This window comes from Camelus bactrianus, chromosome 36 (genome assembly GCF_048773025.1).
Source record: "Camelus bactrianus isolate YW-2024 breed Bactrian camel chromosome 36, ASM4877302v1, whole genome shotgun sequence".
In the NCBI taxonomy this organism is placed as follows: domain Eukaryota; kingdom Metazoa; phylum Chordata; class Mammalia; order Artiodactyla; family Camelidae; genus Camelus; species Camelus bactrianus.
Window position 1 is genome coordinate 12462643 of NC_133574.1, and position 72089 is coordinate 12534731.

At 43.4% G+C, this 72089-nt stretch overlaps 1 long non-coding RNA gene across 1 annotated transcript; it reads left to right on the top strand.

Moving 5' to 3' along the window:
* The first annotated feature begins 11917 nt into the window (after positions 1 to 11917).
* Positions 11918 to 36126, top strand: LOC141576187 (uncharacterized). Its single transcript, XR_012504441.1, has 3 exons — positions 11918 to 12730; positions 33839 to 33911; positions 35282 to 36126. It is a non-coding gene; the product is annotated as an uncharacterized LOC141576187 (long non-coding RNA).
* The last annotated feature ends 35963 nt before the right edge of the window (positions 36127 to 72089 follow it).

Genomic DNA, 72089 nt, shown 5'->3' on the forward strand with positions numbered 1-72089 from the left:
TTGTGAACCAATGGAAATTGTAAAAAAAATGTTATCCAAAAAAAAAAAAAAAATCCTGACTACATGAAAAGATGCACAGTTACTATAAGGCCTCTCCCCTTATTTACTATCAGTGTCAGAAAGTCTCTTGGAATAAGTTAGCAGAATTAAAAACTCTAAAAAGACACAAGAATGCACTCTCTGTTAAAGAAACCAAAAGAAAAAACAAATGAATGGACAATTAAGATCCTACAGATAAAAATACCAATTTTTATGGGAAATAGCCTTAATATAAAAAATAAGGAAATTATATTCTAATTTCACTTTGTGAATAAAGATATACAAAATTTAGCTGAATACTTTCGTATTTTGCACTTATGAAGAAAAAATGTATTTGCAATGAAAAAGCAGCCATTATCCTGCCTTTTGAGTATTCTAAAGTTTTAGGTTTGAATATATTTCATCTTAAATGGTCTTAAGCACTATGCACTGGTTGGTGTTTTAAAAATACCACTGTGTGTGGAACTTCTAAAAGTGATTCAAAAAAATTTATATTTTTGTAATAATTTAGTAATGTCCCGGATATTATTTTTAACAAGACTACTCACCATGGAATGCTGCAAGATTTTTTCAATGAGTTTATATTCACACATGTTGAAGATTGTCACTATATTATGAGAAAATGTCAACCATGGCAGTATTTTGACTTGAAAACGAGATAAGATGAGAAGCATATTTTAAGTATAAAATAAATGATTGCATGCCTTTAAAGACAAGAAAGTAAAAGCATGATAAACTCTGACTTTGACACACTTAAAATATAAAAATTAACATAATGTGATTTTACACACTTCTCTTTAACTCTTTCAGTACTTTCTCAGCCCCTTTCCCATTACACCTGCGTCCCCGCTCCTGACCCGCGGTGTACACACCCCCGATCACACGGGGGAGCGGGGACCCGGGCAGTGAGGACCAGGGACGCGGACACTCACCCGCTCCCTGCGGGCGAGGAGAATAGTCGAAGCGGGCCCGCCAGCGCACCCGTCCCCTCCTGCCCAGCCGGCCGGGGCCCCAGCTCGGTCAGGTCCACACACACCCCGGCAGGAAGCGGGCTCAGGCCGTGGGAAACCGGCGTAACTTCAGACAGCGGGTGGGGAGCGTCCTCCTCCCGCGGACACGCAGGCAGCGCTGTCCCGGAGCTTCCATGGCGCCGCCCGCTCAGTCCTGAGGAAAACAAGCTCCGCCCCCAGGGAAGACGCTGGCTGCTTACGCGAACTGCGCATGCGCACAGCCACCTAAGACACGCTGGCTTCGCGCGCCCCCTGCAGGTCCTCGAGGGCAGTGCAGGATACTCAGAACTCACTGTAGAACACATGACCCCTCCCAGCCAGGATGCTAAATCACTGGAAATCTCAGTGCCCTGGCTTCTTTGTTGATGGCACTGGCGATGCTCTCATCCAGCCATGCCTGCTCTCTTGCCTGACACATGCCTCAATCCTTGGAATGCCGCCTGAATCAGATTCTGTTCTGGAGGAAGGACAGGTGCAGAAGAATCTCAAAATTCCAAACTTAGAAGATGATCAGGAACCCAAACTCAACTCTGTCAACTCCCTGGGGTCCCCTGAGGAGTGTGGTTTTCTCAGACCATCTGCCCTGTGTCAGGAGCAGACCAAGCCTCAGGTAGCTTAGAGAGACTATCATGCAGCACATGCTTTGGACGGTTCTCAGTTCTGACCTGCATGATCTTGAGACCCTTTTGTAACTCCTAACACTGTTTTCTCATACCTATAGTGATGGTTATTGATGACTGAGTTAATCCTCTTACAATGCTGAGGTGCTGTTGTTCCTTGGATAACCGAATATTTTGAAGGGATCAACTGTTTATCACTTCCCCCTAATTAAGTATGTTTTTAAAACTACAAATGTTTCAGGGGGCACTCAGGTCCTCCTCTTTCACCAGTTCCTGGTGTTGGCAGTTTCTGCTCTGAGCTCCAGATCCTGATCCTGCCGGTGGTCTATGGTGATGCCAGTGTGTACATGCCCTTCCTTGTGCACTGGTGTGGAAAGGAGGCAGCCATTCCCCTACATGAGGCTGCAACATGCTGACACTCAAAGCAGGCACAATGAAGAATCAGCTAGTGTTCCCGGTACCAGCTGTCCCAGGTAGAATCATCACCTTCACCACAGTGTTCCTGTGCTCCTATCAGGCCTTCACTACTCCCAGCAGGCCATGCATGAGCAGTGTGACAGGTGACTGCCTGTCCCAGCACAGCATGGTGGTGATGATCCCACCTTATCTGTTTGTCTTTGGAGTGTCCCCACACCTCTCTGAGCTTCACTTTGCTCTTCTCACAGGCAGGCTTGTACAGGCATGAACCTCACAGGATTATGGTAGGTAGTCATGGTAGCTGCTCACCCAGTGGCAGGCTCTGCCGAGAGGGCTGCTGGGAGTGCTGTGTGTCTTCACACTTGTCCTTCACTCTCCCCAATGAAAACACTCTTGGCCTTATCCTTCCCTGGCCTGTGGCCTTTCTGTGTTTGCAAAAGAACATGGAAACAATCTGCAAAGTTTTGAGGTTCTGTCCATCTGGTCCAGGAAATGCTGACTCTGCTAGATGTGCTGTTGGGTGGTCTCTCATGGGAGAGGCTTGGGCAGGACTTCCCTTGGCAATAAGCTGCCCCACCCAGGCCTTTCCATGATCCAGACTCCTGGGACCAGGGTGCAAATCCCCAGCTCCCCACTTGTCAACAATGTGACCTGAGCAACTTTCTCAAACCCAAGCTTTGTCCACCCAAGGTCAGCAGAGATGGGGGATGACAGGATGTCCTGCACAGAGTGTCTGTGCAGATTAAGTGAGGTAGAACAGACAGAAGTGTTGGGGCCTGGCCCATTGGTTGGCAGAAGGGAGCTCACCATGTGCAGCTATTTCCGCGGGTCACCCAGCAATCTGCCCAGAGGCTTAGCCACTCCATCACTATCATGTATCTGAAGTCCACTTAACCACATGGGAGAGAAACAAACACATATTCTGAGTGTAACTGCCACAGGAAAAAGTGCATCTGAGCGGGGAGTAATACCAGAGGGTGATCAGGATGGTGGAAGATGCCCCCTTGGGTTGAGCAGATTTGAGCTGCCCTCTGGAGCCTGGGGTTAGTGAGGATGGGCTTGTAGAAATGCCCCTCTCCTTTACCCATCAATGCTGGGTCCTGCGGGTACTGAGTCCCACAATCGGTGTGCTGCTAGTGCCCTCAGCACAGAGAAAAACCCAGGGGTTCCCACAAGGCTTCGGCCACGTCCTCTGCTTCCTGAACTCCCATTCTGGTGACCCCACCTGGGATGCAGAGATGAGGTGAGGCAGGGGCTTGTGCTGTCAACACCACTGCTCTACCCTGGGAATCTGACACACAGTAGGTGCTCGGTAAGTCATTGTTGAATGAACAGCAATACTGGGTCAAGTTTCTGTGGGTGTCTGTGCCCCCAGATCAGGGACCCCTCAGGGCCCACCTCACAAGTGACATGAAAATAATAATGCCACCAGGAGCAATAACAGTTCCTCAGAATAAGTGGGCTTTTCCAAGCACTCTCCACCTGTTGCAAAGGCCTCCCAGCAGGGAAGTGGGCTGTCAGTGGCAACACTGCACTCTCCACTGTAACAAGGAGAAAGCCAAGGGCCACAGAGAGGAGAGCCTTTCCAGTGTCACTGCTCACTTTTCCACCTTTTGGGAGACTGGGAGGCTTTTCTAATACATTCTGGCTCTGAAGCCCCAGTATTGTTTGGACATGCCTCCCTCCCTGGAGCAGGGAACCACTAAGTGACCTGTCACTTGTCACCAAGCAGACAGGCTCATTTCAGCTCATTGTGCCACCTGCAGTTTGTGCTAGTAGCAGGATCCTCTGGGAGACATCACACTCTCCCAACCTGAAAACAGGTGAACAGCTCACAGGTTTCCTGGAGAGGATGGTCACATGGCCTGGATCTGGCCAATCAGCATTTTCCATCCTCCCTGGCCACTGTGATTGGCTCAGGGCTGGGCACCAGCCCAATCAGGCTCCACGGAGGTCAGGCCTAGTTACTGGAATCCTGGGAGCAGAGAAGTTCTATTTCAGTTGGGAGTTGAGGGGTGATGATGTCAGCCTGTGGCAGTTGGTAACTATCTTGCTCTCATAAAGGCAGAGCCATGTGAAGATGACACCAGTGGCAGAGCCCAGAGGTGGGGAAGGATGACTTCTGCTGATGTCACTGAGCACCAGGTACAGCCCTGCCTGAAGCAATCTCCCTGTCGATGTCTCAGTTAGGTAAGTCATTCTCTCCTGCCCTGTTTGCTTCTTTAAGCCACTTTGGTTTTCTGTCACTGGTTTTAAGAAAAAGTTTGACTATTCCTTCAAGCTGGCTAAATGGAGACCCTGGAACTGCAACAGTGTGGTGACAGGCAACAATGTGGCTAATAGACTCCAGAGGCCTCTGTTCAAACAGGGGATTGTAAATGACAAGGGAGAGTACACATGGCCTCAGTGAACAGATTTGCTAGTGGTAGCTCGCAGTTCCTGGATATTAGAGTGCATGCACTCAGCCAAGTCTCAGCTCTGCTCTCACACCTGCTAACTCATACATCTCCTCTCCCACCTGCCCGGCCTAGGGGGGCTGGACACCCCCCGGTACCTGAAACAGCCCAGGGCTTTGTGTTGTAATTTACACAGCCTGCCCCCACTTCTGAGGGTGAGGGTGAGGGTGACTGGGTTCCAGTTTACAGAGAAAACAGACTAGACGGTCTCACTGGTGAGCTGTGGGGGTGGGATCCCAATCTACCATCTGACCTATGACTTCAGAGTGTACAGCCTCCCAACCCTCAGCCAGGATGCTTGCTAAGCCTAGGGGCTCAAGAGTCCTGCTCCCTCCAGCACCCCTCCTGGAGGTGAGAGTGGGGGGTGGCTCTTCACTATACAACATTCACCCTTGCAGTGACACACGTGTGACCTCACAGTCTGTCATCCCTTCCTTATGAACTGGACCTCCTTGGCAGGGCATGAGGGGTGCCTTGATGTGTGAGAACTGCAGTTCATGGGTGCATACGTGGGCAGGTGCACCATGACTGAGAGGACAGCACCCCAATTTAAGCCCTCTCCATGCTCAGATGATTACATCCTGGAATTGAGGGGTTCCCAGGGGTCAGGTGGCCAATTCTGGCCTTCGGGGCAAATTCTTATCACCCAGGGGGCTAATTTTTAAATTAAATTACACATTTACAATTCAATAGTCAAGCCCCCTTCTCAGCAGCCTTGTAGCCTCTCAGCTTTTACTCCTCGTTGTGACCATGTTCTTAGCTTCAAATTGAGTGCCATTATGGACATGAACATGTCCCTGTCATGTGTCACCTTCTGAGTAAGGGGCCACCCAAAACTCCCCTCCCTTCCCCTTGTCGATACCTCCACACAGGGAGTAGGGCCCTTTCGATGCAGTTGTGCAAATGTGTGAGCTAAGGGTTTAGAGTGACCAGGCTAGGGGGGGTCTGCCCCACATAGCAGGGCAGGTGGGTTGGCAGGGGGTGATGGTTCACTTGTAAAACTCAGCTGGTGTCAGGCAGCGACAACAGACTGGCAGCCAAGGGCTCAGCTGGTGCAGAGTAAGCGGATTAAATGTGTTCACCCAGACGCCTCGGGGATGGCAGCCCTGGAGTAAGACTACAAGTGAGGAAGGTGGAGGGTCCCCAGTGCCTGGACCTCCACCTTCTAAAAATCAGGACTGAGATGTGGCTTTGAAATCAGAACACTGGGGTTCAAAGCTTCCCCCACCACTTGGTCAATAATTCAAAGCAAATGAGCCTCAGTTTTCTCATGTGTAAAATCGGAACATTGAAGCCTCTCCCTCTGAGGGTGTGGAGGGAAGTAAATGCGGTGACAGCAGAGCACAGGAGCTGTCTGGGCTGAGCCTGCACACAGGCAGGCCGTTGTTGCTGCCATGACCACCGTCTTCCAGGGCAGGGTCTGCACACTCTCCCTGTGAAGGTCCAGACAGTAAACATTCTAGGCTTTGAGGGACCTACAGTCCCTGTCACAACTACCACCCTCTGCTGTTGGAGGACAAAGGCAGCTCCTGCAGTATGTAATCCTGGCTCGCACCCCCACTTCCTGGGATAAGTATTCCTGAGATACAATTGTCACATACCTTTGTTGGCTTTAGGTGTGCAGCATAATGACTTGTTACATGTGCATATTGTGAAATGATCACTGCATTAAGTTTACTTGATGTCTGTCTTCAGTCTTCACCCATAGTCACACACTATTTTCCTTGTGATCAGAAATTTTAAGAGGTACTCTCTTAACAACTATCAAATGCACAGCACAGTATTGTTAACTACAGTCACCTTGCAGTACATTATGTCCCCAGGACTTGTTTATCTTCTAACTGGAAGTTTGTACATTTTGATTATCATCCCGAATTTCAATCACCCCCTGACTCACCTCTGGCAACCACCAACCTGATCTCTGTTTCTATGGGTTTCGGTTTATTTTGTAGATTCCAAATATAAATGAGATCATAGGTATTTGTCTTTCTCTGTCTTATTTATTTCACTTAGCATAATACCCTGAAGGTCCATCCAAGTTGTCACAAATGGCAGGATTTCATTTTTTTAATGTCTGAATAAGATTCCATTATATATACATATATATGCGTCACGTTTTCTGTATCCATTCATCTGTTGATGGACACTTAGGTTGTTTACATATCTTGGTTATTGTAAATAATGATACAGTGAACGTGAGGGTGCAGTTGTCTCATTGACATAGTGATTTCATTTCCTTTGGATATATTCCCAGCAGTGGACTTGCTGGATCATACGGAAGTTCTAATTTTAAATTTTGGGGGAGTCTTCTTACTCTTTTCCAGAGTGATGGCACCAATTTACATTCCCACCAACATTGCAGAAGTTTCCCTTTTCTTCACACCACCACCATCACTTGTTATCTCTTGTATTTTGATGACACCCACCCTGACAGGTGTGAGGGGATATCTCATTGTGGTTTTGATTTGCATTTCCCTGATGGTGAGTGATGTTGAGCACCTTTTCATGTACCTGTTAGACATCTGTGTGCCTTCTTTGGAAAAATGTCTATTCAGTTCCTCTGCCCACTTTTTAAATCAGATTGCTTGTTTTTTTGCTGTTGAATTGTAAGAGTTATTTATATGTTTTGGGTGTTAACCCCTTATCAGATACATAGTATGAAAGTACTTTCTCCCCTTCTGTCTGTTACCCTAACCTCTGCTTTCTGGATGACAGGGGTCCAGGCACTTGGGAATCTCTGCTTCTCACATGTTTCCAATGGTGGGTGGGTGAGGGCTGTGTTCTGATAAAACTGTGCACAACCGTGGGTCACTACCCCTTCTTTTAGAAGGTGGGCTCTGAAGAGTGCAGTGTGGGCAGGGATGTTTCCCTGAAGTCATCATTTGGATGGTCATGTGCCCTGGAACTCACATCTTCTAGCCCGGATATGATGGGGGAATTTGCAAAGGGAGGACCTTGCAGCTAAGAGACTGACCAGGTGTTCTTGTGTCTTGTTGGAAGCACCTGGAAAAAAAGTTGTGTGGAACAGGGACTCCTCCAGGTCACAAGGCTCAGTTCAGGCTTCTGGGATGCAGAGACCTGCTCTGAGCCACTCACTGAGGAGGGAAGGGCCTCAGGCAGGAGGGAGGGGTTGCTGGATTTCACTTGCCCTGTTTGTCAAGTGTCAGCTCTGGTGATGTGTGGCACATGGGCTTAGCTTTGGGCATGTAAGAGGAGAAGTTCCTGGGGAAGGGCTGGCTTTTTCCTCTGATTGAGGTCCTACTGTGTGCCAAGCACAGAAGTCCTCTGAGTCAGAGCTGGAAAGCCAGGCACAGAGAGGTCAGGGAGTTTCCAGGTCACACAACATTAGGGGCATCATTAGGGTCTGATGCAGACCTGATGCCCAGCCTACATTCTCTCTCCTTTCCCAGGACCATCATGATCCCACATGTCAGCATCACCCAGAGAGGCCCAGGTATGGGCGCTGGGACCTTTCCTGCCTAACATGCCAGGAGCCTTAAGAGGGAGGACAAGACACTTCCTGAGTCCATGATGCCCAGAGGCTGCTCTCAGCAAGAGGCCCAGCACACACTCTTGGATGAATCCTAGCTCTGTCCTGAGTCACTCTGTCCTCCCTGCCTCAGTCCTTCTGCCCACATGGGGCTGGAAACAGCAGCCACTTCACAAAGGTCTAAGGAAACTCCAGGATCCTGGAAGCAGCACCTTCACACAGGGAGCACGGTGGGGTCAGCCTCCATTGTCTCCTTAACTTTTCCTCACCTCTTTGCTGGATGAGGAGTCAAGCGGGGCCCTGGCTTGTCCCATTTCTCACCCCAGATCAGGGTCCAGCAAGGGGTGGTGTCCAGGCTGGACTCTGTCCTCTGCCCCTTCTGGGCACCCTCATTCCCCACACCTTGGCTGCCTGGACACTGCCTTCCAGGGGCCACTCTTTGCCTCCCACACCTACCTAGCATCCACCCACCATGGGTTACTCCATCGCCCTCTGGCCCTTGGACACACACCTCCGTGTTGAGTGGAAATGAGGTGACGGACATGCTGGGCCTCCTGGACAGTCAGGGGGAGCCCGATATCCCCATCCTGCCCACTGCCCCAAGAGCCCAAGTTGGGGAGAGGGTGTGCCTCTATTCATACTCTGATTTGCTCAGATTCTCAGCACCTACTTTGCTGGGTGGATATGGGGGCAGAGGGATGATGTAAAAGCAGGAGACCTGGACAGCAGAGCATGAGAAGGGGGCTAGCCCAGGCTGGTCTTATAACCCCCTTAGCCTTGGCTTTCTCATCTTTAAAGTGGGACAGACTATTGTGAGGTGAGCAGGATCCTTACCCATAGCCAGGCACTGTCCTACACGCATAAGAGATCACTGACTCCTCATGAAAATCTGTGGGGCAGGGACAGGCGTTATCACCCATTTCTGCAGAAGTAACTGAGGCACAGAGAGAACAGGGGAGGTGACCACCCCAGATTACAGAGCCCAGGCCATCTGGTTCCAGTGTCCAGTCTCATGGTCAGTGCCCACTCTGGGTTTCCTTCCTCCCTTCACCCTCCACTGGGACCCATGGCTGCAGCCTCATCTCAGTGTGATTGTTCATGGGGAGCAGGATGGGGGCTCTGAGGGCCCGTTTCTCCGAGCACTGCTTTCCCAGAAGGCTCAAGGGGTTGACTGTATTCACTACAGGACACCCAGGCCTGGGCCCAGGCCAGCCACACTGCAAGGCCTGAATCAATGATTGTTGAGTGAATACCTGAACCTCTGCATGTACCTGCATGTTGCTCCCATTTCCTCATCTCCACAGCTGGCTACCCGACCAACACCTCGTGTCATCAGGCCTCTGCCAGGGACAGTCAAGGGGACCAGAGCTGCTCATCTGGGGACAGGGAGCCTCAGGGGCCCTGTGTCTGTCCCAAGCATCTCCTGGGCCAAATCACAGGGAAGCCCAGCCAGCTTCCAGGAACAGCAATCAGGTCCCAATCCCAGGGGTGTAGAGTAGGTCTTGAGGGGTGTTTCCTGAGACTGACTTTGTGTATGAAGGGGTCCTGGGGGTCAGGCTGCTTTCAACCTCCATTCCAGGCCCACACCCCTGCTGGCAGCATTGAGGTAGTAATAAAGGACACAGGCTGTGGGGCCAAGGCTATAGCAGGGCTCTGCTCCCTCTCTGTGGCTCAGTGTCCTCATCTGTAACAGAGAACAAGTAACAGGGCCAAGGGAGGGCTCACTGAGACCCTCCTCTGCAGCTTTGGTTAGACACTGCCCTCTCTCTGCTCAGTGCCCTTCTCTGTAATAGAGAACTAGTAACATTTTTCTTAGCCCCTTTTGGCCCCATTTTTCTGAGTCTCTTTCCACATTTGGCCCAGGGCTTTCACAGAGATCACAGACTTGGGAGGTAATCAGAGTGTGGTCTCAGCCCTAGTGGTCCCAACTGAGGCCAGAGGAACTTCAGGAGGGGTGGGAATCCAGAAGTGCTTCATGGAGGAGGTGAGATCTGAGCTGTGTCCCCAAGGATGAGCTGTCATCCAGCTGAGGCCTGGCACTGAGCAGGACCCATGTACATGGTGAATGAGGGTGTGAATGAATGAATGGGCACCCCTCTAACAGAGAGTGAGGGGAGAAGTCCCCCAGGCCAAAGCAGGAAACACAGGGCACCCTGGGGGAGCAGAGGGCGGGGCTGCAGTGTGATGCCTGCCTCACCCTTTATGGGTGTCTTGCCCCCACTTTAGCCTGTGTTCTGGTGGATTGGGAGCCCTTGCCTCTCCTCTGCTACAGTATCCTTCTCTTCATTCCCAGCAACACCCACCTGTGTCACCTCAGTGTCCCCAAGTGGACCTGGACCTCTCTTGTGGGAGATTGTGAAGAGGGATTTGGTGTGCAGCCCAAGACTGAAGTGGGAGGGAGAGGATAATAGGGACCTCCAGAGGGGATCATGTTCTGGGGGAAATCGGAGGGGTGGGGAAGGCAGAGACTCAGGGCTGAAGGATCCTGCTAGTGGTGGCTCCTTCACAAGGGGCTTCACAGGGAGGAAGCATTCATGGGGTAAAGGCAGAGCTCAGTTTGGGGCTCGCTGACATGGAACAGCTCATCACAGAGAGGTCCAGAGGAGCTGGATATAGGGAACAAAGGTGCCACTGATATCAGGGTCAGAGCCTGAGACCCAGATGAGGTGGGGTGGTGGTGCAGGGTAAGGGGCTTGAGGATGTCAAGATGTTCATTCATTGGGGTCCTCAGGGTGGGGACCTTCATGTTCATTTCACAGCCACCTGGTGCCTGACAAAGCTAGGCTTAGGGAGGTCACTGAGTAGACACGTGCTGACAACCTAGATTCTCCTGTTTTCACATAAAGTCCCTGGTGTGAAGCCAGGTGGCACTCTTTAGAGTCATACACCCTCACCCCTGGGCTCTCTGTGTGCCTAGAGCCCAGTGGCACCTTACCTCCCACTCCCCACTGCAGGACCCTTTGCACACCTGCATTTCCACAAGCTATAAAACATCTTCTCTTGCTGTGTGTTTACCCTATGAAAACTCATTGAACCAGGAAGAGAGGCCTCACATCCTGCCCTTATTAAAGTGGTAAAGCCTGTTGTTCAGAGAAGCCCCTGACAGATCTCACAACCAACCAGGTACCTGTGCATGAATTGATCATGCAGCCCCCTCCTCCTTGTGTGAACAGCACCCCCCCAATAACAGACCCCACACACTCAACCTTGGCGCTCGTGTAGGCACCTCTTGCCTGTGTGGCCTGATGTTGCCTATAGCAGTGTCCCTATTAAACTTTCTTAGACCCTTCTCAGACGCTGGTAATTCTTTACCAACCCAAGTAACTAGCCCGCCATTGTGCCCACAACACCTGAAACAGAATTGGCTAAATTATGCAGATTGATGATGCAGTTTAATTTGCTTTAAAGGTGAAATCAAGGTTTACAAATAAAAGCAACATACATACTCACGGCAGGACTAAGAACTCACACGGATAACTAAGACCCTCCACGCGCATCCCACTGTGGCCTCAGGGCCTTTGTGCTGGCTGCTCTTTCAGCCAGGGTCTCTCTCTGCCTGCTTCTTAAACACCTCCAGGAATCTGCTCAATTTTCCTCCCTGACCTTATTTATCTCCATGGAACATATCACCTCCGGACACTGTGCATATTTTACTTAATTTTCTCTGTGTCCCCCACCAGGCTGTCTGCTGCATGAGAATGGAGACCTGCCTGCTTCACTACCTGCTGTGCCCGGTGTCTGGAACCCGCCCAACACACAGTAGGACGTCAGCGAATGTGTGACGGGTGTGTGATCACTGTAGGCCACAGACAAAAGTCTTCCCAGCAGTGATGGTAAGAGTCATTCATTCTCTACTTACTGAGCCCTACTGTGCACTGGATACTGACCTGGGTGGGAGGCATGCAGTGGATGAGACACAGTGAGCACACACAGCATGTTAGGAGGGACACGTGCTCTGGAGAGCACACAGGGCTGGGGGAAGTCAGGAGTGCAGGAGTGGAGGAGAAGTGGGCGAGGTGGAGACAGTGGTGGCAGAAGAGACAGAGAGGTGGGGCCCAGGTCTTGCAGGGCTTGATGGCTCCTGTGAGGGCTTTTCCTCAGGGCAGCGAAACCATGGCTGGGCGTGGAGCAGGGGCCCGGGTCCTGAATGCTATGCAGGAAATGGAGAAGGTGTCTGCTGGGGAGATGTGCGTGGAGGAGGCTGTCCCTGTAGACTGTGCAGGCAGGGAAGGCTCCTCTGAGGGGGTGACATCTGAGCTGAGCCCTTGTATGGACCGTGTTTCCACCTTCTGTAGACTGGATGCTTTCGTCTGCCCTGCAGGCCTATGCAGGACACACCCTGTTCTCAGTCACCTGGGCTTGGCCTCCTGCCTCCATTATGGGCCTTCCCACCCCAGAAGGAGTCCTTCTAGATCTAACGCACTACCCCCTCCACTTGACTTGGACTCACACTGAGCCACTGTCCACCTGCCCAACTCACCCAGAGTCAAGTCCAGACACTTGGGGGAGCCCCTCCACCCCAGAGCCCATGAACTTACTCAAATGGCCAGTCCTCAGCCTGCTCACATGCCTCACCCTCCCCTCCTGCAGAAACCCTGTGACAGATCCTGTCCACAGCACCCTGCTCCTCCGATCCTGACCCCAGGCTTTCCCATGGTGTGTGACCCCGCATGGGGTGCAGTCCCCTCCTCCAGTCTGGTGAGTAGAAACTACCTTTTCTTTTTTCTTTTGTTAATATATTTATTTTTTAATTTTTATTTTATTGAGTTATAGTCAGTTTGCATTGTTGTGTCAATTTCCAGCATAGAGCAGAATTTTGTCAATTGTGTTTACTCTTTCAAGAAACCATCTCTTGGCTTGATTTTTTCAAATGTTTCTAATATCTCTATTTTATTTATTTCCTCCCTGATCTTTATTATTTCCTTCCTTCTGCTTACTTTTGTTATTTTTTGCTCTTCTTTTTCTAATTCTTTTAGGTGGTAAGTTTGATTGTTTATTGCAGTTTTTCCTCTTTTTTGAGGTAGACCTGATTCTCTCGCTATAAACTTCCCTCTAAGCACTGCCTTTTCTGGATCCCATAGGTTCTGTGTGGTTGTGTTTTCATCATCATTTGTCTCACTGTGTTTTTTTATTTCTTCTTTGATTTCATCATCCACCCATTTTTTTTTTAAAGTAGTATGTTGTTTAATCTCCATGCTGTCATTTATTTCTCCTTTATTTTTCTGTAGTTAATTTCTACTTTTATGGTATTGTGTTCAGAAAAAGTTGCTTCAAATATTTTCTATCTTCTTCAAATTATTAATGCTTCTTTTGTGCCAAAGTATATGATCTATCCTAGAAAATGTGGTACTTGCGCTTGGGAAGAATGTATATGCTATTTTAGGGAAATATAATGTTATGAAAATATTAACCAAGACAAATTGTTCTATTTTATCATTTAATTTCTATGTTGTCTTATTAATTTTATGTATGGAAGATCTGTCCAGTGATGTTAATGGATAGTTAAAGTCTTCTACCATGACTGTATTCCGATCAAATTTTCCCTTTTTTTCTGTTATGTATTTAGGTGCTCCTATGTTGGGTTCATATATGTTAATGAGTGTAATATCTTCATCTATGACTCCTTTAATCATTATAAAATGTCCTTCTTAATCTTTCTTTATAATCTTTGTTTTAAAGTCTGTTTTATTTGAAATCACTCTTGATATTCCTGCTTTCTTGTCATTTCCATTTTTGTGGAATATCTTTTTCAATCCTCTCACTTTCAATCTATGTGTGTCCTTCTCCCTAACGTGGGTCTCTTGTATACAGTGTATTGTAGATACTTGCTTTATTATCCACTCTGCACTCTATATCCTTTGATTAAAGAATTTAGTCCATTGACATTTATAATAATTATTGATAGATATGTGTTTATTATATTTTCAACTTTGTTTTGCAGTTGATTTTGTATTTCCTCTTTGTCCCTTTCATTTTCTTTTTGTGGTTTGATAATTTTCCTTTTTATTATCTTGGTGTCTTCTTAGTTTTGTGACTCTATTGTAACTTTTTGGCTTGTGGTTACCCTACTTTGTACATATATTAACCCATTACTATATCTGTTTGTTTTAAACAGATAGTAATATAAGCTCAAACTCATCCTACCAAGAACAAAAGAGAGAGAGAGAGAGAGAGAAACCTGTACATTTTCTTGTTCGCCTCCCCCACCCTTAATGATTTAGATGTCCTCTTTTATGATTTCATGTTTATTCTGTTGTAATTCATTTTAGCAATCACCTTTCCAATCATGGTTTTCTCCTTTTTGTAGCATCCTGCTTCTTTTCTCTTTAGAGTAGGTCTTTCAATATTTCCTTTAGCATAGGTTTAGTGTTGCTAAATTCTTTTAGTTTTTGCTTGTCTGTGAAGTTCTTTATCTCTCCTTCTATTCTAAAGGATAGCCTTGCTGGATAAAGTATCGTAGGCTGCATCATTTTTTCATTCAGGACTTTGAATATTCCTTGCCCCTCCCTTCTGGCCTGTACTGTTTGTGTAGAGAAATCAGCTGAAAATCTTATGGGGGTTCCCTTGTATCTCATTCTTTGTTTTTCTCTTGCTGCCTTTAGAATCATTTCCTATTCTCAACCCTGGTCATCCTAATTGTAATATGTCTTGGTGTGGGTCTGTTTGGGACCTCCTTGTTTGGGACGCTCTGTGCTTCCTGTACTTGGATATCTGATTCCTTCTTTAGGTTTGGGAAGTTTTCAGTCATGATTTCTTCAAATACCTTTTCAATCCCCTTTGTTCTTTCTTCTCCTTCTGGGACCCCCATTATGAGTAGGTTGGCATGCTTTATGTTATTCCATAGGTCCCTTATATTGCTTTCATTGGTTTTTATTTGTTTTCTCTCAGCTGTTCTGTTGTCCTGTCTTCTAAGTCACATATTCATTCCTCTCAATTATCTAGCCTACATTTTACAGCCTTTAGCTCACCTCTCATCTCAGCAAATAAGTTTTCCAATTTTCACTGGCTCCTCTTTAGAGTTTCAATTTCGTTTTTTGACATATTCTCTGTCTCTATAGACAATCTCTTTTAGTTTCTTCAGTACTTTGATCACTCCTTTCTTGAAATCATCTAGTAGACTATCAATGTCTATTTCATTGATTGTTCTTTCAGGGGATTTATCTTGTTCTTTTAATTGAGAGAGGTGGCTCTGCTTCTTCATCTTGCTTATATCTCTCTGGCACTATGGCTTATGGAGTATCAGTTATCTACTGTCGTCCTTTAGGAGTTTATTTATTTATATAAAGTGGATGCAGAAATAAAACTAAGCACAAAGAAATTAGTTTTAAAAGCAGTATAATCAATAACAGAAGAACATATTGAAACAAGATAACAATTGAGTTGGGATGAATTTTTAAAACAGTAAAGGAAGAAAAATATTTGAGAACAGAGTATCATCATAACAGAAGAACAAAACAAAGATAAAAATGAAATTGGACAAATTGAAAGATAATAATATTAGTATTTTAAAAGAAACTTTTAAAAGGGATTAAAAATAGAAATATAAAAATTATTTAAGAAGTAACATTTAAAAAGTAAAAGAAAATGGAACAGAAAAAGAAGAGAGGATGTTCCCGTGGAGATTGTGTGCCCTTAATAATTTTATCAAGAGTTCTTTCTTAAATAAGTGTGGTTGCCAAGTCTTACTTCTGTGCCTTTTGTCTGTTATCCCTTTGGTTATGGATGTGGCCATTAACGTGTTAACCAGAGCCTACCCTGGCTATTGAATGGGGACTCCTATTTGTTTTGTGGTTGTCACAGCTCCTGCCCCTGCCTTGTTTCATGAACTCAGCTCATTGGTTCCAGAGACCCTCTGGTCACACCCTTGGTCTGTGCTGCTCCCAGTGCCTGTAGGTAGACATGTCACATCTCCTCCCAATGCTGCATCTTGGTGCTGCTCTCCTGCATGTTAGGTGGGCAGGGTGTGCCCCTTCCCAATGCCGTGTCCAGGTGCAGCAGTCCTGCACAGTAGTTGGGTTGGTTGCTCCCCTGTTCCGTGCTACTCCCCACTCCACATCTGTTCCACACTCTGTAGGTGGGCTTGAGGCAAATGGCCACACCAGCCCTAGTCCCTGCCCTTTGCTAGAACTCTGCTCCTTGTTCATTTGTCTTAGAGGTGCGAGTTCATAGACGCACCAGGACAGAACCTTCCTATATGTCTGGGGATGTAAACAAGTCTCAGTCCCACCTATGAGGCTGCAGAACTGCCAGGTACATATTCAGGTTTCAACCCTGTCTCTGCCTGGGTGGGTATGATGGCTGTGGCTGAGCCTCATCTCTCTTCTTCTGAGAAATCACCAGTTATGTTGCTGTGGGTCAGCAGAGACAAAGGACAAAACTCCCCTTCCCTCAGGCAAGCCAGCAATGTTGCTTTGCTTTATTTTTTTTTTTTTCTTATTTTATGGGGGGCCCAGGCTGTTCTGATCTGTATACAATCCAATCAGTTGTCCACAGCACACTGTAGTCCCCCAGGGTTACCTCTGTACAGTCAACCAGAGTCTGCCTGGATCCAGCAGCCTGTCCCTTCCCATCCATGATTCACTTCTTGGTTTGGGGGTTGTTGACACACTTTGTGCCCATATAACTTAATTCTGTCAGTCAAGGGCGGTTCTGTACACATCTGAGCCTCAGAGGTTCCCTGTCCATCCTGCTGACCTCTCCGTTGGAAAGGGGGAGACCCAGTCAACCAGCACTATCCCTCCTTTGCTGCTCCCTCTTCAAAGGACCAACCCCAAGCCATTTTGCATTTTCTTCCTTCTTTTTTCCGTTTCTCCTACCAGATTGGTGGCACATTTTGTCTTTTGAAGATGGCAATGTTTTATCAAAGTTCAGCAGATGTTCTGAGTGGATGGGTGTGTCTGTGAATGTCAGTCTTGGTGTATTTATTTGAGAGGATAAGATACAAGTATCCTTCTACTCCACTATCTTGGACTTTCTCCAAGAATATGCACTCTTAATAATTTTGTCATAAGGTTGTTTTTAATTATGGGTGGTTGCCACGTCTTCCTTCCATGCCTTTTGCCTGTTATCCCCTTTGTTGGTGGTGTGGCTGGTGTTCTGGTGGCCTGAGTCTACCCTGGCTATTGAGCAGGAGCTCCTTTTTTTCCTGTGGTTGTCACACTCCTGCCCATATCCTGCTGTGAAAACTCCACTTGCTGGTTCCAGAGGCCCTTCAGTCGTGCTCCTGGTCTGTGTCCCAGCATCAGTTTGTGGGTGGTCTGCACCCCCACCAGATGCCTTGTCCCAGCACCACACTTGTGCAAGGTAGTTGGCAGGTAGCTCCCGTGCCGCATTAGGTCCATGCTTTATAGGTGGACTCAGAGAAAACAGCTGCACTAGACGTCACCCCTGCTGTGTTCCAGAACACTGCTTCTTGTCCATTTGTCTTAGAAAAGCCAATTCAGAGAGGCATCGCTGTGTAATGGTCCCCTCTGCTTGGGACTGTAAACAAATCTGAGTCCCACCTATGAGGTTGTGGAGCCCCTAGGTAGGGATTCGGCTTTTGACCCCTCCTTCACCTGGGAACCATGAACCAGAAAATATGGTGGCTATGGCTGAGCCTTGACTCTCTTCTCCCAAGAAGTCTCCAATAATGGCACTGTGGGTCTGTGGACACAAAGGCTACGGATCCCCTTCCCCCCAGGGCACACCAGCAGTGTTGCTTTGCCATTTTTTTCTTTTATTTTTGGATTTTATGGGGGACCCAGGCTGTTCTAATCTGTATACTCTCCCAGCCATGGCACACAGAACATTGTAGTCCCCCAAGGTTTCCTCTGTACAGTCAGCCCGAATCCTCTGCTCGACTCAGACAGCCTGTCCCATCCCACCTCTGCTGGTTCACGTCTAGGGCTGGGGATCATTGGGACTCTTTGTGCCCAATTAACTTAGTTCTGTCAGTCAAAGGCTATTCTGTACAGATCCGAGCTGCAGATGTTCCCTCTCCATCTTGCTGAACTCGCCATTGGAGTTGGGTAGACCCAGTGTATTAATGCTATTACTCCTTTGCAGCTCCCTCCTCATTGGAATGGTCCTGAACTATTTTCCTTTTTCTTCTTTTCTCCTACCAGATTTGTGAAAATTTTATCTTTTGAAGAAGGCAATATTCTGTCAAAGTTCAGCAGGTATTCTGGGTGGTGGGTGTGTCTGTGGATGTCACTCTTGGTGAATTTGTGGGAGAGGGTGAGCTCTGAGCATCTTTTTTACTCCACCATCTTTCCTCCTCCACTTTTTCTTTTGATTGGAACACTTCATCCATTGACATTTATAGTAGATATTTTATAGATGTCGTTTTATTGCCATTTTGAAATTTGTTTTCCAGTTGATTTGGTATTTCTTATTTGTTACTTTCTTTTAATTTTTTTTTTCATTTTTGTCATATGATAAATTCCTATTCTATAAGCTTGGTTTCTTTTTGGGTTTTATGACTCTTTATATACTTCTGATTTGTGGTTATCTTGTCTTTCAAGTATGGTAACCCCTTACTTCATCTGTTTGGTTTTAGTTGATAGTCATGTAGGCTCAAGTGCATCCTAAAAATAAATAAGACAAAAAGAAAGAAGAAAAAAAAAAAAGAAAGGGAACAAAATCTATATTCTCTTGCTCTCCTCTTTCACCTTTTATGATTTTGCTATTCTCTCTTTCTTTCTTGCTTTCTTTATTGACTTACTGACTTATTTATATCTTCATGTTTTCCCTTGCAATTCACTGTATTTATTGCATTTCCAATTATGGTTTCCTAATTTCTATAGCTTCCTGTTTATGTTTTATTTAGATTAGAACTTTCAATTTTTTTTTTTTAGCATAGATTTAGTACTGCTGACTTCTTTTAGTTTTGCTTGTCTGTGAAATTCTTTCTCTCTCTTTCTGTTCTAAAGGAGAGTCTTTCTAGATAGAATATCCTAGTTTGCAGCCTTTTCTCATTCAGGACTTTGAATATATCTTGCCACTCCCTTCTGGCCAGAAGTTTTTATGTAGAGAAATCTGCTGAATGCTTATGGGGCTCCCTTGTAACTAATATTTTGTTTTTCTTTCACTGCCTTAAGAATATTTTCTTTATCATTAACTTTAACCATTTCAATTATAATATGTCTTGGTGTAGATCTGTTTGGTTTCTTCTTGTTTGGGACCCTCTGTGCCTCCTGTACTTGGATAAATCTTTCCTTCTTAAGGTTTGGAAAGTTTTCAGTCATGATTTCTTTAACTATATTTTCAATCCCCTTTTCCCTTTCTTCTCCTTCTGAGACCCACTATTATGCATAGGCTGGCGCACTTTATATTATCTTGCTTTAATTGGTTTTTATTGGCTTTTATGTCTGCTGTATTGGGTTATTTCTTTTATCTTGTATCCTAAGTCATTTATTCATTCCTCTGCATTATCTAGTCTGTTTTTGATTGCCTGTAGTTGAATTTTCTATTTTTAACTAGCTCTTCTTTATAGTTTAAATTTTCTTTTCAAAGTTTTCTGTCTCTATTGATAGTCTCTTTTAGTTCTTTCAGTGTGTTGATCATTCCCTTTTTGAAGTCTAGTAGACTATCAGTCTATTTTACTGTTTGTTCTTTCAGGGGATTTCTCTTGTTCTTTTAATTGAAAGTGGTTCCTTGGCTTCTTTATTTACTTATATTTCTTTGGCTCTATGTATTTCTTCTAGACCCGTTTCTGAGCTGTGGTGTGTAGTAGGCAGGGTGGGAGCACTTCAGTTGTGAAGAAAAATAAGCAGGAGATTTCCACTGGGGAGTTCCCTCTGTGGTGTTGTCTTTCACTTGTTATGCAGACTTACAAAGTACTATTTGTTGATGTTGGCTTTATCCCTGCTTTAGCTATGGGAATGTCAGCCACCTACTCTGGTGCCCCTCAGGTTCTGAGCCCCAGGAAACATCAGTGCAGATCCAGCAGTGTCAGTCCCTTGGACCTGCCTTAGCAAGTGTGTAGTCACACACATGAATTTGTGGTCCACTACAGGTTCAGCTCAAACCCCAATCCCGCATTCACATATGGAACCATACACCACCCTGTTGTAAATACCCTCACTGGCCACCCTTCTTGAGTCAGAACTCCACTCACTGCCTGTAAGTCCCAGAGGTGTGGATCCACAAAGTGACCAGAGAGCAAATCCACCCTCTCTGCCTGGGGCTGTAAACAAATCTCAGTCCCACCTGTGAAGTTGCAATGGCACAGGATATGGATTCAACATTCAGCTCTGCCTTTGTGCAGCAGTGTTGGCTATGACCAAGCCCCATTTCTCTTCTCATGAGAACACACCAACAATGGAGCCAAGTGGAGAAAGTGACTTTGGCACAGCCATGCATCATTCCTCCCACATTATACCAACATTGGTGCTTATTTATGAGAGTTTCAGTCTGTTCTGTTCCACACACACACACACACACACACACACACACACAGCCAGAGCTCACACTGCCCTCTAGTTTCCTGATGCTGCCTCTCTGCAGTGTGACCCAGCCCTCTGCCTGGGCTCTTCACTGACTCCAGTAGCCAGTCCTGGCTCATCCCTGCTAGTTCATGTCTAGGGCTGGTCATCACAGGGACCCTCTGTGTCAGTGTTCCCCAGTTCTGCCTGCCATGCAGTTGCCACTGTCTCCTCCAAACCTTGGAAGCTCTGCTTCTTTCCTAGCTGATCTCCCAGCTAGAGAGGTTGTGTCCCAGTGTGAGGGTGCCTTTCTTCCTATGCTACTTTTTCCCTGCAGGATCAGTCCTGCACTGAATTTGTCTTTTTTCTTTTTATTCCTTACCATATTTTGTGAGAATCTTCCTGTATTTCAAAATGAGAGACACTGTGCCAGAGTTCAGGAGGTTTCTGTGCAATTCAATGTTTTTGTAGATGTAATTCTTTGTGTATTTGTGGGAGAGGTCAAGCTGTGAGTCTGTCTACTCTGTCACTTTGGCTCCTTCAAATTTTAAAATAGGGCTAGGTCTTTCTTAATTACTCTCAACAAGCTGTTGTAGTTTCCAGCGTACATGTCTTGTAATTTTTCCTTGCCTCTATTGGATGCTGATTCAGAACATACACAACCTTCTAGAGAAACCTGTCCCACCCTGCCATTTGCTGCCAACTAGCTGGCCTGTGTCTGAGTCACCAAAAGGTTTTGTTGTTTATCTGATTCTTAGTTCTTTAGAATTTATCATTTTACTCTCATAAATGCTGATTGTACTTGTAACAAATACTTTAAAATAAAAATAATAAACTTTATGCTGTGGATTCAATATGAATGAATCTCAAGTAACATATGCTTTAAATACCTTAGAATTAGTAAAGCAATATAGATACATTATGAACACTTGAAATGTTGCCTAAAGGAAAAGTGCAGAGATTTGCAAATCCCACCCCCAGAAGTGACCGTCATGAATGGCTTGGTGAACATCTCTCAGTCTCTATCTCTCTTATTCTCTCTGCCTCTGTCTCTCACACACCACAAGATTCATTTAAATCTATGATGATTTGACACATATGTGGTCATAGATGGCATCTGGGATGTAGATGATGGATTAACAAGCATCCAAACTGAGGGCTTCCTTGACATCAGGTAAAGACCTAGCACTCATTTTTCCAGCTGCACAACAATCATTCCTCCATGTGAACCAGAAATGATGAATCCCACCCCCTCTCCATGAACATTAGTGTTGCTTCCATTCTCCTACTAGTTAAACCAGAACTGTGATGAACATCCTTGAAAAGACATCTTTGAAAAATTGTGCAAGAATTTTAGTATGATCAACACTAAGCATCAGCACTACTCAGAAAGGGGTGAACTTGTGGAACTGTAATTCACCCTGCATACTGTTCTCCCAGAGATGAGTGTCTGCTCACTCTTCCCTCCAGGGGATCTACTGTGGCCTCTGCCTCCTTATGTTGTCACTAGTGCTGGTTGTCAGCAGGCTAAAGTCCTGCCAGTGTGATGGTGACCAATGCTGTCACCAAAGTGTGTACATCTGTGTGCATCCTCACTTGAGAGGTCAAGCACCTCTAATATACACTGGCCACCTGCATTTCCTCTTGTTGGAATTGCATGTGTTTGTTCTGTTTCTGTTTAGAACACAGTGTTTCAAGAAGTTTTTGGACCACAGGGATGTGAAACATTTCTCTGACTTTAGGTTATGAAAAATGATTTTTCCAGGTTGTGGTTTGACTTTCATGGCTTTTGAATATTATTATTTTTTATTTTATAGGTTATGTTTTGCCACAGGAAGAGCTAAGCATCTCCCTTCTGGCTCTGGTTTCACACATAGACTAGCAGTGCCTATCTCGAGATTATGCACATAGTTACTAAAAATTTTCATTTTGTACATCTCATGTTTAATCCACCTGGGTTTCCCTTTCAAATAACCAAAATGCTACTTCAAGTAAAAAAAAAAAAAAAAAAAAAAAAAAACACCAGTCCCTTGTTAAAATATGAGAGCAGACACAAACAGCCATCTTTTGTATGATTTCATTGATAGGGAACATCCAGTGTAGGGAAAGACACACAGAGAGAAAGAGGATTAGGGCTTGTCAGGGGCTAGGGGAGGGAGAAAAGAGAATGTGTGGTTTGGATACAGGGTTTTATTATGAGGAAAGAAACAGTCTGAAACTAGACAGTGATGATGGTTACACAGCATTGTGAATGCACTTAATACTCCTGAATTGCACAATTTAAAATGGAAAAACATCTAAATTTTATTATTGTAAACTTAAAACATAAAAATAGATGATACTCTAAATGACATGAAAGAAAACAAGGAAATTACAAAAAAAAACAAACAAAAATGATTCCAGGAGAAGGGAAGTAAAGTTCGAGTCTGAGAGTGGGTTGATTCTGAGAATTAGATGACAGTGTTGGTGTTTGCAGAGGCATCTCAGCCCGTAGGGGTGGTGATGCCTGAATTGGCTCTGGGTCTCATAGAAGTGTGTGTGTAGGTGCAGGAGGAGCTACAAGATCAGGCTCAGGGTCTCCCTGCAGGACTGGTAATGTAACCTGGCTCTAGGTCTCCTGTAGGGCTAGTCTTACAGTCTCCCTGCAGAGCTGGTGGGATGTGACACGGTTCTGTGTTTTTTGCAGGTGCAGGTTCGGGTTCCCCTGCAGGGTTGGTAGAATGGGACCCAGTCCTGTGTCTCATGCAGGATCCAGCTCAGGATCTCATGCAAGACCAGGCTCAGGGTCTCCTTGTAAGGCTTGTGGAATGAGACCCCATCCTTTTTCTCCTGCAGCAGCAGATTCATGGTGTCCCTGCAAGGTTTTGCAATTTCACCCTACTCTGTATCACCTGCAGGAGCAGGCTCAGACTGTCCCTGCTGGGTTGATGGAATATGACCCATCTCTGATTCTCTTGCAGAAGCAGGCTCAGGGTCCCTCTACAGGGCTAGTCAATTTTGTTCCAGTCCTAGGTCCCTTGCAGGTGCAGGATTGGGGTCTTCTTTCAGGGCTGGTGAAATGTGACTCAGCTGTTGGTCTCCTGCAGAAACAGGCAGAGTTTCTCCCTGCAAGCCTTGTGGAATGAGACCCAGTGCTGGGTCTCCTACAGGAGCATGCTCGGGGTCTCTAGGCAGGGCTAGTGGAATTGGACCTGGCTAATGGTCTCCCTGCCGTGCTGTTGGAATTGGTCCAATTCTTGGGTGTCCTGAAGGTGCAGGCTCTAAGTCTCCATGCATTGCTGGTGAAATGTGACCCAGTTGTGGTTCTCCTGAAGGAACAGTCTCAGGGTTTCCCTGCAGGGCTGGTGGATGGGACATAGTCCTGTGTCTCCTCGAGTAGCAGGCTCTGGGTCATTCTAGAGCTGTTGCAATATGACCAATCTCAGGTTCTCCTGCAGGAGTAGGCTCGGGGCCTTCCTGCAGGGCTAGTGGAATTGGACATGGCTCATGGTCTCCCTGCAGTGCCATTGGAATTGGTCCAAATCTTGGATCTTTTGAAGGTGTAGTTTCTAAGTTTCCCTGCATTGCTCATGGAATGTGACTTGGCTCTGGGTCTTCTGCAGGAGCAGGCTGATTAATTACCTGTAGGGTTGGTGGAATGTGACATGGCTCTTAGTCTCCTGCCAGAGCTGATTCAGGGTCTTTCCACAGGGCTGGTAGAATTGGTCCCAGGCCTGGGTCTCCTGCATGTGAAGGCTCAGGTATCCCTGCAGGGCTTGTGGAATGTGACTGGGTTTCTGTTTCCTGCAGGGGCAGGTTCAGAGTCTCCTTGCAGTGTTGCTGGAATGGCACATGGCTCTGAGTTTCCTGTAACAGCAGTCTTATGTTCTTCCTACAGGGCTAGTGGAATATGACTCAGACCTTGGTCACTTGCAGGAGCAGGCTAGTTTTCTCCCTGCTGGGATGGTGGAATCAGACCCTGTCCTGGGTCTTCTGCAGAAGCAGGCTCCAGGTCTTCCTGCAGGGCTGTTGGAACATGACCCCATCACTTGTTCTGCTTCAGGAATAGGCACAGGGTCTCCTTGCAAGGATAGTGTAATTGGACCAAGCTCAGGGGTCACTACAGGGCTGATGGAATGTGACCTGGCTCTGTGGTTCCTGCAAGTGTAGGTTCTGTGTCTCCCTTCAGGGTTGGTTTAATGGGACCCATTCCTGGGTCTCCTGTAGAAGTAGGCTCAGAGTCTCCCTGCAGGGCTGGTGGAATGGGACCCATCTCTGGGTCACCTGCCAGAACAGATTTGGACACTACCTTCAGGCTGGAGGAATTGGGCCTGTTCTTGCATTTCCTGCAGGAACAGGCCTTGGGTCTTCCTGGAAGAATACTGTAATATGACCCATCTCTTGTTCTCTTGCAGGAGAGGCTCATGGTCTCCCTAGAAGGTTAGCAGAATTTGTCCCATTCCTTGGTCCAAGGCTCAGGGTATCCCTGCAAGGTTGGTGGAATGGGACCTAGTCCTGTGTCTCCTGCAGCAGCAGGTTCTGTTCTCTTTGCAGGGCTGGTGGAATGTGACTCCACTCTGTAGTATTTTTTGCAGATGCAGGCTTAGGGACCCCACCAGAACTGATGGCTCTTAGTCTCCTATGGGAGCAGGTGAGGGATTCCCTGCAGAGCTGGTGGAATTCGTCCCAGTCCTCGGTCTCTTGCATTTGCAGACTCAGTGTCTCCCTGCAGGTTTTGTGGAATATGACTTGGCTGTGGGTATCCTGCAGGAGCAAGCTCAGTGTTTCCGTGCAGGGTTGGTGGAATGAGATCTAGTTCTGGCTCTCCTACAAGAGGAAGCTGGGATTCTCCCTGGAAAGGCTGATGGAGTTGGACTGAGATGTCTGTCTCCTGCAGGAGCAAGCCTAGGGATTACCTGCAGAGCTGGTAGAATGTCACACAACTCTTGTTCTTCTGCAGGAGCTGGCTCATGTTCTCTGTGAAGGGCTTGGTCTCCCCCAGGAGCAGGTTTGTAGTCTCACTACAGGGCTGGTGTTATGTGACCCACTCTGTTTTCTGCAGATGCAGTCTCAGTGTTTTCAGGTTTGTTGGAATGGGACGAAGTCCTGGGTTTCCTGGAGTAGCAGGCTTACAGTCTCCCTTCTGGGATATTGGAATGTGACCCAGTCATGTGTTTCCTGCTGAAGTGGCCTCAGGATATCCCTGCAGGGCTGTTGGAATTGTACCTCGCTCTGTATCACCTGCAGGATCAGGTTTGTGCTCTCCCAGCAAGGCTGGTGGATTTGGACCTATTCCTGGGTCTCCTGCAGGAGCAGGTTTTCAGTCTTCCTGCAGGGCTTCTGGAATATGACATACCTCTAATTTTCCTGCAGGATCAGGCTTGTGGGTCACCCAGCAAGGCTAGTGGAATTGGACCCACTTCAAGGTCTTAGTGCAGGGTTGATGGAATGGGACCCAGTCCTGGGTCTCCTGCAGGAATTGGCTCAGAGTCTCCCTGCAGGACTGGTGAAATTGGACCCATTCCTGAGTCTCCTGCAGGAGGAGGCCCTGCATCTTCCTGGAGGGATGGTGGAATATGACAGAGATCTGGTTCTCCTGCAGGAATAGGCTCAAGGTCTCCCTACAAGGCTTGTGGAATTGGACACATTCCTGAATCCATTGCAAGTGAAGGCTTGGGGGTCTTCCTACACAGCTGGTGGAATGTGATTTAGCTCTGAGTCTCCTGCAGGAGTAGGCTCAGGGCCTCCTTGAAAGATTGGTGAAATGGGACACAGTGCTGTGTCTCCTGCAGTAGCAGGCTCAGGTTCTCCCTACAGTGTTGGTAAAATTGGACCTGGCTCCAATTCAACTGCAGTAGCAGACTGAGGGTATACCAGCATGGCTGGTTTAGTGTGAAGGAACAGCAAGTCTTAATACGTTGGCCCACTCCTGGGAAAAGTATAAACAGGGCTTGGTGCATGGTCTCTTGTATTGTCTGAAAAAGCCCCTTGAGATGTGTTGATTCTGATGACCTCTTCCAAGAACTTGAACACTTATAGAATCTCTGCCAACTCATCTTGTTTAGACTGAAGGAATCTGCCTTTCATCAGTTCTTGGAATAGAGATCAACACAAAATGAAAGAGGGAAGAAAAAATTACCAATCTATCTATTAAGAAATCAGCTGAAGACATTAGAAAGTTCTCTTGCAATGCACTTGTTTCTATTTTGGTGCATTTAGAATCATTTCTTTATTATCAACTTTGGCCATTTAAATTAGAATATATATTGTTGTAGGCCTACTGGGGTTCATTATGCTTGGACCCTCTGTGCTTCCTGTGTTAAGATAGCTGGTTCTATCTTTGGTTTAAGAAAATTTCAGTCTGATTTCTTCAAATATCTCTTCAAACCATTTGTCTTTCTTCTTTTCCATGTGGGATCCCTATGAGTCATAGACTGGTATGTTTTCTCTTATCCCAGGTTTCAGTTGCATTGCTTGCATTGGTTTTCACTTGCTTTTCTATGTCGTGTTCTGACTGAGTGATTGCGGTTATCCTGCTTTCGAAGTCACTTATTTGTTCCTCTGCATTATCTAGTCCGATTTGAACTGTCTTTAGCTTAGCTATTCTCACTGTTGAGTTTTCTGATTATATTTGGCTCATCTAAAGTGTTTCTCTTTCCATTTATACTAGCCTGCATTTGTATTCATAGACTCAAGATTTCCTTCAGTGTTTTTATGTCCTCCCTTTTCAAGTCATGTTCTAGTAAATTTTGGTGGTCTAATACATTGGATGTTCTTTCAGGAGACTCCTGTCTTTTGAAAATTTGGAATGGTTCTTTTAATTTTATTATATCTCTCTATCACTATGGGTTAAGCATGATCAGTTATCTATTATAGACTTGAACAGCTTTTGTAAGTGAAATCATTTCTGTGCACATTTAGTATTAATGCTGTGAGGATTGTTTTTGGTATGTAATGATGCCATGCATTCCTGCTGTGTCTGTTGCCTGTTATATCTATGATTGCTAGTGTGGTTTTTGTTGTGGTGAATACAACCTATTCTAGTAAAGTTAGCAGAGTGTCATTTTGGTTAAATGCTTATCATAGCTCTGACAGTGCTGGGACTAGTAATTTTTGCTGGAATAGAGGCTTCCAAATGGTTTCTGGGCTGCCGGCTGGATATGTGGATAGGGAATGGTTCCAATACACTCTCATGAAAGTGCATTCGTCCTTACTATTGCCACGGAAAAGTCAAAATTTTATAATGGGTTCCCTCAGGTTCTCTGCAAACAAAAACAAAAGTGGAAACAAATCTAATGATGTCACACATTAGAACCTGTTGAAGCGTGCAGTGCCACAGTTGGGTCCTTAGTGTAGTACTGGGTCAGCACCACAACTATTGTTGCATTAGCATGTGGTAGTCAAGTCTGATGGAAAGGCTTCAAATTCACATATTGTTCAGCAGATCTCTGCTCCAAGAACTCTTGCAATAAGGCATTGGAACTCAAAGGCAAGCATGGGGCATTTCAAAAACCTCTGCTTTGGACAATAAGAAATTTCAATCCTGCCTATGAAAGTTGCAGATCCTTGGGCTATAGAATCTGATTTCAACAATAAATTGCCCTGGATTCTAGAAACTAGATGAAGATGGCTCTGAATGAGACCCATTTCTCCTTTATGGAGAAAATGAGCAATTATACCATGGATGTGGAAAGACTGTGACTAAGACCCTGGGTTACTAAGCTAATCCACAACACATATGCCAGCAAATTTAATATTAAGAGAGGACCCAGGCAGATCTGTTCTCTAGATAGTACCAACCACAGCCCAAAACAATCTCCAAACCCCTGGGAATAAATTTGTGACATCAGCCACAGCCCTAACACACAGATTCCACAGGCACTCCTAGCTCAAAATTAACAGGTGGAGTATTGGTCTGGGAATGAATTGCAGAGAAATTTTGTGATTATTGCTTTCAGATATGTCAACCAAACGTCCACTATGCACTCTTTTAACCCTCAGCACATTTTCTTCCATCTCAAATGACCTGTCCACTTTAGAGTGTGCATTCCAGTAAAACACAGTTTCCCCTTTACTGCTCCCTCACCAAAGGTCAGGTCCTGCACTGATTTCCATTCTCTAATTTGCCTTCTACTCTTTCCAGGTTATGTGAGAATTCTTTCTGACTTTTGAAGTAAGAGATGTTTGGGCATTATTCAGCAGGGTTCCTGAGCCAAGGGCTGGGAGAGTGTATGTTTATCTTGCTGTATACATGGGAGAGAGTGAGCAAAGTTTGCACTGGTACTCTGCCAGTTTGGCATGGATAAATTAACACAATTTAGTCATAACTCACAGACACTTGATTCGTTTAGCTATTTTTCTGTATATCAATTGTGGGAAGATGTGTCTGAAAACACCAGGTCTGACAATGTGTTCATAACTCATTGCAGACTTTCAAATAATAAACAGAATTAAATTACATACATGGGAAATGTATCAAAATAAATACAGTTTTAGAAACATACTATATCTAACTATAAGACAGAGTTGCCAAATTTAGGTACCAGCTTGAAATATCCAAATAAGAAAAATGCACAGAAAATATAAATTAGCAGCCAAAAGTCATGAAGGAGGCAGGTCAACAGTTTTCTCTTGGTGCCTCCAGCACTAACAGAAACAATGAAATAATTCTTAGAACCATTAACAACCACAACCCTAGGTTTCCATTGTGCATGTGGTGCCCTTTCCTAATAATGACACATACTGGTCAATGTTGGCGATTCAAGGGGAAAAATTATTATTTAGGAAACCACAAAGAAACCCAAACAATGTATTTTTACATAGGCTTGGTTTCAATAGCACTTAGAGATATTATAGATATGAGAACACTGCCGCAGCTTTGCTAGGCTATTGACAATCATGTGCTCTTCTATCAAAGATGAGAATGTTTAATCGACTAATTACGTTGAGAAAAGAAATTTAACCCAAAAAATACAGCAATCACATTATATCCTGCTCCTGGGACTTGACAAAAGGGAAAAGACGGTCCACAAAAGAAGTGTCACTACATATCTATCCCAACAATTGCACTTCATTTCAATAACTGAATTATAATAGTTACAAATACTGTTTTGAAAAAATGAGGATAAATAAATATCCAAATTCAGGCAAAAAATTCACTCACTTACAAAACTCCCTTCACACCAAAGTAGATATAAGCCCAGCATTTGCTGAATCTAGGGGAAGATCATCATTTCAAGGTGTGAGCGAAGAATTCAATACCAATCTATTTTAGTCGAGAGTAGTTGACAATGGAGGATTTCACTGTTGTGCACAGAATGTGAAGGAGGAGGAACTCTGATACAAGGAGGGGCTTGCTCAGCTCCTACTGGCTTCATTGCAACTCAAGTGCTGATTCTTTGAAATGGATACATGAGGGGAGGGGAGGGAAGAGCAAGTGCTTGGTACCAAGGGCCAACCCTGGGAAAAGGCTTACCTGTGCTTCGTGCTTGGTCGTCTGAGTGGTTTATAAATGCCCCTTGGGACGAGTGGATTCTCACGACCTCTTCCAAGAACATGAGCGCTTTTATCATCTCTGCCATCTCTTCTCTTTTAGACGTCAGTAATCTTGGACCCATTCTTGGAGCAGAGAATTGAGTACCTTCCTAAATTGCACGTTGACACTCCATATGTTTCTGCCAGTATCAGCGAGGTTCAATATGTCTCATGAATGTCTTTTGAGCCTGGTATTCTCTAGAGATGCCTCCATGCCAGTATTCTCCATTGTAGCAGAACAACTCTCATCAATGTGTTCGCATCTCACCTCAATTCGTGCAGCCAGCTTTTCTGCCAACTTCCTTCATGTCTCCTATAAAGTCAAATTCTAAAGGACAGGGCAAGTCTGAAAGTACCTCGGAGCCTCACCTGTAAGCTGATGACAGGCAGGTCTTCCACTATCTGCCCTTTCAGATTCTGGAAACTGACCCGTGAACTCAGGCCATTGCGCAGCACGAGTATCTCGAACTTACACAGATTCCAGAAAAAGAGACTTAAGCCAAGCTCCATAGAGGGCGGTACCGCCTCCATGACACTGATCCACCCACAGAATTCTGCCCAGTTACATTGGATCCACCAGCCACAACAATCCTGGCGGAACACACCAAGATTCCACCTGGAATCCAACCGGTAACTGCCATCCCCAATGGTTGCTGCATCTTGTCAGTGTTGGGGGAGGGGCTGCATCAGACGAGAGGTTCCAAAGGTAAATGTGATTCTCTCCATTAGCGTCCCATGATCAGTTTTTTCTTCCCTCTATTCTTTTGTACAGATCTGTATACACAGTACAAACGGAGGGAATTCTGTCCATGTTAAGTTTATGGTTTCACACGTATTTAAACTTTCTAACAGTTAACATTACACAAAGACCCACTATAAGAATCTTTTGTTTGTGTAATATCCATTCACCCACAATGCATATCCGTCTGTTGCTTTTCTGCTGAAATACACACTCTCTCAGAATATGGATCCATTTGTTTCATGGGGGCTGAAATTCCTAGAAGTGAAACCAATCCCAATGTGCACTTTCCTGTCTGTCTCTTTTGCTCTTAGTACAGTTTTGCAGAGCTACTTGTCTTTGTTATAGGTGTATGCCATTTATTCTCTACGTAGGGTTGAATATGCCATTCATTGATCCTGTTGGAAGACTTGTAATCCTTTATCACGGACTATAACTCCATCTTATTCAAAATCGGCATTTGGGTTAGGTCACGATATGCTCTTTTGAATCAATATTTATGAATATTAATGCACGCGTCTGTGTTCTGAATACATGTGTGTTGATTACATGCAAGCCTCGATACTGGGTCAATGCAGGCTGAATTATCCTTGACATCACTTTGAGTAATTTATTTTGAATTATCATGTTTCCTTTGGATAGATGTCATCCAACCGTACACTTTTTGTGTTTATTTGTTTGATTGTTGGCTTGTTGTTTCTTTTGCAAACACATTACGCCATGAATCTCTCCGTTTGCTTCAGAGAGTTATGTAAGATGATTTACTTAGTATAGTGCTGAAAATCACCTATGATTTCCTGCTCCCCACTTCCATCTTCAGGATTTTGATTTCCTCATTGCCTTCTTGTTTATTCTTTGCAACTCATTGTTCTTCTTGCATTTCCAATAATGGTTTTCTTATTTACATTTCTACTTGCTACTTTTCGATTCAGGGTGGAATTCTCAATCTTCCTTTAAGGATAAGTTCCTAACTGCTGAATTCTTCTAAGTTTTGCCAGTCTGTGAAATGATCTAGATCTGCCTTTAATAGGAATGGCAGTCTTGTAGCATAGGCTACCATAGATTGAAGCTGTTTCTTATTCAGGATTTGGTCTATGTCCTGTCACTCCTTCTATCCTGCAATATTCCTCTCGAAATATAAGCTGAAACCCCTCTGGAGGTAGTGTTGTGACTAAGTTGTTTTCCTCTAGATGCATTTAAAATCAGTCGGTTGATCATGAACTTTGTTGATTTGAATAATACTGCTGAATATAGGTGTATTGGGTTTCCAACTACTTTGGTATGTGTACTTTCTGATTTCGTATACCTCATTCTTTCTTGTCTTTCAGCAAGTTACAGTCTGATTTTTCTACAAATATCTTTTCAGACTTTTTTTGTTAATCTTGCTTTTCCATCTGGGACTCTTACGAATCTTACTCTTTCATGCTTTGTCTTACCCCAGGCTTCAACAGCAATGTTTGCATTGGGTTGCACTTCTTTTTCTATGTCTTCTTCTGATAGAGGGATTTCTGTTCCCCTGTCTTCACAGTCTTTCACGAGTCCGTCTGCATTATCAAGTCTGCTTTGGACTGACTTTAGCACTGATATTATCTCATCCTTGAGTTTCCTGATATTATTTGGCTCGTTTTTAGAGTTTCTCTTCCCCTTTCCTGGATAACTGCCTTTTGTGATTCTGAGACACTGTTGTACTTCATGTTTTCCTCACCTCCATTTTCAATACATGCTCTGGTAGCGTTTTGCAGTCTAGATGTTTGAAAGCTTATTTTTTGGGCCTTCAAACTCTTTGGAACTGAAAATGGTACTTCCTGTTTCTTTTACTATACTTCTTTATCTCTACTGGTCAAGTAATATCAGGTATCTAATATAGATTTATAGGGCTTTGTTAAGTGAAAATTTTCGACCATTCTGTGTACAAAGTTCCATGATATTTCTGTGAGGACAATTTTCCCTAGGCATTGATGCCATGTCCTGTTCCTGTGTGTGTTGTCTGGTATATCTCTAATTGCTGGTGTTGCCTTTGTTGTGATGAGCACACCATATTATTTCAATTAGTAAAACTTCGTTTTATTGCACTTACCTCACAATTCTGAAAGTGCAGAGTACACTTCCTGATCTGGAAATGAAGCTTAAAGGTTTTCAGCTCGGCATTCTGCTTTATGTCATATTGGAGTCTTTCCAAAACAGCAAACTGAGAGTGCGCTTGTGCTTTCTATTGCCATGGGAATGTCCCAACGTTACCAGTTCTTCCCACAGATTCTCGGTCTACAGAAACACCAGTGGAAACATATGTATGGATGTCATACATCAGGGCCTGCTGGAATGATCCCACAGACCGATCTTTGTGTCCTCTGGGCAGTACCATGTCAGTGCCATCCAAAATGTAGCATCTGCATTTGGGAGTTAATGCTGAAGGAAATGCTTCAACTTCTCACGTTGTGGACTTTGACCACTCTTCCTTGATCCCTCATCCTTGGGTCATGGGTGCACGAATGCAACCACAGAACTGTACCAAATTCTCTTCCTCAAACCAATCCATAATCCCTGTCCATGTTATGACTGTAGCAGATCCTAAACTTTTAATACTGATTTCAAACCCAAGGGCCACTGAATCCCTCAGACCAGATGCACGACATCTCTGATTGAGCCCCACACGTGCTCTATTGGCAAAATGCCAAATTGATCCTGGGCCTGCAAGATGCAGTGGATGTGGCCATGGCACATATCGAAAAACTCAACCTCACACGCCAATGTGGTTGCTTTCTTAATGGGGTAACAGGTCGGTTTGCTCTCTTGATAGAACCCACCACAACCCACAATGCACTCCAGATCCCTGAGACTCAGCGTGTGCCATTATCTGTAGCTCTATACCTCATTTTCCGCTGCCTCTTCTGGCTCAAATTTGGCAGATCAGATCTTTGTCTCAGAATCAATTGTGGGGATATTTTGTGCTGATTTCTATGAGTTATGTCAGCCAAGCATCTGCTGTGCACTCTTCTAACACTCAGCGCATTATCTACAATCCCATGTGTGCTGTCCGCTTGAGAGTGTGCATCCAAGTAAAACAGAGTTTCACCTTTGCTGCTCCATCAGCAGAGGTCAGATCCTGCACAGATTTCCATTCTCTACTTTGCCTTCTCCTGTTTCCAGGTTTTCTGAGGCCTCAGCCTGTCTTTGGAAGTAACAGACCACTCTTCGGAAAGTGTCCTGTGCCAAGGGCTGGGTGAGTGGAAGTTTACATTGCTGTGTACATGGGTGGGAGTGAGCGCAGGTTACACTGGTTCTCTGCCAACTGGGCATCGATAAAACAACACTTTACAGATATAATTCACAGAATTGTGATGTTTGTTTAGCTCTGTTTAATATGCAGCCATGGTTGGAGGGTTTGTCCTTAGCCTCCAATTTTCACATTGTGTTGATAACTCAGTTGCAGTTTTTAAGAAGGTTAATAGAATTGATTTACATGTTTTGGGATTTATAAAAAATGAAGTTAGAATTTGAAACATACTAAATCCACCTAGATGCCAGACCTGTCAATTTTGTAACATTATGTCAACTATAAGAAAAATATAGACAGTTTTAAAGTAAAATCGCTGTCCAATATATTGAAGGTGATATGTCAACTCTTTACTGTTGAAGCCTCCAACACCAACCGGAACCATTAAGTACCTATTGGAACCACAAAATAACCGAGAACCTGGGTTTCCCTTGTGCATGTGGTTCCCTTTACTCACAATGACACATACTGGCCAATGTTGGCATTTCAAGTGGTAACATTCCTCTTTAGGAAAATACAAGAAAAACCAAACAAAATTATACATTTAAGCTTGATTCCAAAGCACCTAGAGGCATTTTAGCTTTGACAACCCTGCTGCAGCTATGCTAGGCAATTGAGAACCAGGTGTTCTTCTATCATTGATGAGAACGCTTAATCATCTGATCATATTGAGTAAATAAATTTCACACAACCAAGTGTGCACCCCCATGATATCGTGCACCCGGGGCTTGTCTGAAGGGAAAGACGCCCCACATAACCTGTGTCTTTAATGTCTTTCACGACTTTTACAGTTCAGTTCACTATCTGACTTATAATATTTGACTATAATGTCTTGAAATACTGAGGCCTAATACATATTCGAGTTCAGTCAAAGTTTCCCCTCACCTACCACACTCCCTTCACCCGAAAAAGACTTAACCACAGCATTTGCTGAATCTACGGGAAGGTCATCATTTCTTTGTGTGAGCTGAGTATTAAATTCCTATCTATTTTAGTCGAGAGTATTTGACCTTTAAGGAATTCACCATTCTTCACAGAGTGTGAAGTTGGAGGAACTCTGATTCTAGGAGGGGCTTGCTCTTCTCCTACTGGCTTCATTGCAGCTCAGGATCTGATTCTTTAAAATAGATGACTGATTGGAGGGGTGGGAAGTGCATGTGCCTGATATCTATGCCCAAACCTGGGAAAAGTCTTACCTGGGCTTGGTGCATTTTGGTCTGAATGGTTTGTAAATGCCCCTTGGGACCTGTGGATTCTCATGACCTCTTCCAAGAACATGAGCGCTTTTATCATTTCCGCCATCTCTTCTCTTATAGACGTCAGGAATCTTGGACCCGTTCTTGAAGCAGGGAATTGAGTAACTTTCTCAAGTGCACGTTGACACTCCTTATATTTCTACCAGTATCACCGAGGTTCAGTAGGTCTCATGAAAGAATTTCGAGCCTGGAATTCTCTAGAGAAGCAGCCATGCCGGTATTCTCCATTGTAGCAGAACAACTCTCATCAATATGTTCTCATCTCAGCTCAATCCGTCCACCCAGCTTTTCTGCCAGCTTCTCTTCGTGTCTCCCATAAAGTCGACGTCAACAGGACTGGGCAAGTCTGGAAGTAACTCTGAGCCTCACTAGTAAGCTGATGACAGGCAGATCTTCCACTGTCTGCCCTTTCAGATTCTGGAAACTGACCCGTGAACTCAGGTCTTTGGGCAGCAGCAATAACTCGAACTTGCACAGCTTCCCGAGCAAAACACCAAAGCCAAGCTCCACAGAGGGCGGCAGACCCTCCATCACACTGATCCACCCACAGAATTCTGCCCAGGTACCTTGGTTCCACCAGCCACAACAACCCTCGTGGTACACAGCAACATTCCATCTGGAATTCCATCCGGTAACTGCCATCCCCAATGGTTGCTGCATTTTTTCAGTGTTGGGGGAGGGGTGCATTAGACTAGAGGTTCCTAAGGGAAATGTGATTCAATCCACTGGCGTCCAATCGTCCTTTTTTCTTCCCGCTTTCCTTTGGTCCAGACTGTATACACAGTACAATTGGAGGGAAGTGTGTCCATTTTTAGTTTATGTTTTCACACGTCTTGATACTTTCTAAGAGTTCACAGTACACGGAGACCCACTAAATAAAGTCATGTTTGTGTAATGTCCATTCACCCAGAATACATATCCGTCTTTTGCTTTCTGCTGAAACATCCACACTCTCAGAACATGGATCCATTTGTTTCATGGGGGCTGAAATTCCTCGAAGTGAAGCCAATCCCAATGTGCCCTTTCAAGTCTGTCTCTTTTGCTCTTAGTACAGCTTGGCAGAGCTTCTTTTCTTTGCTATAGGCTTATGCCGTTTATTCTCTACGTAGGGTAGAATATGACATTCGTTCATCCTGTTGGAAGACTTGTAAGTCTATATCACGTTCTATGAAACAATCATATTCAAAACCGTCATTTGGTTTGGGTCACGATATGCACTTAAGAATCAATATTTATGAATATGAATGCACGCATCTGTTTTCTGAATACAAGTGTGTTGAGTACATGATAGCCGCCATACTGGGTCGATGCGTGCTGAATGATCCTTGATATCACTTTGAGTATTTTGTCTTGAATATTCATGGTTGTTTGGTATATTTCAGCCAACTGTAACCTTTTGGTGTTTGTTTGTTTGTTTGATTGTTTGTTTTGCAAACACATTAGGCCATGCATCTCTCCTTTTGCGTCAGACAGACAACCATATAAGCTGATTCACTTAAGATAGTGCTTAAAATCAACTATGATTTCCTGCTACCCTCTCCCATCTTTAGGATTTTGATGTCCTCCTTGCCTTCTTCTTGTTTCTTCTTTGCAACTCATGCTCTTCTTGCATTTCCAATAGTGGTTTTCTTATTTCCATTTCATCTTGCTACTTTTCTACTAAGGGAAGGATTCTCAACTTGTGTTTTAGGATCAGATTCAAACTGCTGAATTATTTTAAGATTTGCCCGTCAGTGAAATTCCCTAGCTCTGCCGTTGTTATAAACGGCGGTCATTTGGCATTGGCTACCCTAGATTGCAGCTTTTTCTCATTGAAGTTACGGCCTATGTCCTGACACTCTTCCCTGTCCTGCAAAATTTCTGCCGAGATATGAGCTGAAACCCGTCTGGAGGTTCTGTTGTGACTAAGTTGCTTTCCTCGAGGTGCATTTTACATCACTGGGATGATCATGAACTTTGTTTATTTGAATTCTACAGCTGCTTGTTGGTCTATTGGTATTCCAACTCTTTTGGACGCTGTGTAGTTCTTGAATTCGTATAGATGATAGTTTCTTGGCTTTCAGCAAGTTTCATTCTGATTTTTCTACAAATTCCTTTTCAGAATTTATTATTTTATCTCTTGCTTTTCCATTTGAGAATCCTATGAATCCTATTCTTACCTGCTTTTTCTTAACCCAGGATTCAACAGTCATGTTAGCGTTGGTTTGCACTTGCTTTTCTGTGTCTACTTCTGATGGAGGGATTTCTGTTCCCTGTCCTCACAGTCATTCACGAGTACCTCTGCATTATGTAGTCTGCTTAGGATTGACTTTAGCCCAGTTTTTATCTCATTCATTGAGTTTTCTGATACTATTGGGTTCTTCTTTAGAGTTTCTCTTCCCCATTTCTGGTATTCTGCCTTTTGTGATTCTGAGGCACTGTGGTTCATCAGTGTTTTCCTCAACTCCTATTTCAGAGCTTGATCTCTTATAGTTTTGCCATCTAGTTGTTTGAAAGCTTATTTTTTGGGCCTTCAATCCCTTTGGAACTAAAAATGGTACTTCCTGTTTTTTTACTATACTTCTTTTACTCTACAAATCAGGTAATATCATGTATCTAATATAGACTTTTAGGGCTTGGTTAAGTGCAAACTTTAGACTATTTGGTGTATGCAAGTCCATGGTATTTCTGTGAGGACAATTTTCCCTAGACCTTGATGCCATGCCCTGTTCCTGTGTGTGTTGTCTGGTATATCTCTAAATCCTGGTGTTGCCTTTGTTGTGATGAACACACCATACTGTTTCAGTTAGTAGAACCTCATTTTTATTGCACTAATCTCACAATTCTGAAAGGGCACATGGCACTTCCTCTAGTGGAAATGAGGCTTCTATATGTTTTCGGCTCTGCATTCTTCTGTATGACATTTTGAAGTGTCTCCAAACAGCCAAGAAAGAGTGCGCTTATACTTTCTACTTCCATGGGAATGTCCCAATGTTACCAGTTCTTCCCAGAGCTTCTCTGTCTACAGAGACACCAGTGGAAGCATATGTATGGATGTCATAGTTCAGGGCCTGCTGGGATGATCCTGCAGACCGACCAGTGTTTCCTCGGTGCAGTACCATGTCAGTGTCATCCAAAATGTAGCATCTGCATTTGGGTGATAATGCTGTAAGAAATGCTTCATCTTCTCATGCTGTGGACTTTGACCACTTTTCCTAGTTCTCTCATTCTTGAGTAATGTTTTCACGAAGGCAACCACAGAGATGTTCCGCATCGTCTGCCTCAAACCAGACTGTAATCACAATCCAGGTTATGAATGTAGCAGATCCTAAATCTTTTAATACTGATTTCAAACCCAACACCAGCTGGATCACTCAGACCAGATGCATGATACCTCTGATTGAGCCCCACACGTGCTCTATTGGCAAAAAGTCAAATTGGACCCTGGTCCTGCAGATGCAGTGGATGTGGCCATAGGACATATCGATAAACTCAACCTCATGCGCCAGTGCTTTTGCTGTCTCACTGAGGTCACAGTTCTCTTTCCTCTCTTGAAAGTACCCACCAAAACCCACAACGCACTCTAGATCCCTGAGTTCTGCGAGAGCCATCATCCGTAGCCCTACCCCTCTTTTTCCGCTGCCTCTGCTAGCTCAGGTTTGGCAGCTCGGATCTTGGTCTCAGATTCAATTGTGGGGATATTTTGAACTGATTTCTTTGAGTTCTGTCAGCCAAGCATCTTCTGTGCACTCTGCTAACACTCAGCGCATCACCTTCAATCCCATACTTGCTGCCGGCTTGAGGGTGTGCTTCCAAGTTAAACAGAGTTTCACCTTTGATGCTCCATTACCAGAGGTCAGATCCTGCACTGTTTTCCATTCTCTAGTTTGCCTTTTACTGCTTCCAGTTTTTCTGAGGCCTCATCCTGTCTTTGGAACTAACAGACCACTCTTAGGAAAGTGTCCTTGCCAAGGGCTTGGTGAGTGGTTCTGTACAATTTTTTGTGTATGGTAGCTAGTGAGAGCAGTTTGCACTGTTTCTCTTCCTACTGGGCATCGACAAATCATCACTTTTCACAAATAATTCACAGAAATTGGATATTTGTTTCACTCCATTTTTTTACAGCCCTCGTCGGTGGGTTTGCCCGAAGACTCCAGCTTTGACCTTATGTTGATAAGGAAGTTGCAGTTTTTAAGAATGTTAATAGTATTGATTTACGTGTTTTGGTATTTATATGAAAGTGAAGTTAGTTTTTGAATATTACCAAATCAACCTAGAAGTCAGACTTGACAATTTCTGTAAAATTTTGTCAGCACTAAGGAAAAAACCGAAAGTCTCAATGTAAAAAACAGTCCAAGTGTTAGAAGGGGACATGCCAACTCTTTTCTCCTGAAACCTCCAACAACAAAAGGAACAATGAAATACCTATTGGAACCAAGATATAACCCCCAACCTGGGTTTCCTTTGTGCACCTGGTGCCCTTTACTCCCAGTGACACATACTAGGCAATGTTGGCATATCTAGGGGTAACATTCCCCTCTAAGAATATACAAGAAAATCTAAACAAAATTTATAAATTTAGGCTTGATTCCAAAAGCACCTAGAGGCATTTAACTATGAGAAGCCTGCTGCAGCTATGCTAGGATATTGAGAACCAGGTGCTCTTCTATCAGTGCTGAGAAGGCTTAATCATCCGATCATGTTGGGGAAATCAATTTAACACAACCAATTCTGCACCTCCAAGATATAGTGCACCCCGGGCTTGACGGAAGTGAATGTCTGTCCACATTAAATGTGTCTTTAATGTGTTTGGCGACTTTTACAGTTCAGTTCACTATCTGACTTCTAATATTTTCCTGTACTGTCTTGAAAAACTGAGGCCTAATACATATTCAAGTTCATTCAAAGATTCCTCTCACTTCCCACACTACTTTCAGCCCAAAGTATACATAACCTAAGCATTTCCTGAATCTAGGGGAAGGTCATCATTTCTTTGTGTGAGCTAATTTTTGAATTCCTATCTATTTTAGTCGAGAGTATTTGACCTTTAAGGAGTTCACAGTTGTTCACCGAGTGTGAAGGAGGAGGAACTCTGATACTAGTAGCGGCTTGCTCTCCTCCTACTGGAATCATTGCACCTCAGGTTCTGATCCTTTGAAATGGATGCCTGAGTGCAGTGGAGGGAAGAGCATGTGATTGATAGCTGGGAACAAACGTGGGAATAGGCTTACCTGGGCTTGGTGCATTTCGGTCTGTATGATTCGTAAATGCCCCTTGGAATGTGTGGATTCACACAACCTCTTCCAAGAACATGAGCACTTATATCATCTCTGCCGTCTCTTCTCTTTTAGACGTCAGGAATCTTGGACCCGTTCTTGGAGCAGAGAATCGAGTAACTTTCTCAAGGGCACATTGATTCTCCGTATGTTTCTACCAGTATCAGTGAGGTTCAGTAGGTCCCATGAATGCCTTTCGAGCCTGGTATGCTCTAGAGATATCTCCATGCCGATATTCTCCACTGTAGCAGAACAACTCTCATCAATGTGTTTGCACATCTCCTCAATTCATGCAGCCAGTTTTCTGCCAGCTTCTCTTCGTGTCTCCCATAAAGTCGACATCAAAGGGACTGGGCAAGTCTGAAAAAACCTCGGAGCTCCAACAGTAAGCTGATGACAGGCAGATCTTACACTCTCTGCCCTTTTAGATTCTGGAAACTGACCCGTGATCTCAGGTCTTTGGGCAGCAGCAGTATCTCGAAATTAATCAGCTTCCCGAACAAAGACATAAGCCAATCTCCACATAGGGCAGCAGACCCACCATCAAACTGATCCACCCACAGAATTCTGCCCAGTTACCTTGGATCCACCAGCCGCAACAAGCCTCGTGGTACACACCAACATTCCACCTGGAATCCAACCGGTACCTGACATCCACAGTGGTTGAGGCATCTAGTCCGTTTTGGGGGTGATGCTGCATTAGAGGAGAGTTTCCTAAGGGAAATGTGATTCTATCCACAAGGGTCCCATGGTCCTTTTCTCTTCTCACTTTCCTTTGTTCATTTCTGTATACATAGTACAAATGGAGGGAAGAGTGTCCATGTTCAGTTTATGGATTCACAGTTATTTAAACTTTCTAACAGTTCACAGTACACAGAGACCCACTCAAGGAAACTCATGTTTGTGTAATATCCATTCACCCAGATTACATATCCGTCTGTTGCTTTCTGCTGAAACACCCACACTCTCAGAACATGGATCCATTTTTTCATGGGGGCTGAAATTCCTAGAAATGAAACCAATCCCAACGTGCACTTTCCTGTCTGTCTTTTTTGCTCTTAGTACAGTTTTGCAGAGCTACTTGTCTTTGTTATAGGCTTATGCCATTCCTTCTCTACGTAGGGTAGAATTAGGCAATCGTTCATCCTGTTGGAAGACTTGTAAGTCTTTTTTCCCATTCTATGACCCACTCTTATTCAAAACCGTCATTTGGTTTGGCTCATGATATGCACTTCTGGATCAGTATCTATGAATAATAATGCAAGCATCTGATTTCTGAATACAAGTGTGTTGAGTACATGCTAACAGCGATAATAGTTCGATGCGTGCTGAATGATACTTGACAACATTTTGAGTATTTTGTCTTGAATATTCTTGGTTGTTTGGTATATTTCAGCCAACTTTTACCTTTTGGTTTTTGTTTGTTTGTCTCACTGTTTGTTTTGCAAACACTTTATGACATGCATCACTCCTTTTGCTTCAGAAAGACAGTCATGTAAGATGATTAACTTAATATAGTGCTTAAAATCAACTATGATTACCTGCTACCCTCTCCCATATTTAGGATTTTGATGTCCTCCTTGCCTTCTTCTTCTTACTTCTTTGCAACTCTGGCTCTTATTGCATTTGCAATAATGGTTTTGTTATTTCCATTTAACCTTGCTACTTTTCTTCTCAGGGTAGGATTCTCAATTTTTGATTTAGGATCAGTCTCAAACTGCTGAATTCTTTTCAGGTTTGCTGCTCAGTGAAATTCCCTAGCTCTGTCGTTGTTATAAGCGGCAAACATTTGGCATTGGCTAACCTAGATTGCAACATTTTCTCATTCAGGTTATGGTCTATGTCCTGGCACTCCTCCCCGTGCTTCAAAATTTCTGATGAGATATCAGCTGAAACCCCTCTGGAGGTTCTATTGTGACTAAGTTGCTTTCCTCGAGGTGCATTTTACATCACTGGGATGATCATGAAATTTGTTTATTTGAATTCTACATCCGCTTGTTTGTCTATTGGTATTCCAACTCTATAGGACGCTGTGTACTTCCTGAATTCGTATAGATGATACTTTCTTGGCTTTCAGCAAGTTTCATTCTGATTTTTCTACAAATACCTTTTCAGAATTTATTATTTTATCTCTTGCTTTTCCATTTGGGAATCCTAAGAATCCTATTCTTACCTGCTTCTTCTTAACCCAGGAGTCAACAGTGATGTTAGCGTTGGTTTGCCCTTGCTTTTCTGTGTCTTCTTCTGATGGAGGGATTTCTGTTCCCCTGTCCTCACAGTCAATCACGAGTCCCTCTGCATTATGTAGTCTGCCTAGGATTGACTTTAGCCCAGTTTTTATCACACCCATGGAGTGTTCTGATACTATTGGGTTCTTCTTTAGAGTTTCTCTTCCCCTTTCTTGGTGTTCTGCCTTTTGTGATTCTGAGGCACAGTGGTTCATCATTGTTTTACTCACCTCAATTTTCAGAGCTTGCTCTGTTATAGTTTTGCCATCAAGTTGTTTGAAAGCTTATTTTTTGGGACTTCAATCCCTTTGGAACTGAAAATGGTACTTCCTGTTTCTTTTACTATACTTCTTTTACTCTACAGTTCAGGTACTATCATGTATCTAATATAGACTTATAGGGCTTGGTTAAGTGCAAACTTTAGACTCTTTTCTGTACGCAATTCCATGGTATTTCTATGAGGACAATTTTCTCTAGACCTTGATGCCATGCCCTGTTCCTGTGTGTGTTGTCTGGTATAACTCTAAATCCAGGTGTTGCCTTTGTGTTGATGAACACACCATACTGTTTCAGTTAGTAGAATCTCATTTTTATTACACTAATCTCACACTTCTGAAAGGGCACAGGGCACTTCTTCTAGTGGAAATGAGGCTTCTATAGGTTTTCAGCTCTGCATTCTTCTGTATGTCAATTTGAAGTGTCTCCAAAACAGACAACATAGATTGCACTTGTACACTCTACTGCCATGGGAATATCCCAATGTTACCAGTTCTTCCCAGAGCTTCTCTGTCTACAGAGACACCAGTGGAAGCATATGTATGGATGTCATAGTTCAGGGCCTGCTGGGATGATCCTGCAGACTGACCAGTGTTTCCTCGGTGCAGTACCATGTCAGTGTCATCCAAAATGTAGCATCTGCTTTTGGGTGATAATGCTGTAAGAAATGCTTCATCTTCTCATGCTGTGGACATTGACCACTCTTCCTAGTTCTCTCATTCTTGAGTAATGGGTTCACGAAGCAACCACAGAGCTGTTCTTCATCCTCTGCCTCAAACCAGACTGTAATCCCAATCCAGGTTATGAATGTAACAGATCCTAAGTCTTTTAATACTGATTTCAAACCCAATGCCCCCTGGAACCCTCAGTCCAGATGCATGATACCTCTGATTGAGCCCCACACGTGCTCTATTGGCAAAATGTCAAATTGGACCCTGATCCTGTAGTTGCAGTGGATGTGGCCATAGGACATATCGCTAAACTCAACCTCATGCGCCAGTGCATTTGCTGTCTCACTGAGGTCACAGTTCTCTTTGCTCTCTTGAAAGTACCCACCAAAACCCACAACGCACTCTAGAACCCTGAGTTCTGTGAGGGCCATCATCCGTAGCCCTATCCCACTTTTTCCGCTGTCTCTTCTAGCTCAGATTTGCAGCTTGATTCTTGGTCTCAGATTCAATTGTGGGGATATTTTGAGCTGATTTCTTTGAGTTCTGTCAGCCAAGCATCTGCTGTGCACTCTTCTAACACTCAGCGCATCACCTTCAATCCCGTGCCTGCTGCCCGCTTGAGAGTGTGCTTCCAAGGAAAACAGTGTTTCACCTTTGATGCTCCATTACCAGAGGTTAGATCCTGTACTGGTTTCCATTCTCTACTTTGCCTTTTCTGCTTCCGGTTTTTCTGAGGCCTCATCCTGTCTTTGGATGTAACAGACCACTCTTAGGCAAGTGTCCTGTGCCAATGGCTGGGTGAGTGTGTTTTTACAATATTTTGTGTATGTTAGCTAGTGAGAGCAGTTTGCACTTGTTCTCTTCCTACTGGGCATCGACAAATCAACACTTTCACAAATATATCACTGAAATTGGATATTTGTTTCGCTCCATTTTCTTTACAGCCATGGTCGTAGGATTTGTCCAAAGATCCCAGCTTTGTCATTATGTTGATAAGGCAGTTGCAGTCTTTAAAACATTTATACTATCGATTTACGTGTTTTGGCATTTATATGAAATTGAAGCTAGTTTTTGAGAATTACCAAATCAACATAGAATATAGACTTGACAATTTCTGAAAGATTTTGTCATCTCTAAGGATAAAACAGACAGTCTCAATGTAAAATAGCAGTCCAAAAGTTTGAAGGGGACATGCCAACACTTTTCTCTTGAAGCCTCCAACAAAAAAAAAGAACAATGAAATACCTATTGGAACCATGAAATAACCCCCATCCTGGGTTTCCCTTGTGCACCTGGTGCCCTATATTCCGAATGACACATACTAGGCAATGTTGACATTTCAAGGGGTAACATTCCTCTCTAGGAATATACAAGAAAATCTAAACAGAATATACACATTTAGGCTTGATTCCAAAAGCACTTAGAGGCATTTAACTATGAGAAACCTGCTGCAGCTATGCCAGTCTATTGAGAACCAGGTGCTCTTCTATCAGTGCTGAGAAGGCTTAATCATACAATCATGTTGGGTAAAGCAATTTAACACAAACATGTCTGCACCTCCAAGATATAGTGCACCCGGGGCTTGACGGAAGTGAATGACTGTCCACATAACCTGTGTCTTTAATGTGTTTGGCGAATTTTACAGTTCAGTTCACTATCTGACTTCTAATATTTTCCTGTACTCTCTTGAAAAACTGAGGCCTAATACATATTCAAGTTCATTCAAATATTCCCCTCACTTCCCACACACTTTTCAGACCAAAGAATACATAAACCCAGCATTTCCTGAATCTAGGGGAAGGTCATCATTTCATTGTGTGAGCTAAGTATTCAATTCCTATATATTTCATTCAAGAGTATTTGACCTTTATGGATTTCACTATTGTTCACTGAGTGTGAAGGAGGAGGAACTCTGATTCTAGTAGGGCTTGCCCTCTTCCTATTGGATTCATTGCAGCTCAGGTTCTGATCCTTTGAAATGGATGCCTGAGTGGAGTGGAGGGAAGAGCATGTGATTGATAGCTAGGCACAAACTTGGGAATAGGCTTACCTGGGCTTGGTGCATTTCGGTCTGTATGATTCGTAAATGCCCCTTGGGATGTGTGGTTTCTCACGATCTCTTCCATGAACATGAGCACTGTTATCATCTCTGCCATCTCTTCTCTTTTAGACGTCAGGAATCTTGGACCCGTTCCTGGAGCAGAGAATCAAGTAACTTTCTCAAGGGAACCTTGATTCTCCGTATGTTTCTGCCAGTAACACCGAGGTTCAGTAGGTCTCATGAATGTCTTTCGAGCCTGGTATGCTCTAGAGATGTCTCCATGCCGATATTCTCCACTGTAGAATAACAACTTTCATCAATGTGTTCGCACATCTCCTCAATCCATGCAGCCAGGTTTTCTGCCAGCTTCTCTCCGTGTCTCCCATAAAGTCGATATCAAAAGTACTGGGCAAGTCTGAAAATACCTCGGAGCCTCTCCAGTAAGCTGATGACAGGCAGATCTTCCACTGTCTGCCCTTTCAGATTCTGGAAACTGACCTGTGAACTAAGGACTCTGGGCAGCAGCAGTTTCTCGAACTTACTCAGCTTCCCGAAAAAAAGACTTAAGCCAATCCGCACATATGGCAGCAGACACACCATCAAACTGATCCACCCACAGAATTCTGCCCAGTTACCTTGGATCCACCAGCCGCAACATTCCTCGTGGTACACAACAACATTCCACCTGGAATCCAACCGGTAACTGCCATCCCCAGTGGTTGATGCATCAAGTGTGTGTTGGGTTGGATGCTGCATTAGAGGAGAGTTTCCTAAGGGAAATGTGATTCTATCCACAAGGGTCCCATGGTCCTTTTCTCTTCCCTCTTTCCTTTTGTTCAGTTCTGTATAGACAGTACAAACGGAAGGAAGAGTGTCCATGATCAGTTTATGGATTCACACCTATTTAATCTTTCTAACATTTCACAGTACACAGAGACCCACTCAAGGAATCTCATGTTTGTGTAATATCCATTCACCCACATTACGTATCCGTCTGTTGCTTCTGCTGAAACACCCACACTCTCAGAACATGGATCCATTGGTTTCATGGGGTCAGAAATTCCTAGAAATGAAACCAATCCCAACGTGCACTTACCTGTCTGTCTCTTTTGCTCTTAGTACAGTTTTGCAGAGCTACTTGTTTTGTTATAGGCTTATGCCATTTCTTCTCTACGTAGGGTAGAATTTGGCATTCGTTCATCCTGTTGGAGGAATTCTAAGTCTATATCCCGTTCTATGACCCACCCTTATTCAAAACCGTCATTTGAGTTGGCTCAAGATATGCACTTCTGGATCTGTATCTATGAATAGTAATGCACGCGTCTGTTTTCGGAATACAAGTGTGTTGAGTACATGCTAACTGCGATAATAGGTCGATGCGTGCTGAATGATCTTTGACATCACTTTGAGAATTTTGTTTTGAATAATCATGGTTGTTTGGTATATGTCAGCCAACTGTAACCTTTTGGTATTTGTTGGTTTGTCTTATTGTTTGCAAACACATTAGGCCATGCATCTCTCCTTTTGCTTCAGACAGACAGTCATGTAAGCTGATTCACTTAAGATAGTGCTTAAAATCACCTATGATTTCCTGCTACCCTCTCCCATCTTTAGGATTTTGATGTCCTCCTTGCCTTCTTCTTCTTACTTCTTTGCAACTCAGGCTCTTCTTGCATTTGCTTTAATGGTTTTGTTATTTCCATTTCATCTTGCTACTTTCCTACTCAGGGTAAGAGTCTCAATTTTTGTTTTAGGATCAGTCTCAAACTGCTGAATTCTTTTCAGGTTTGCCGGTCAGTGAAATTCCCTAGCTCTGCCGTTGTTATAAACGGCGGTCATTTGGCATAGGCTACCCTAGATTGCAGCTTTTTCTCATTCAGGATATGGTCTATGTCCTGGCACTCCTCCCAGTGCTGCAAAATTTCTGCCGAGATATCAGCTGAAACCCCTCTGGAGGTTCTGTTGTGACTAAGTTGCTTTCCTCGAGGTGCATTTTACATCACTGGGATGATCATGAAATTTGTTTATTTGAATTCTACAGCTGCTTGTTGGTCTATTGGTATTCCACCTCTTTTGGACGCTGTTTACTTCCTGAATTCGTATAGATGATACTTTCTTGGCTTTCAGTAAGTTTCATTGTGATTATTCCACAAATTCCTTTTCAGAATTTATTATTTTATCTCTTGCTTTTCCATTTGGGAATCCTATGAATCCTATTCTTACCTGCTTCTTCTTAACCCAGGAGTCAACATTGATGTTAGCATTGGTTTGCACTTGCTTTCCTGTGTCTTCTTCTGATGGAGGGATTTCTGTTCACCTGTCCTCACAGTCATTCACGAGTCCCTCTGCATTATGTAGTCTGCTTAGGATTGACTTTAGCCCAGTTTTTATCTCATCTATTGAGTTTTCTAATACTATTGGTTTCTTCTTTCGAGTTTCTCTTCCCCTTTCCTGGTATTCTGCCTTTTGTGATTCTGAGGCACTGTGGTTCATCAGTGTTTTCCTCTCCTCCATTTTCAGAGCTTGCTCTGTTTTGGTTTTGCCGTCAAGTTGTTTGAAAACTTATTATTTGGGCCTTCAATCTCTTTGGAACTGAAAATGGTACTTCCTGTTTCTTTTACTATACTTCTTTTACTCTACAGGTCAGGTAGTATCATGTATCTAATATAGACTTATAGGGCTTGGTTAAGTGCAAACTTTAGACTCTTTGGTGTACGCAATTCCATGGTATTTCTGTGAGGACAATTTTCTCCAGACCTTGATGCCATGCCGTGTTCCTGTGTGTGTTGTCTTGTATATCGCTAAATCCTCGTGTTGCCTTTGTTGTGATGAACACACCATACTGTTTCAGTTAGTAAAACCTCATTTTTATTACACTAATCTCACAATTCTGAAAGGGCACAGGGCACTTCCTCTAGTGGAAATGAAGCTTCTATAGGTTTTCGGCTCTGCATTCTTCTGTATGTCATTTTGTAGTGTCTCCAAAACAGCCAACATAGAGTGCGCTAGTACTTTCTACTGCCATGGGAATGTCCCAATGTTACCAGTTCTTCCCAGAGCTTCTCTGTCTACAGAAACACCAGTTGAAGCATGTGTATGGATGTCATACTTCAGGGCCTGCTGGGATGATCCCGCAGTCTGACCTATGTTTCCTCGGTGCAGTAAACTGTCAGTGCCGTTCAAAATGTAGCATCTGCATTTGGGTGATAATGCTGTAAGAAATGCTTCATCTTCTCATTCTGTGGACTTTGACCACTCTTCCTAGTTCTCTCATTCTTGATTAATTGGTTCACGAATGCAACCACAGAGCTGTTCCTCATCCTCTGCCTCATTCCAGACTGTAATCTCAATCCAGGTTTTGAATATATCAGATTCTATACTTTCTAATACAGATTTCAAACCCAATACCCCCTGGAAACTCAGTCCAGATGCATGATAAGTTTGATTGAGCCCCACAGGTACTCTATTGGCAAAATGTCAAATTGGACCCTGGTCCTGCAGATGCAGTGGATGTGGCCATAGGACATATCGATAAACTCAACCTAATGCGCCAGTGCTCTTGCTGTATCCCTGAGGTCTCAATTCTCTTTGCTCTCTTGAAATTACCCACCAAAACCCACAACACACTCTAGATCCCTGAGTTCTGTGAGGGCCATCATCCGTAGCCCTATCCCACTTTTTCCGCTGTCTCTTCTAGATCAGATTTGGCAGCTCGGATCTTCATCTCAGATACAATTGTGGGGATATATTGAGCTGATTTCTTTGAGATCTGTCAGCCAAGCATCTGCTGTTCACTCTTCTAACACTCAGTGCATCACCTTCAATCCCGTGCATGCTGCCCGCTTGAGAGTGTGCTTCCAAGGAAAACAGAGTTTCACCTTTGATGCTCCATTACCAGAGGTCAGATCCTGCACTGGTTTCCATTCTCTACTTTGCCTTTTCTGCTTCCGGTTTTTCTGAGGCCTCATCCTGTCTTTGGATGTAACAGACCACTCTTAGGCAAGTGTCCTGTGCCAATGGCTGGGTGAGTGTGTTTTTACAATATTTTGTGTATGTTAGCTAGTGAGAGCAGTTTGCACTTGTTCTCTTCCTACTGGGCATCGACAAATCAACACTTTCACAAATATATCACTGAAATTGGATATTTGTTTCGCTCCATTTTCTTTACAGCCATGGTCGTAGGATTTGTCCAAAGATCCCAGCTTTGTCATTATGTTGATAAGGCAGTTGCAGTCTTTAAAACATTTATACTATCGATTTACGTGTTTTGGCATTTATATGAAATTGAAGCTAGTTTTTGAGAATTACCAAATCAACATAGAATATAGACTTGACAATTTCTGAAAGATTTTGTCATCTCTAAGGATAAAACAGACAGTCTCAATGTAAAATAGCAGTCCAAAAGTTTGAAGGGGACATGCCAACACTTTTCTCTTGAAGCCTCCAACAAAAAAAAAGAACAATGAAATACCTATTGGAACCATGAAATAACCCCCATCCTGGGTTTCCCTTGTGCACCTGGTGCCCTATATTCCGAATGACACATACTAGGCAATGTTGACATTTCAAGGGGTAACATTCCTCTCTAGGAATATACAAGAAAATCTAAACAGAATATACACATTTAGGCTTGATTCCAAAAGCACTTAGAGGCATTTAACTATGAGAAACCTGCTGCAGCTATGCTAGTCTATTGAGAACCAGGTGCTCTTCTATCAGTGCTGAGAAGGCTTAATCATACGATCATGTTGGGTAAAGCAATTTAACACAAACATGTCTGCACCTCCAACATATATTGCACCCGGGGCTTGACGGAAGTGAATGACTGTCCACATAACAAGTGTCTTTAATGTGTTTGGCGAATTTTACAGTTCAGTTCACTATCTGACTTCTAATATTTTCCTGTACTGTATTGAAAAACTGAGGCCTAATACATATTCAAGTTCATTCAAAGATTCCCCTCACTTCCCACACTCCTTTCAGCCCAAAGAATACATAAACCCAGCATTTCCTGAATCTAGGGGAAGGTCATCATTTCATTGTGTGAGCTAAGTATTCAATTCCTATATATTTCATTCAAGAGTATTTGATCTTTATGGATTTCACTGTTGTTCACTGAGTGTGAAGGAGGAGGAACTCTGATTCTAGTAGGGCTTGCCCTCTTCCTATTGGATTCATTGCAGCTCAGGTTCTGATCCTTTGAAATGGATGCCTGAGTGGAGTGGAGGGAAGAGCATGTGATTGATAGCTAGGCACAAACTTGGGAATAGGCTTACCTGGGCTTGGTGCATTTCGGTCTGTATGATTCGTAAATGCCCCTTGGGATGTGTGGTTTCTCACGATCTCTTCCATGAACATGAGCACTGTTATCATCTCTGCCATCTCTTCTCTTTTAGACGTCAGGAATCTTGGACCCGTTCCTGGAGCAGAGAATCAAGTAACTTTCTCAAGGGAACCTTGATTCTCCGTATGTTTCTGCCAGTAACACCGAGGTTCAGTAGGTCTCATGAATGTCTTTCGAGCCTGGTATGCTCTAGAGATGTCTCCATGCCGATATTCTCCACTGTAGAATAACAACTTTCATCAATGTGTTCGCACATCTCCTCAATCCATGCAGCCAGGTTTTCTGCCAGCTTCTCTCCGTGTCTCCCATAAAGTCGATATCAAAAGTACTGGGCAAGTCTGAAAATACCTCGGAGCCTCTCCAGTAAGCTGATGACAGGCAGATCTTCCACTGTCTGCCCTTTCAGATTCTGGAAACTGACCTGTGAACTAAGGACTCTGGGCAGCAGCAGTTTCTCGAACTTACTCAGCTTCCCGAAAAAAAGACTTAACCCAATCCCCACATATGGCAGCAGACACACCATCAAACTGATCCACCCACAGAATTCTGCCCAGTTACCTTGGTTCCACCAGCCGCAACATTCCTCGTGGTACACAACAACATTCCACCTGGAATCCAACCGGTAACTGCCATCCCCAGTGGTTGATGCATCAAGTCAGTGTTGGGGTGGATGCTGCATTAGAGGAGAGTTTCCTAAGGGAAATGTGATTCTATTCACAAGGGTCCCATGGTCCTTTTCTCTTCCCTCTTTCCTTTTGTTCAGTTCTGTATAGACAGTACAAACGGAAGGAAGAGTGTCCATGATCAGTTTATGGATTCACACCTATTTAATCTTTCTAACATTTCACAGTACACAGAGACCCACTCAAGGAATCTCATGTTTGTGTAATATCCATTCACCCACATTACATATCCGTCTTTTGCTTTCTGCTGAAACACCCACACTCTCAGAACATGGATCCATTGGTTTCATGGGGTCAGAAATTCCTAGAAATGAAACCAATCCCAACGTGCACTTTCCTGTCTGTCTCTTTTGCTCTTAGTACAGTTTTGCAGAGCTACTTGTCTTTGTTATAGGCTTATGCCATTTCTTCTCTACGTAGGGTAGAATTTGGCATTCGTTCATCCTGTTGGGGGAATTCTAAGTCTATATCCCGTTCTATGACCCACCCTTATTCAAAACTGTCATTTGAGTTGGCTCAAGATATGCACTTCTGGATCTGTATCTATGAATAGTAATGCACGCGTCTGTTTTCGGAATACAAGTGTGTTGAGTACATGCTAACTGCGATAATAGGTCGATGCGTGCTGAATGATCTTTGACATCACTTTGAGAATTTTGTTTTGAATAATCATGGTTGTTTGGTATATGTCAGCCAACTGTAACCTTTTGGTATTTGTTGGTTTTTCTTATAGTTTGCAAACACATTAGGCCATGCATCTCTCCTTTTGCTTCAGACAGACAGTCATGTAAGCTGATTCACTTAAGATAGTGCTTAAAATCACCTATGATTTCCTGCTACCCTCTCCCATCTTTAGGATTTTGATGTCCTCCTTGCCTTCTTCTTCTTACTTCTTTGCAACTCAGGCTCTTCTTGCATTTGCTATAATTGTTTTGTTATTTCCATTTCATCTTGCTACTTTTCTACTCAGGGTAAGAGTCTCAATTTTTGTTTTAGGATCAGTCTCAATCTGCTGAATTCTTTTCAGGTTTGCCGGTCAGTGAAATTCCCTAGCTCTGCCGTTGTTATAAACGGCGGTCATTTGGCATAGGCTACCCTAGATTGCAGCTTTTTCTCATTCAGGACATGGTCTATGTCCTGGCACTCCTCCCAGTGCTGCAAAATTTCTGCCGAGATATCAGCTGAAACCCCTCTGGAGGTTCTGTTGTGACTAAGTTGCTTTCCTCGAGGTGCATTTTACATCACTGGGATGATCATGAAATTTGTTTATTTGAATTCTACAGCTGCTTGTTGGGCTATTGGTATTCCACCTCTTTTGGACGCTGTTTACTTCCTGAATTCGTATAGATGATACTTTCTTGGCTTTCAGTAAGTTTCACTGTGATTATTCCACAAATTCCTTTTCAGAATTTATTATTTTATCTCTTGCTTTTCCATTTGGGAATCCTATGAATCCTATTCTTACCTGCTTCTTCTTAACCCAGGAGTCAACATTGATGTTAGCATTGGTTTGCAATTGCTTTCCTGTGTCTTCTTCTGATGGAGGGATTTCTGTTCCCCTGTCCTCACAGTCATTCACGAGTCCCTCTGCATTATGTAGTCTGCTTAGGATTGACTTTAGCCCAGTTTTTATCTCATCTATTGAGTTTTCTAATACTATTGGTTTCTTCTTTAGAGTTTCTCTTCCCCTTTCCTGGTATTCTGCCTTTTGTGATTCTGAGGCACTGTGGTTCATCAGTGTTTTCCTCTCCTCCATTTTCAGAGCTTGCTCTGTTTTGGTTTTGCCGTCAAGTTGTTTGAAAACTTATTATTTGGGCCTTCAATCTCTTTGGAACTGAAAATGGTACTTCCTGTTTCTTTTACTATACTTCTTTTACTCTACAGGTCAGGTACTATCATGTATCTAATATAGACTTATAGGGCTTGGTTAAGTGCAAACTTTAGACTCTTTGGTGTACGCAATTCCATGGTATTTCTGTGAGGACAATTTTCTCCAGACCTTGATTCCATGCCCTGTTCCTGTGTGTGTTGTCTGGTATATCTCTAAATCCTGGTGTTGCCTTTGTTGTGATGAACACACCATACTGTTTCAGTTAGTAAAACCTCATTTTTATTACACTAATCTCACACTTCTGAAAGAGCACAGGGCACTTCCTCTAGTGGAAATGAAGCTTCTATAGGATTTCGGCTCTGCATTCTTCTGTATGTCATTTTGTAGTGTCTCCAAAACAGCCAACATAGAGTGCGCTAGTACTTCCTACTTCCATGGGAATGTCCCAATGTTACCAGTTCTTCCCAGAGCTTCTCTGTCTACAGAAACACCAGTTGAAGCATGTGTATGGATGTCATACTTCAGGGCCTGCTGGGATGATCCCGCAGTCTGACCTATGTGTCCTCGGTGCAGTAAACTCTCAGTGCCGTTCAAAATGTAGCATCTGCATTTGGGTGATAATGCTGTTAGAAATGCTTCATCTTCTCATTCTGTGGACTTTGACCACTCTTCCTAGTTCTCTCATTCTTGATTAATGGGTTCACGAATGCAACCACAGAGCTGTTCCTCATCCTCTGCCTCATTCCAGACTGTAATCTCAATCCAGGTTTTGAATATATCAGATTCTATACTTTCTAATACAGATTTCAAACCCAATACCCCCTGGAAACTCAGTCCAGATGCATGATACGTTTGATTGAGCCCCACAGGTACTCTATTGGCAAAATGTCAAATTGGACCCTGGTCCTGCAGATGCAGTGGATGTGGCCATAGGACATATCGATAAACTCAACCTAATGCGCCAGTGCTCTTGCTGTATCCCTGAGGTCACAATTCTCTTTGCTCTCTTGAAATTACCCACCAAAACCCACAACACACTCTAGATCCCTGAGTTCTGTGAGGGCCATCATCCGTAGCCCTATCCCACTTTTTCCGCTGTCTCTTCTAGATCAGATTTGGCAGCTCGGATCTTCATCTCAGATACAATTGTGGGGATATATTGAGCTGATTTCTTTGAGATCTGTCAGCCAAGCATCTGCTGTTCACTCTTCTAACACTCAGCGCATCACCTTCAATCCCGTGCATGCTGCCCGCTTGAGAGTGTGCTTCCAAGGAAAACAGAGTTTCACCTTTGATGCTCCATTACCAGAGGTCAGATCCTGCACTGGTTTACATTCTCTACATTGCCTTTTCCTGCTTCCAGGATTTCTGTCGCCTCAGCCTGTCTTTGGAAATAACAGACCACTCTTCCGCAAGTGTCCTGTGCCAAGGGATGTGTGATTCATTGTTTACAATGTTTTGTATATGGTAGCTAGTGAGAACAGTTTGCAGTGGTTCTCTGCCTAATGGGCACCGATAAATCAACACTTTCCTCAAATAATTCACAGAAATTGGATATTTGTATTGCTCCGTTTTCTTTACAGCCGTGGTCGGAAAGTTTGTCCGAAGACACCAGCTATGACATCATGTTGATAAGCAGTTGCAGGCTTTAAGAAGATTAATAGTATCGATTTAAGTGTTTTGGGAATTATATGAAATTGAAGTTAGTTTTTGAAAATTACCAAATCAAAGTAGAAGCCAGACTTGACAATATCAGTTACAAATTGTCAGCTCTAAGGAAAAAACAGACAGATTCAATGTAAAATAGCAGTCCAAAAGTTTGAATGGGACATGCCAACCATTTTCTCTTGAAGCCTCCAACAACAAAAGGAAGAATGAAATAACTATTGGAACCATGAAATAACCCCCAACCTGGGTTTCCCTTGTGCATGTGGTGCCCTTTATTCCCAATGACACATACTAGGCAATGTTAGCATTTCCAGGGGTAACATTATTTTCTAGGAATATACAAGAATATCTAAATAGAATATACAAATTTAGGCTTGATTCCAAAAGCACCTAGAGGCATTTAACTATGAGAAACCTGCTGCAGCTATGCTAGGCTATTGAGAAGCACGTGTTTTTCTATCAGTGCTGAGAAGGCTTAATCATATGATCATGTTGGGTAAAGCAATTTAACACAACCATGTCTGCACCGCCAAGTTATATTGAACACGGGGCTTGAAGGAAGGGAAAGACGGTCCACAAAACTTGTGTCTCTAATGTGTTTGGCGACTTTTACAGTTCAGTTCACTATCTGACTTCTAATATCTTCATGTACTGTCTTGAGAAACTGAGGCCTAATACATATTCAAGTTCATTCAAAGATTCCCCTCACTTCCCACACTCCTTTCAGCCCAAAGAATACATAAACCCAGCATTTCCTGAATCTAGGGGAAGGTCATCATTTCTTTGTGTGAGCTAAGTATTCAATTCCTATATATTTCAGTCAAGAGTATTTGACCTTTATGGATTTCACTGTTGTTCACTGAGTGTGAAGGAGTAGGAACTCTGGTTCTAGTAGGGGCTTGCCCTCCTCCTACTGGATTCATTGCAGCTCAGGTTCTGATCCTTTGAAATGGATGCCTGAGTGGAGTGGAGGGAAGAGCATGTGATTGATAGCTAGGCACAAACTTGGGAATAGGCTTACCTGGGCTTGGTGCATTTCGGTCTGTATGATTCGTAAATGCCCCTTGGGATGTGTGGTTTCTCACGACCTCTTCCATGAACATGAGCACTTTTATCATCTCTGCCATCTCTTCTCTTTTAGACGTCAGGAATCTTGGACCCGTTCCTGGAGCAGAGAATCGAGTAACTTTCTCAAGGGAACCTTGATTCTCCGTATGTTTCTGCCAGTAACACCGAGGTTCAGTAGGTCTCATGAATGTCTTTCGAGCCTGGTATGCTCTAGAGATGTCTCCATGCCGATATTCTCCACTGTAGAAGAACAACTTTCATCAATGTGTTCGCACATCTCCTCAATCCATGCAGCCACGTTTTCTGCCAGCTTCTCTCCGTGTCTCCCATAAAGTCGATATCAAAATTACTGGGCAAGTCTGAAAATACCTCGGAGCCTCTCCAGTAAGCTGATGACAGGCAGATCTTCCACTGTCTGCCCTTTCAGATTCTGGAAACTGACCCGTGAACTAAGGACTCTGGGCAGCAGCAGTTTCTCGAACTTACTCAGCTTCCTGAAAAAAGGACTTAAGCCAATCCGCACATATGGCAGCAGACGCACCATCAAACTGATCCACCCACAGAATTCTGCCCAGTTAAATTGGATCCACCAGCCACAACATTCCTCGTGGTACACAACAACATTCCACCTGGAATCCAACCGGTAACTGCCATCCCCAGTGGTTGATGCATCAAGTCATTGTTGGGGGTGATGCTGCATTAGAGGAGAGTTTCCTAAGGGAAATGTGATTCTATCCACAAGGGTCCCATGGTCCTTTTCTCTTCCCTCTTTCCTTTTGTTCAGTTCTGTATAGACAGTACAAACAGAAGGAAGAGTGTCCATGATCAGTTTATGGATTCACACCTACTTAATCTTTCTAACATTTCACAGTACACAGAGACCCACTCAAGGAAACCCATGTTTGTGTAATATCCATTCACCCAGATTACATATCTGTCTGTTGCTTTCTGCTGAAACACCCACACTCTCAGAACATGGATCCATTGTTTTCATGGGGTCAGAAATTCCTAGAAATGAAACCAATCCCAACGTGCACTTTCCTGTCTGTCTCTTTTGCTCTTAGTACAGTTTTGCAGAGCTACTTGTCTTTGTTATAGGCTTATGCCATTTCTTCTCTACGTAGGGTAGAATTTGGCATTCGTTCATCCTGTTGGAGGAATTCTAAGTCTATATCCCGTTCTATGACCCACCCTTATTCAAAACCGTCATTTGAGTTGGCTCAAGATATGCACATCTGGATCATTATCTATGAATAGTAATGCACGCGTCTGTTTTCTGAATACAAGTGTGTTGAGTACATGTTAACAGCGATAATAGGTCAATGCGTGCTGAATGATCCTTGACATCACTTTGAGAATTTTGTCTTGAATAATCATGGTTGTTTGGTATATGTCAGCCAACTGTAACCTTTTGGTATTTGTTAGTTTGTCTGATTGTTTGCAAACACATTAGGCCTTGCATCTCTCGTTTTGCTTCAGACAGACAGTCATGTAAGCTGATTCACTTAAGATTGTGCATAAAATCACCTATGATTTCCTGCTACCCTCTCCCATCTTTAGGATTTTGATGTCCTCCTTGCCTTCTTCTTCTTACTTCTTTGCAACTCAGGCTCTTCTTGCATTTGCTATAATGGTTTTGTTATTTCCATTTTATCTTGCTACTTTCCTACTCAGGGTAAGATTCTCAATTTTTGTTTTAGGATCAGTCTCAAACTGCTGAATTCTTTTCAGGTTTGCCGGTCAGTGAAATTCCCTAGCTCTGCCGTTGTTATAAACGGCGGTCATTTGGCATAGGCTACCCTAGATTGCAGCTTTTTCTCATTCAGGATATGGTCTATGTCCTGGCACTCCTCCCAGTGCTGCAAAATTTCTGCCGAGATATCAGCTGAAACCCCTCTGGAGGTTCTGTTGTGACTAAGTTGCTTTCCTCGAGGTGCATTTTACATCACTGGGATGATCATGAAATTTGTTTATTTGAATTCTACAGCTGCTTGTTGGTCTATTGGTATTCCACCTCTTTTGGACGCTGTTTACATCCTGAATTCGTATTGACGATACTTTCTTGGCTTTCAGTAAGTTTCATTGTGATTATTCCACAAATTCCTTTTCAGAATTTATTATTTTATCTCTTGCTTTTCCATTTGGGAATCCTATGATTCCTATTCTTACCTGCTTCTTCTTAACCCAGGAGTCAACAGTGATGTTAGCGGTGGTTTGCTCTTGCTATTCTGTGTCTTCTTGTGATGGAGGGATTTCTGTTCCCCTGTCCTCACAGTCATTCACGAGTCCCTCTGCATTATGTAGTCTGCTTAGGATTGACTTTAGCCCAGTTTTTATCTCATCTATTGAGTTTTCTAATACTATTGGTTTCTTCTTTCGAGTTTCTCTTCCCCTTTCCTGGTATTCTGCCTTTTGTGATTCTGAGGCACTGTGGTTCATCAGTGTTTTCCTCACCTCCATTTTCAGAGCTTGCTCTGTTATGGTTTTGCCTTCAAGTTGTTTGAAAACTTATTATTTGGGCCTTCAATCTCTTTGGAACTGAAAATGGTACTTCCTGTTTCTTTTACTATACTTCTTTTACTCTGCAGGTCAGGTAATATCATGTATCTAATATAGACTTATAGGGCTTGGTTAAGTGCAAACTTTAGACTCTTTTCTGTACGCAATTCCATGGTATTTCTGTGAGGACAATTTTCTCTAGACCTTGATGCCATGCCCTGTTCCTGTGTGTGTTGTCTTGTATATCTCTAAATCCTGGTGTTGCCTTTGTGGTGATGAACACACCATACTGTTTCAGTTAGTAGAATCTCATTTTTATTACACTAATCTCACACTTCTGAAAGGGCACAGGGCACTTCTTCTAGTGGAAATGAGGCTTCTATAGGTTTTCAGCTCTGCATTCTTCTGTATGTCAATTTGAAGTGTCTCCAAAACAGACAACATAGAGTGCGCTTGTACACTCTACTGCCATGGGAATGTCCCAATGTTACCAGTTCTTCCCAGAGCTTCTCTGTCTACAGAAACACCAGTGGAAGCATATGTATGGATGTCATAGTTCAGGGCCTGCTGGGATGATCCTGCAGACCGACCAGTGTTTCCTCGGTGCAGTACCATGTCAGTGTCATCCAAAATGTAGCATCTGCATTTGGGTGATAATGCTGTAAGAAATGCTTCATCTTCTCATGCTGTGGACATTGACCACTCTTCCTAGTTCTCTCATTCTTGAGTAATGGGTTCACGAAGCAACCACAGAGCTGTTCTTCATCCTCTGCCTCAAAACAGACTGTAATCCCAATCCAGGTTATGAATGTAACAGATCCTAAATCTTTTAATACTGATTTCAAACCCAACGCCCCCTGGAACCCTCAGTCCAGATGCATGATACCTCTGAATGAGCCCTACACGTGCTCTATTGGCAAAATGTCAAATTGGACCCTGGTCATCTAGTTGCAGTGGATGTGGCCATAGGACATATCGATAAACTCAACCTCATGCGCCAGTGCATTTGCTGTCTCACTGAGGTCACAGTTCTCTTTGCTCTCTTGAAAGTACCCACCAAAACCCACAACGCACTCTAGAACCCTGAGTTCTGTGAGGGCCATCATCCGTAGCCCTATCCCACTTTTTCCGCTGTCTCTTCTAGCTCAGATTTGCAGCTTGATTCTTGGTCTCAGATTCAATTGTGGGGATATTTTGAGCTGATTTCTTTGAGTTCTGTCAGCCAAGCATCAGCTGTGCACTCTTCTAACACTCAGCGCATCACCTTCAATCCCGTGCCTGCTGCCCGCTTGAGAGTGTGCTTCCAAGGAAAACAGAGTTTCACCTTTGATGCTCCATTACCAGAGGTTAGATCCTGTACTGGTTTCCATTCTCTACTTTGCCTTTTCTGCTTCCGGTTTTTCTGAGGCCTCATCCTGTCTTTGGATGTAACAGACCACTCTTAGGCAAGTGTCCTGTGCCAATGGCTGGGTGAGTGTGTTTTTACAATATTTTGTGTATGTTAGCTAGTGAGAGCAGTTTGCACTTGTTCTCTTCCTACTGGGCATCGACAAATCAACACTTTCACAAATATATCACTGAAATTGGATATTTGTTTCGCTCCATTTTCTTTACAGCCATGGTCGTAGGATTTGTCCAAAGATCCCAGCTTTGTCATTATGTTGATAAGGCAGTTGCAGTCTTTAAAACATTTATACTATCGATTTACGTGTTTTGGCATTTATATGAAATTGAAGCTAGTTTTTGAGAATTACCAAATCAACATAGAATATAGACTTGACAATTTCTGAAAGATTTTGTCATCTCTAAGGATAAAACAGACAGTCTCAATGTAAAATAGCAGTCCAAAAGTTTGAAGGGGACATGCCAACACTTTTCTCTTGAAGCCTCCAACAAAAAAAAAGAACAATGAAATACCTATTGGAACCATGAAATAACCCCCATCCTGGGTTTCCCTTGTGCACCTGGTGCCCTATATTCCGAATGACACATACTAGGCAATGTTGACATTTCAAGGGGTAACATTCCTCTCTAGGAATATACAAGAAAATCTAAACAGAATATACACATTTAGGCTTGATTCCAAAAGCACTTAGAGGCATTTAACTATGAGAAACCTGCTGCAGCTATGCTAGTCTATTGAGAACCAGGTGCTCTTCTATCAGTGCTGAGAAGGCTTAATCATACGATCATGTTGGGTAAAGCAATTTAACACAAACATGTCTGCACCTCCAAGATATATTGCACCCGGGGCTTGACGGAAGTGAATGACTGTCCACATAACAAGTGTCTTTAATGTGTTTGGCGAATTTTACAGTTCAGTTCACTATCTGACTTCTAATATTTTCCTGTACTGTATTGAAAAACTGAGGCCTAATACATATTCAAGTTCATTCAAAGATTCCCCTCACTTCCCACACTCCTTTCAGCCCAAAGAATACATAAACCCAGCATTTCCTGAATCTAGGGGAAGGTCATCATTTCATTGTGTGAGCTAAGTATTCAATTCCTATATATTTCATTCAAGAGTATTTGATCTTTATGGATTTCACTGTTGTTCACTGAGTGTGAAGGAGGAGGAACTCTGATTCTAGTAGGGCTTGCCCTCTTCCAATTGGATTCATTGCAGCTCAGGTTCTGATCCTTTGAAATGGATGCCTGAGTGGAGTGGAGGGAAGAGCATGTGATTGATAGCTAGGCACAAACTTGGGAATAGGCTTACCTGGGCTTGGTGCATTTCGGTCTGTATGATTCGTAAATGCCCCTTGGGATGTGTGGTTTCTCACGATCTCTTCCATGAACATGAGCACTGTTATCATCTCTGCCATCTCTTCTCTTTTAGACGTCAGGAATCTTGGACCCGTTCCTGGAGCAGAGAATCAAGTAACTTTCTCAAGGGAACCTTGATTCTCCGTATGTTTCTGCCAGTATCACCGAGGTTCAGTAGGTCTCATGAATGTCTTTCGAGCCTGGTATGCTCTAGAGATGTCTCCATGCCGATATTCTCCACTGTAGAAGAACAACTTTCATCAATGTGTTCGCACATCTCCTCAATCCATGCAGCCAGGTTTTCTGCCAGCTTCTCTCCGTGTCTCCCATAAAGTCGATATCAAAAGTACTGGGCAAGTCTGAAAATACCTCGGAGCCTCTCCAGTAAGCTGATGACAGGCAGATCTTCCACTGTCTGCCCTTTCAGATTCTGGAAACTGACCCGTGAACTAAGGACTCTGGGCAGCAGCAGTTTCTCGAACTTACTCAGCTTCCCGAAAAAAAGACTTAACCCAATCCCCCATATGGCAGCAGACACACCATCAAACTGATCCACCCACAGAATTCTGCCCAGTTACCTTGGTTCCACCAGCCGCAACATTCCTCGTGGTACACAACAACATTCCACCTGGAATCCAACCGGTAACTGCCATCCCCAGTGGTTGATGCATCAAGTCAGTGTTGGGGTGGATGCTGCATTAGAGGAGAGTTTCCTAAGGGAAATGTGATTCTATTCACAAGGGTCCCATGGTCCTTTTCTCTTCCCTCTTTCCTTTTGTTCAGTTCTGTATAGACAGTACAAACGGAAGGAAGAGTGTCCATGATCAGTTTATGGATTCACACCTATTTAATCTTTCTAACATTTCACAGTACACAGAGACCCACTCAAGGAATCTCATGTTTGTGTAATATCCATTCACCCACATTACATATCCGTCTGTTGCTTTCTGCTGAAACACCCACACTCTCAGAACATGGATCCATTGGTTTCATGGGGTCAGAAATTCCTAGAAATGAAACCAATCCCAACGTGCACTTTCCTGTCTGTCTCTTTTGCTCTTAGTACAGTTTTGCAGAGCTACTTGTCTTTGTTATAGGCTTATGCCATTTCTTCTCTACGTAGGGTAGAATTTGGCATTCGTTCATCCTGCTGGAGGAATTCTAAGTCTATATCCCGTTCTATGACCCACCCTTATTCAAAACTGTCATTTGAGTTGGCTCAAGATATGCACTTCTGGATCTGTATCTATGAATAGTAATGCACGCGTCTGTTTTCAGAATACAAGTGTGTTGAGTACATGCTAACTGCGATAATAGGTCGATGCGTGCTGAGTGATCTTTGACATCACTTTGAGAATTTTGTTTTGAATAATCATGGTTGTTTGGTATATGTCAGCCAACTGTAACCTTTTGGTATTTGTTGGTTTTTCTTATTGTTTGCAAACACATTAGGCCATGCATCTCTCCTTTTGCTTCAGACAGACAGTCATGTAAGCTGATTCACTTAAGATAGTGCTTAAAATCACCTATGATTTCCTGCTACCCTCTCCCATCTTTAGGATTTTGATGTCCTCCTTGCCTTCTTCTTCTTATTTCTTTGCAACTCAGGCTCTTCTTGCATTTGCTATAATTGTTTTGTTATTTCCATTTCATCTTGCTACTTTTCTACTCAGGGTAAGAGTCTCAATTTTTGTTTTAGGTTCAGTCTCAAACTGCTGAATTCTTTTCAGGTTTGCCGGTCAGTGAAATTCCCTAGCTCTGCCGTTGTTATAAACGGCAGTCATTTGGCATAGGCTACCCTAGATTGCAGCTTTTTCTCATTCAGGACATGGTCTATGTCCTGGCACTCCTCCCAGTGCTGCAAAATTTCTGCCGAGATATCAGCTGAAACCCCTCTGGAGGTTCTGTTGTGACTAAGTTGCTTTCCTCGAGGTGCATTTTACATCACTGGGATGATCATGAAATTTGTTTATTTGAATTCTACAGCTGCTTGTTGGTCTATTGGTATTCCACCTCTTTTGGACGCTGTTTACTTCCTGAATTCGTATAGATGATACTTTCTTGGCTTTCAATAAGTTTCACTGTGATTATTCCACAAATTCCTTTTCAGAATTTATTATTTTATCTCTTGCTTTTCCATTTGGGAATCCTATGAATCCTATTCTTACCTGCTTCTTCTTAACCCAGGAGTCAACAGTGATGTTAGCATTGGTTTGCACTTGCTTTCCTGTGTCTTCTTCTGATGGAGGGATTTCTGTTCCCCTGTCCTCACAGTCATTCACGAGTCCCTCTGCATTATGTAGTCTGCTTAGGATTGACTTTAGCCCAGTTTTTATCTCATCTATTGAGTTTTCTAATTCTATTGGTTTCTTCTTTCGAGTTTCTCTTCCCCTTTCCTGGTATTCTGCCTTTTGTGATTCTGAGGCACTGTGGTTCATCAGTGTTTTCCTCTCCTCCATTTTCAGAGCTTGCTCTGTTTTGGTTTTGCCGTCAAGTTGTTTGAAAACTTATTATTTGGGCCTTCAATCTCTTTGGAACTGAAAATGGTACTTCCTGTTTCTTTTAATATACTTCTTTTACTCTACAGGTCAGGTACTATCATGTATCTAATATAGACTTATAGGGCTTGGTTAAGTGCAAACTTTAGACTCTTTGGTGTACGCAATTCCATGGTATTTCTGTGAGGACAATTTTCTCCAGACCTTGATTCCATGCCCTGTTCCTGTGTGTGTTGTCTGGTATATCTCTAAATCCTGGTGTTGCCTTTGTTGTGATGAACACACCATACTGTTTCAGTTAGTAAAACCTCATTTTTATTACACTAATCTCACACTTCTGAAAGAGCACAGGGCACTTCCTCTAGTGGAAATGAAGCTTCTATAGGTTTTCGGCTCTGCATTCTTCTGTATGTCATTTTGTAGTGTCTCCAAAACAGCCAACATAGAGTGCGCTAGTACTTCCTACTTCCATGGGAATGTCCCAATGTTACCAGTTCTTCCCAGAGCTTCTCTGTCTACAGAAACACCAGTTGAAGCATGTGTATGGATGTCATACTTCAGGGCCTGCTGGGATGATCCCGCAGTCTGACCTATGTGTCCTCGGTGCAGTAAACTCTCAGTGCCGTTCAAAATGTAGCATCTGCATTTGGGTGATAATGCTGTTAGAAATGCTTCATCTTCTCATTCTGTGGACTTTGACCACTCTTCCTAGTTCTCTCATTCTTGATTAATGGGTTCACGAATGCAACCACAGAGCTGTTCCTCATCCTCTGCCTCATTCCAGACTGTAATCTCAATCCAGGTTTTGAATATATCAGATTCTATACTTTCTAATACAGATTTCAAACCCAATACCCCCTGGAAACTCAGTCCAGATGCATGATACGTTTGATTGAGCCCCACAGGTACTCTATTGGCAAAATGTCAAATTGGACCCTGGTCCTGCAGATGCAGTGGATGTGGCCATAGGACATATCGATAAACTCAACCTAATGCGCCAGTGCTCTTGCTGTATCCCTGAGGTCACAATTCTCTTTGCTCTCTTGAAATTACCCACCAAAACCCACAACACACTCTAGATCCCTGAGTTCTGTGAGGGCCATCATCCGTAGCCCTATCCCACTTTTTCCGCTGTCTCTTCTAGATCAGATTTGGCAGCTCGGATCTTCATCTCAGATACAATTGTGGGGATATATTGAGCTGATTTCTTTGAGATCTGTCAACCAAGCATCTGCTGTTCACTCTTCTAACACTCAGCGCATCACCTTCAATCCCGTGCATGCTGCCCGCTTGAGAGTGTGCTTCCAAGGAAAACAGAGTTTCACCTTTGATGCTCCATTACCAGAGGTCAGATCCTGCACTGGTTTACATTCTCTACATTGCCTTTTCCTGCTTCCAGGATTTCTGTCGCCTCAGCCTGTCTTTGGAAATAACAGACCACTCTTCCGCAAGTGTCCTGTGCCAAGGGATGTGTGATTCATTGTTTACAATGTTTTGTATATGGTAGCTAGTGAGAACAGTTTGCAGTGGTTCTCTGCCTAATGGGCACCGATAAATCAACACTTTCCTCAAATAATTCACAGAAATTGGATATTTGTATTGCTCCGTTTTCTTTACAGCCGTGGTCGGAAAGTTTGTCCGAAGACACCAGCTATGACATCATGTTGATAAGCAGTTGCAGGCTTTAAGAAGATTAATAGTATCGATTTAAGTGTTTTGGGAATTATATGAAATTGAAGTTAGTTTTTGAAAATTACCAAATCAAAGTAGAAGCCAGACTTGACAATATCAGTTACAAATTGTCAGCTCTAAGGAAAAAACAGACAGATTCAATGTAAAATAGCAGTCCAAAAGTTTGAATGGGACATGCCAACCATTTTCTCTTGAAGCCTCCAACAACAAAAGGAAGAATGAAATAACTATTGGAACCATGAAATAACCCCCAACCTGGGTTTCCCTTGTGCATGTGGTGCCCTTTATTCCCAATGACACATACTAGGCAATGTTAGCATTTCCAGGGGTAACATTATTTTCTAGGAATATACAAGAATATCTAAATAGAATATACAAATTTAGGCTTGATTCCAAAAGCACCTAGAGGCATTTAACTATGAGAAACCTGCTGCAGCTATGCTAGGCTATTGAGAAGCACGTGTTTTTCTATCAGTGCTGAGAAGGCTTAATCATATGATCATGTTGGGTAAAGCAATTTAACACAACCATGTCTGCACCGCCAAGTTATATTGAACACGGGGCTTGAAGGAAGGGAAAGACGGTCCACAAAACTTGTGTCTCTAATGTGTTTGGCGACTTTTACAGTTCAGTTCACTATCTGACTTCTAATATCTTCATGTACTGTCTTGAGAAACTGAGGCCTAATACATATTCAAGTTCATTCAAAGATTCCCCTCACTTCCCACACTCCTTTCAGCCCAAAGAATACATAAACCCAGCATTTCCTGAATCTAGGGGAAGGTCATCATTTCTTTGTGTGAGCTAAGTATTCAATTCCTATATATTTCAGTCAAGAGTATTTGACCTTTATGGATTTCACTGTTGTTCACTGAGTGTGAAGGAGTAGGAACTCTGGTTCTAGTAGGGGCTTGCCCTCCTCCTACTGGATTCATTGCAGCTCAGGTTCTGATCCTTTGAAATGGATGCCTGAGTGGAGTGGAGGGAAGAGCATGTGATTGATAGCTAGGCACAAACTTGGGAATAGGCTTACCTGGGCTTGGTGCATTTCGGTCTGTATGATTCGTAAATGCCCCTTGGGATGTGTGGTTTCTCACGACCTCTTCCATGAACATGAGCACTTTTATCATCTCTGCCATCTCTTCTCTTTTAGACGTCAGGAATCTTGGACCCGTTCCTGGAGCAGAGAATCGAGTAACTTTCTCAAGGGAACCTTGATTCTCCGTATGTTTCTGCCAGTAACACCGAGGTTCAGTAGGTCTCATGAATGTCTTTCGAGCCTGGTATGCTCTAGAGATGTCTCCATGCCGATATTCTCCACTGTAGAAGAACAACTTTCATCAATGTGTTCGCACATCTCCTCAATCCATGCAGCCACGTTTTCTGCCAGCTTCTCTCCGTGTCTCCCATAAAGTCGATATCAAAATTACTGGGCAAGTCTGAAAATACCTCGGAGCCTCTCCAGTAAGCTGATGACAGGCAGATCTTCCACTGTCTGCCCTTTCAGATTCTGGAAACTGACCCGTGAACTAAGGACTCTGGGCAGCAGCAGTTTCTCGAACTTACTCAGCTTCCTGAAAAAAGGACTTAAGCCAATCCGCACATATGGCAGCAGACACACCATCAAACTGATCCACCCACAGAATTCTGCCCAGTTAAATTGGATCCACCAGCCACAACATTCCTCGTGGTACACAACAACATTCCACCTGGAATCCAACCGGTAACTGCCATCCCCAGTGGTTGATGCATCAAGTCATTGTTGGGGGTGATGCTGCATTAGAGGAGAGTTTCCTAAGGGAAATGTGATTCTATCCACAAGGGTCCCATGGTCCTTTTCTCTTCCCTCTTTCCTTTTGTTCAGTTCTGTATAGACAGTACAAACAGAAGGAAGAGTGTCCATGATCAGTTTATGGATTCACACCTACTTAATCTTTCTAACATTTCACAGTACACAGAGACCCACTCAAGGAAACCCATGTTTGTGTAATATCCATTCACCCAGATTACATATCTGTCTGTTGCTTTCTGCTGAAACACCCACACTCTCAGAACATGGATCCATTGTTTTCATGGGGTCAGAAATTCCTAGAAATGAAACCAATCCCAACGTGCACTTTCCTGTCTGTCTCTTTTGCTCTTAGTACAGTTTTGCAGAGCTACTTGTCTTTGTTATAGGCTTATGCCATTTCTTCTCTACGTAGGGTAGAATTTGGCATTCGTTCATCCTGTTGGAGGAATTCTAAGTCTATATCCCGTTCTATGACCCACCCTTATTCAAAACCGTCATTTGAGTTGGCTCAAGATATGCACATCTGGATCAGTATCTATGAATAGTAATGCACGCGTCTGTTTTCTGAATACAAGTGTGTTGAGTACATGTTAACAGCGATAATAGGTCAATGCGTGCTGAATGATCCTTGACATCACTTTGAGAATTTTGTCTTGAATAATCATGGTTGTTTGGTATATGTCAGCCAACTGTAACCTTTTGGTATTTGTTAGTTTGTCTGATTGTTTGCAAACACATTAGGCCTTGCATCTCTCGTTTTGCTTCAGACAGACAGTCATGTAAGCTGATTCACTTAAGATTGTGCATAAAATCACCTATGATTTCCTGCTACCCTCTCCCATCTTTAGGATTTTGATGTCCTCCTTGCCTTCTTCTTCTTACTTCTTTGCAACTCAGGCTCTTCTTGCATTTGCTATAATGGTTTTGTTATTTCCATTTTATCTTGCTACTTTCCTACTCAGGGTAAGATTCTCAATTTTTGTTTTAGGATCAGTCTCAAACTGCTGAATTCTTTTCAGGTTTGCCGGTCAGTGAAATTCCCTAGCTCTGCCGTTGTTATAAACGGCGGTCATTTGGCATAGGCTACCCTAGATTGCAGCTTTTTCTCATTCAGGATATGGTCTATGTCCTGGCACTCCTCCCAGTGCTGCAAAATTTCTGCCGAGATATCAGCTGAAACCCCTCTGGAGGTTCTGTTGTGACTAAGTTGCTTTCCTCGAGGTGCATTTTCATCACTGGGATGATCATGAAATTTGTTTATTTGAATTCTACAGCTGCTTGTTGGTCTATTGGTATTCCACCTCTTTTGGACGCTGTTTACATCCTGAATTCGTATTGACGATACTTTCTTGGCTTTCAGTAAGTTTCATTGTGATTATTCCACAAATTCCTTTTCAGAATTTATTATTTTATCTCTTGCTTTTCCATTTGGGAATCCTATGATTCCTATTCTTACCTGCTTCTTCTTAACCCAGGAGTCAACAGTGATGTTAGCGGTGGTTTGCACTTGCTATTCTGTGTCTTCTTGTGATGGAGGGATTTCTGTTCCCCTGTCCTCACAGTCATTCACGAGTCCCTCTGCATTATGTAGTCTGCTTAGGATTGACTTTAGCCCAGTTTTTATCTCATCTATTGAGTTTTCTAATACTATTGGTTTCTTCTTTCGAGTTTCTCTTCCCCTTTCCTGGTATTCTGCCTTTTGTGATTCTGAGGCACTGTGGTTCATCAGTGTTTTCCTCACCTCCATTTTCAGAGCTTGCTCTGTTATGGTTTTGCCTTCAAGTTGTTTGAAAACTTATTATTTGGGCCTTCAATCTCTTTGGAACTGAAAATGGTACTTCCTGTTTCTTTTACTATACTTCTTTTACTCTGCAGGTCAGGTAATATCATGTATCTAATATAGACTTATAGGGCTTGGTTAAGTGCAAACTTTAGACTCTTTTCTGTACGCAATTCCATGGTATTTCTGTGAGGACAATTTTCTCTAGACCTTGATGCCATGCCCTGTTCCTGTGTGTGTTGTCTTGTATATCTCTAAATCCTGGTGTTGCCTTTGTGGTGATGAACACACCATACTGTTTCAGTTAGTAGAATCTCATTTTTATTACACTAATCTCACACTTCTGAAAGGGCACAGGGCACTTCTTCTAGTGGAAATGAGGCTTCTATAGGTTTTCAGCTCTGCATTCTTCTGTATGTCAATTTGAAGTGTCTCCAAAACAGACAACATAGAGTGCGCTTGTACACTCTACTGCCATGGGAATGTCCCAATGTTACCAGTTCTTCCCAGAGCTTCTCTGTCTACAGAAACACCAGTGGAAGCATATGTATGGATGTCATAGTTCAGGGCCTGCTGGGATGATCCTGCAGACCGACCAGTGTTTCCTCGGTGCAGTACCATGTCAGTGTCATCCAAAATGTAGCATCTGCATTTGGGTGATAATGCTGTAAGAAATGCTTCATCTTCTCATGCTGTGGACATTGACCACTCTTCCTAGTTCTCTCATTCTTGAGTAATGGGTTCACGAAGCAACCACAGAGCTGTTCTTCATCCTCTGCCTCAAAACAGACTGTAATCCCAATCCAGGTTATGAATGTAACAGATCCTAAATCTTTTAATACTGATTTCAAACCCAACGCCCCCTGGAACCCTCAGTCCAGATGCATGATACCTCTGAATGAGCCCTACACGTGCTCTATTGGCAAAATGTCAAATTGGACCCTGGTCATCTAGTTGCAGTGGATGTGGCCATAGGACATATCGATAAACTCAACCTCATGCGCCAGTGCATTTGCTGTCTCACTGAGGTCACAGTTCTCTTTGCTCTCTTGAAAGTACCCACCAAAACCCACAACGCACTCTAGAACCCTGAGTTCTGTGAGGGCCATCATCCGTAGCCCTATCCCACTTTTTCCGCTGTCTCTTCTAGCTCAGATTTGCAGCTTGATTCTTGGTCTCAGATTCAATTGTGGGGATATTTTGAGCTGATTTCTTTGAGTTCTGTCAGCCAAGCATCAGCTGTGCACTCTTCTAACACTCAGCGCATCACCTTCAATCCCGTGCCTGCTGCCCGCTTGAGAGTGTGCTTCCAAGGAAAACAGAGTTTCACCTTTGATGCTCCATTACCAGAGGTTAGATCCTGTACTGGTTTCCATTCTCTACTTTGCCTTTTCTGCTTCCGGTTTTTCTGAGGCCTCATCCTGTCTTTGGATGTAACAGACCACTCTTAGGCAAGTGTCCTGTGCCAATGGCTGGGTGAGTGTGTTTTTACAATATTTTGTGTATGTTAGCTAGTGAGAGCAGTTTGCACTTGTTCTCTTCCTACTGGGCATCGACAAATCAACACTTTCACAAATATATCACTGAAATTGGATATTTGTTTCGCTCCATTTTCTTTACAGCCATGGTCGTAGGATTTGTCCAAAGATCCCAGCTTTGTCATTATGTTGATAAGGCAGTTGCAGTCTTTAAAACATTTATACTATCGATTTACGTGTTTTGGCATTTATATGAAATTGAAGCTAGTTTTTGAGAATTACCAAATCAACATAGAATATAGACTTGACAATTTCTGAAAGATTTTGTCATCTCTAAGGATAAAACAGACAGTCTCAATGTAAAATAGCAGTCCAAAAGTTTGAAGGGGACATGCCAACACTTTTCTCTTGAAGCCTCCAACAAAAAAAAAGAACAATGAAATACCTATTGGAACCATGAAATAACCCCCATCCTGGGTTTCCCTTGTGCACCTGGTGCCCTATATTCCGAATGACACATACTAGGCAATGTTGACATTTCAAGGGGTAACATTCCTCTCTAGGAATATACAAGAAAATCTAAACAGAATATACACATTTAGGCTTGATTCCAAAAGCACTTAGAGGCATTTAACTATGAGAAACCTGCTGCAGCTATGCTAGTCTATTGAGAACCAGGTGCTCTTCTATCAGTGCTGAGAAGGCTTAATCATACGATCATGTTGGGTAAAGCAATTTAACACAACCATGTCTGCACCTCCAAGATATATTGCACCCGGGGCTTGACGGAAGTGAATGACTGTCCACATAACAAGTGTCTTTAATGTGTTTGGCGAATTTTACAGTTCAGTTCACTATCTGACTTCTAATATTTTCCTGTACTGTATTGAAAAACTGAGGCCTAATACATATTCAAGTTCATTCAAAGATTCCCCTCACTTCCCACACTCCTTTCAGCCAAAAGAATACATAAACCCAGCATTTCCTGAATCTAGGGGAAGGTCATCATTTCATTGTGTGAGCTAAGTATTCAATTCCTATATATTTCATTCAAGAGTATTTGATCTTTATGGATTTCACTGTTGTTCACTGAGTGTGAAGGAGGAGGAACTCTGATTCTAGTAGGGCTTGCCCTCTTCCAATTGGATTCATTGCAGCTCAGGTTCTGATCCTTTGAAATGGATGCCTGAGTGGAGTGGAGGGAAGAGCATGTGATTGATAGCTAGGCACAAACTTGGGAATAGGCTTACCTGGGCTTGGTGCATTTCGGTCTGTATGATTCGTAAATGCCCCTT